The 55,455-nt window shown below is 42.9% G+C and overlaps 2 protein-coding genes across 8 annotated transcripts; both read right to left on the reverse strand.

The window, feature by feature from the left end:
- Positions 1–10,825: 10,825 nt before the first annotated feature.
- On the reverse strand, positions 10,826–49,374 carry csnk1a1 (casein kinase 1, alpha 1; the record flags this gene model as incomplete). 7 transcript variants are annotated; one of them, XM_083785265.1, is made up of 11 exons in its annotated part: positions 48,497–49,373; positions 48,208–48,314; positions 39,791–39,917; positions 39,200–39,298; positions 27,116–27,255; positions 25,161–25,239; positions 24,653–24,727; positions 24,145–24,251; positions 22,486–22,634; positions 20,820–20,937; positions 10,826–11,907 (listed from the first exon to the last, which is right to left on the reverse strand). In XM_083785265.1, the coding sequence occupies exons 1-10, from the start codon at positions 48,617–48,619 to the stop codon at positions 20,867–20,869; spliced, it is 1,077 nt and encodes a 358-aa protein (XP_083641391.1). In that variant the 5' UTR covers positions 48,620–49,373. The 7 variants fall into 7 exon arrangements, with proteins under 7 accessions (XP_083641391.1, XP_083641394.1, XP_083641393.1 ...); XM_083785268.1 differs by having other exon boundaries at positions 20,820–20,910; positions 22,522–22,634; positions 48,497–49,372; XM_083785267.1 differs by having other exon boundaries at positions 22,522–22,634; positions 48,497–49,372.
- Positions 49,375–54,948: 5,574 nt separating this feature from the next.
- Positions 54,949–55,233, reverse strand: LOC310873356 (transcription factor BTF3 homolog 4-like; the record flags this gene model as incomplete). Its single annotated transcript, XM_083785723.1, has 1 exon — positions 54,949–55,233. One exon carries the CDS (start codon positions 55,231–55,233, stop codon positions 54,949–54,951), a length of 285 nt encoding a protein of 94 aa, XP_083641849.1.
- Positions 55,234–55,455: the final 222 nt, after the last annotated feature.

Here is a 55,455-nt window from a genome sequence, read left to right on the forward strand (position 1 = left end):
CGTTTTAATGTCAAGGACCCCCATGCAGTTTGACATGAAACCCCATTAATGGCATTTCAAATATAACTTGCAGATCTGCCGTTTTTGCCATCCAAATGCATTATATGGTTAAATGGGCCCAGATGCAGAAATTAACTAGAAAAAGTGCCCTTTTGGGCACAGGTCTCCACCAGGAGGATAGGAGAGTGTGTGATGTTTGGCAAAATGTTTAGGAGTAATTTAAACACGTGTGTGTGTGTGTGTGTGTGTGTGTGTGTGTGTGTGTGTGTGTGTGTGTGTGTGTGTGTGTGTGTGTGTGTGAGACGCCTGTTGTAGTGCCACCATGAGGCTGATTTGAAAACTGTCAAGTGGCATTTCATCCGTGCATGGCTTGGATAGCCGTGGATATGCACGGCTTTATAGGATACACTTCTCAGAATGCATTTCTTTCATGTGGATTCCAAGGGATTCGATTTCCCAAAAGTTGCGTAACTGATCTGACAGTGCCTGTAATTCTCTGGGGTGTTTTGGAACCAAACACATACATATTCAACGTTTCTTTACCTATAACTGGCAGGTTAAGTGCTCTGGAAATATCCTCTTTAATGAAACTGCGGGTGCTACCCCCATCTAATAGGCACGTATACTTTGCGTTGGTGCATCTATCCAAATGGTAGCTGTCTGCAGTAATACTGTATATTGTCAGAGTTGCTTGCAGCTACACTACTAACTGCATCTGCAACACTGTGGTCAGCTGCAGCACCGTCAGCCTGTCTGTCGTTGCCGTGGTCGGCGCGTCTATCATGCGCTGTAGGCCTATATTGACTGGCTGTTTGATTGCAAACTGTTTTGTGGTGTCTGCGCCCGCACTCTTCACATGCAGTGAATGCCCTGCGTTCTACAATTACGCGCGACATGCCTGCGGCATATTTCTATCTCTGGGACCCCCATTTATATTGTAAAATCAATGTTTATTGAACTCGGGTCCATTTGGTTCCATTTGTACACCCTTGGTTACAAACTATCATTTAGCTAGGGACCCCCTGGAACACCATCAAGGACCCCTAGGGGTCCCCAGACCCCACTTTGGGAACCACTGGTACAGTACAGTACAGTTACTACAACAATACATACATGTATAGTTGTTAATCAGTGGCACTGGTCCGGGTACGGGGGACCACAGTGGTCCTTGAGGGGATTCCAGCCAGGTGGTCCCCAGCTAAATGTTCGTAGTTTTGGGTCTGAGAGGCTAAATCTCATCAAATGGTGGTCCATGGTTCAAATGCCAAATAAATAATGTACTTTTGCATGAAAGGGTTGAAAACCACTGCCCTTTTCGAATATACAGTAGACCAGTACAGTGGACTGATCTTAAAGGAGAATACTTTGAGACCCTAGGGCTGTCACCCTGATCTGCCAATTCCTCACACATGTGCTGCCTCTCATTTATGTGCTTCTCAGAACATGTTTCACTGTTTTTTACGTCATATTGTCTGAGCAAATCAGCTGATCTCTATTTTTGTCCTACGCAAAGATTAATAAATTCCCATTGACAATGAATGGAGAATTTACGTCATATGTGGACGAGCAAAACGGCTATTTTGTCCTTAACACAAATATTAAATTCCCATTGACAATATCATCATACATCATAAGGCTGTATGATGATAAGAGTGCCCCTCTCTTCACACGGGTGTGATTTTAGATGGCTGTACAGTTAAATACGGCCTTGCCCCTTTCCACCTCTGCCCACCCTTTGACCCCTTTTACACCGGGGTTGAACCGATTCTGTTCTTTTTTTCCTGCCTAATTTTGAACCAAATTAATTGGTTCAGAACTTCAGATCCCTAAAAGTTGGTTCGGAATGAACTGGAACCAAAAATACCCCGAAAGTGGTCAGTTTGGAAGATGCAGATGTGATATACAGTAAAGCATCGTAAAAAATAAAGAACAGAACCACTTCTAGAACCAACGTTCTTTTTGCCTATATAGTTGCTCCCTACATGTGCTAAAACACTCTTTCCTTATTCACCCTTTGTCAAAGTCCCTCCCGTGGTTATGCCCCTCTTTCACATCATTGGTTGCCATTTCATGGTTGGACAAAAGAGTGGTGGTGTCGTGTTGTAGACGCCAGGGTCAGAATGGTGGCGTCGTGTTGTAGACGCCCGGGTCCGAAGTTGTGGACCCAACTTTGACTGCACGGCTGAGAGGGCGTTACCTCGAATTGGAACTGCACCAATAACATTGAAGGAAGAAAAGTCGGCCTCCTGGTGGTGCTATAACAAGCCGTTCTGGAAATTTTGGGGCAGAGGTTCATCGTTCGCATCCAGGGAGTGTGTGTGCACAATTTGGCATCGACCAGGTTAACAGTGCCGGAGATTAGCTGTTAACAGATGGACGGACGGACGGACACACACACACACACACACACACACACACACACACACACACATACACACACACACACACACACACACACACACACACACACACACACACACACACACACGGACAGAGTGCAAAACATACTCTCTCCCCATGCCTTCGGCCTGGTAGAGACAATGACGTTTAGAAGATTTAGAACACTTTCCTGGGGGTCTTTATGTGGGTAATATGTGGTTTTAGATATTTTAGATTTTAGCAGTGAGCGCAGTGTCTCTGATGTCATCGACACTGGGTTCACTTCCTTCCTGGACTACAATTCCCATAATGCTAGTCCAGGAAGTAAGTGAGCCCAGTGTCCATGACATCAGAGACACTGGGCTCACTGCTAAAATCTAAAATATCTAAAACCACATAATACCCATATAACAAAACACATACATAAATGGATGCACCTGGGACGTATCCTCAGTGATGTATCCCAAGGTCATCGGGGTTTCGGGTCTCGCAACATCATACCCCTCACTCAGGTGACCCAGCCGGGAGTGATCAAGTCCCGACTTACGTCCCAGTAGCTACCCTCGATAAGTCCCATTAGGGAAAAACCAGGGCCACACAATCCGTTCCTCCTGAACTACTCTGCCGTGACTGGGAGGTACCATTCTGGCACATGGAAGGACTAGGCTCTGTGGGTTGACACCTGTCCGGGCCCCTCCTACGTCTCACCAGGTCCACTCCTGCTCTCACCAGGTCAGGCCCTGTGCGTTGCACCAGACTCCCAGCACCAGGCACTTTATTCAGGAACACAATAGACCTCACAATAGACCCCAGGAAAGTGTTCTATCTTCTACATTTATTTATTTTTGCAAAAAGGGTGAAGTTTCCCATTAATGGTATGGTCATTGGTCACATATAAACCCCTATAAAAAATTTGCTCAATACCGACAGCCGGTCAGCAAGTGGATTCATGATAGACAATATTTTAGGCCAATAAAAAAGAGAAAGACTATGCCAAATTTTGCACTTTAAACAAAAGAAGCCTGTTGGCACTAGATGGCACTCTAAGACCATTATCACGGGCCAAGTGGAGCACTTTTAACCTTGTCTTCATGGTCCTCACTAATGCTCATTATAATATGGCACCATTTCTGTCTACCTGCACTGTGTCTCAGAGGAGGAACCTGCCTTAGTATAGTGGTGGAAAAAAATACTCAATGTTGTACTATACCTACTGTGTAGAAGAACGTAGAAATACTCCGTTACACGTGAAAGTCCAGAATTCAAAATCTTTGGGCACCAAAATGTACTTAATGTACAAAAAGTAGAAAGTACTCATTGAGCAGAATGTCTCATTTCATGTTTTCAAAAGTATACAAATATTTCTAAAATAGCAGATCTACGAGCAATGCGGCACATCTGTTTCCAACTGGTCGAAATGTATTTAGGGTTAAGTTTATGTTTTGTAATAATTAAAATCTACAAAGTAACTACTAAAGTTTTCAAATAAATGTACTGTATTAAAAGTATAATAGGCCTATTTGGATCCGAGATGTAGTGGAGTAGATGTAAAAGTACAAATGGCCTACCTCAAAATTGTACTTGAAGGGAAATACCACATTTTCCTTCGATTCGATTCCTGATCAAATCGATAATACCCTGTTTTAGATAACTCAATGCAACACATTGTGAGCTTGAAGATCTATAAAAAAAAACATTTTAAACCTAGAAAAAGTGCCTCTCGGAGTACAGGTCTCCACCAGGCCAGGTCAGGTTGTGGCCTCCTGGTGGCGCTATAATAGGCCAATGTGAAAAGGGTTCCATTTGTTCTTATGCCTTTGATGGCAATTGGATGATCTGAGGCATTTTGTTCCAAAAATGTGTTTTGCAAAAATCCACCTGTTGGTGGCGCTATAACAGGCCAATGTGAAAAGGGTGGGATATATTCCTCAGCCTAGTAGTAGGAAAGTGCGTGAACGATTTCCTGTAAATTACACACTGCGTTCATGATTTGAGTCTTTTTGTTCAAAACAGGCCAATTCTGCAAACTTTGAAAGCCAATGTTAGCCAAGTAGGATGGAATATGAAATATTGGACAGATCCGTCATGACTATAGAGATACTGTGTAACGATTTGTGGGACAGAATCTGGAGGAGTACCCGGTAATATAAAAAAGTGTTTTACAAAAGTCGGCCTCCTGCCTCCTGGTGTCGCTATAACAGGCCGTTCTGGAAAGTTTGGGGCAGAGGTTCATCTTGGCATTGGCATGGAGTGTGTGTGCAAAGTTTGGCATCGACCGGGTTAACGGTGCCGGAGATTAGCTGGTAACGGACGGATACCCACACACGGACGAAGTGCAAAACATACTCTCTCCCCATGCCTTCGGCCTGGTGGAGACAATAATGTTGTACTATAATACTTTGGGACTTTAAGTGCATTTTGATACCAGAACATTTGTACTTTTACTCAAGTCAAAGTTTGAATAGAAGCCTTTTACTTGTAACAGAGTATTTTGTTATTGTGGTATATACTGTAGGCCTATTGCTATTTCTAGTACAAAATCTGAGTACTTCTTCATTCTTCCACCATTGATTGCCTCCTAGCACTTTAAAATTGATGTACAACACTCAAATGATTGGACACTCAGGAAATACGCGGCAAATGAAACCTGGTTCAGCAGGTTTAAGCAAAGAGAACCACAGGGTGTGTGTGTGTGGACGTGCTGTGTTCTGCCTGATTTATAGCCAATCTACAAGCTCACAACTTGTGACTAACATGTGAATTTGTAGATTGTCTTATTTTTTGAGCCTGGCAACCAAGTATATATAAATCAAGTGAGGTTGTGTGGGGCTAGAGAAGATCATCATGTTAGGTTGTCACCCAGCACAGGCCAACACGGAAATAGCACATCTAAAAGCTCACAACACGTTGCGCTGCAACAACGTGTGAGCTTGTAGATCTGCTATTTTTGGTGCACTGGTAACGCAGATAAGTATACTGTAAAGTAAACCAGGTAGAACTACATGTCTATAACCCCAAACCCCTAAACACGACCTCTAAAAATACCTAAAGCCCAACCTGAGTCCTCCACACACACACACACACACACACACACACACACACACACACACACACACCCACACACACACACACACACACACACACACACACACACAGCCCCTTTGCTTCCTCATACCTGCATATCAAGGGCTGACACACCTTAGTTAGGTGTGGCTCTACGCAGTCATTCATTCTCAGTTTTCTCACTGACTCACACGCTCGCACAGTCCAAATATCCACATATCTGCAGATGCACGTGTTTGTCTGCTTAACGCCTTAAAACACATGCTTCTCTGACATTTAGTCAAAGAAGGACCCCCTCCATCCATAATCAGACGAATTTGGCCTGGAGACCCACATCTGAAAATAAGAGATTCGTTAAAACATTTCTAAATTATTCCAAAGCTTTCACAATTAAAAAGTGCATAATGCGGCAATGCGATGTGAGCTTGGAAATATAAAAGTATATACACAACAAAGTAGTTAAGAGTGATTTTTATGTTATATAAACTTATTTTGCTGAGTACCCCCTGGGACCCCTTCAAGGACCCCACTTTGAGAACAACTACCTTATATGGCTACAGTATGTACCTATACTTCACTGACTGCACTGCACTGCACTGCTGTTTACAGTCAGATGGCTGGACAGACAGACAGACACCCCTGAGGCGGCAGTGGATCAGGGTTAGAGCGGCCGGATGGCAACCGCAAGGTTCCCGGTTCGATCCCAGAGTTAGTGTCAAATTGTCCTTGAGCAAGAACCTCTGAACTCCTAATTGCTCCATGTGTACAGGTTGGTGCCTTGCATGGTTCCCTCTGTCATCGGTGTATTATGACTGTGTGTGAGAATGTAATGCATATCTATACTGTATGTAAAGCGCATTTGGATAAAAGCAGTATATTTATGCACGGGTGGACAGGAGCAAAGACATGGCATGGTGGAGACGACCGCGACGAAAAAGCCCAACGTCTGCAACGGGAGGTTTGTTTGTTTGTTTTGTGAATCTTGACCTCTGTCTGCCCTCCTAATACTGACATCTGTTCCACAGTCTAGCCACAAAATCACCCTGTCCTGCACACCCTCCATTCAGTCTGTCTCTGCCTGCTTTTGTTACTTTTTCCCTCTCTGCCTGGACATCGGAACCATTGTGACAGTGGTTCTCACATTGAGACTGTGTAGGACAGTGCATGGTTCTGACATTGAGACTGTGTAGGACAGTGCATGGTTCTGACATTGAGACTGTGTAGGACAGTGCATGGTTCTGACATTGAGACTGTGTAGGACAGTGCATGGTTCTGACATTGAGACTGTGTAGGACAGTGCATGGTTCTCACATTGAGACTGTGTAGGACAGTGCATGGTTCTCACATTGAGACTGTGTAGGACAGTGCATGGTTCTCACATTGAGACTGTGTAGGACAGTGCATGGTTCTGACATTGAGACTGTGTAGGACAGTGCATGGTTCTCACATTGAGACTGTGTAGGACAGTGCATGGTTCTGACATTGAGACTGTGTAGGACAGTGCATGGTTCTCACATTGAGACTGTGTAGGACAGTGCATGGTTCTCACATTGAGACTGTGTAGGACAGTGCATGGTTCTGACATTGAGACTGTGTAGGACAGTGCATGGTTCTGACATTGAGACTGTGTAGGACAGTGCATGGTTCTGACATTGAGACTGTGTAGGACAGTGCATGGTTCTGACATTGAGACTGTGTAGGACAGTGCATGGTTCTCACATTGAGACTGCGGTTTTCCACCCGGCAGCAACAATGGGATGGTCCACATTTAGAGTTCCATTCAGTCAGGTTTGCACTGCAGCATAGCCTCGGTTCCCAGGCTTTTATTTAGGTGTGCAGGGCCTGCTGAGGCAAGCAGTGCATGTGAGCAAAAACTAAACCCTACAAATGTCAGTACAAAAAAAATGCAGCACACACACCATCGCCGTTGGGCATACTCCTTGTATCTCTACATTTCAACTTTCGAGCTTCTAGATCTATTTCACAAACTTTTAAAAGTTCTGCGAAAAGGTTAAGTGTGTCTGTTTGGGTTTTACAAAAATATTTAACCAATAATACACACGGGGATAAATCAATCTGTTAGAGCTTCTCCCAAAATAAAAGCCTTACATTTTCATCCAAACATCAGAGAACACTGCTTCAGACTTCCGATGTCACAATGTGCGAATACTAATATATTGTAAAAGTCCTGTATTGCAAAATGTACAAAAGTATTGTTTCAAAATATAAAATAAGTAAGAACCATTATAGCCTATGCTCAGTTTTCTAAACTTTTTTCAAGTTTTCAACTATCAGTTTTACAAGCTGAGCTTGTAAATTGCTAATTTCTGAATAGGCAAAGCATAAAATAAGTCTTAATTGGTTAATGTATGTTTTGTAATAATCTACAAAGTAACTTGTAGCTAATGTTGTCAAATAATAGTAGTGGAGTAAAAAAAAACTATATTTGCCTCTGAGATGTAGTGGAATAGATGTATAAATTATAGAAAAAATGACATACTCAAGTAAAGCTAAAGTACCTCAAAGTTCAAACTACTTAGTTGCTTTCAAACACTGGGTGTAGTTCCACCTGAACTCGACATATTCCTGGCAGTGCAGCACTGATTACAGCCTGCTCACAGGGCAAGGCATGCCAGCTGGGATGACGGGCCATTCATTTTTGCTGACAAAGAGCAGTTCCTACTCAAAGCAGTATTTAACATCTTACATACTTCTAAATTGTACCTTTCTCTAACCATAAGATCTCAGGTTTTTATATTCATAAAGGGCTATTTAAAAAAACTAAAGCGCAAGTCTGAATATGTGCTCCGTCTACCCATTTTGGGCGGGAACCCCTTTGTGTTTTAAACATTGTTATAATTTAGCTATTGAAAAATAGCAGATCTACAAGCTCATAGCGCGCTACGAGCTTGTAGGTCTGCTATTTTTGAAAAATCGTGAAAATATGTATTTCAGAAAACTGGAGGATTTAGAAGATTCTTTTTTTACATTTTGAGGTCAGGCCTAAATGGGTTAAGAAAAGACGAGATTTGACTGGAGTCAAGTCCACCCAGTTGCACGTACGGAGATGTTGTGTAGCTCAAATAAAAGGCGCTTTTAAACACTTGATTTACATCTCTGATTATTCATCAGAAATGTCATTGTATAAATGTTGAGAAAGCACCAAAAGTCATCTCCAAAATAAATATCACAATATATCCACATAGTTCCACATATCGCCCAGTGTTGTTCAACACCTTCTAAGCTGGGAAGCCAGGCGACCACTCCTCAATTTGTACAGTAGTTCCTTCTGCAATTCTCCATATTCACACGGCGGCCATTATGCTATGAAGCTTTCAACTCGCAAACTTGGAGTGAGAGCAAAATGGCCGGTGTGTGTGAACATAGTCAATAGTTAGGGGCCTGAAATGGGGCCAAAAGTCTGTTTGGAACATTTTCCTCAACAACATCTTGCACAAATTCAAAATTCATCCACCTTCAACCCCATTTTGGTCATTGTCATATTCAAAATCATGTGTTTTTATAATATGTCAATGTATTTGAAAAGAAAAAAGCATATCTGTAAGCTCACAATGCGTCACACTCTTCATACGAGAACTACTGTACAGTGTGTGCGCGTGGGGCTCAGATTTAGTGTCAAACATAAAAGGGGGGGAAGGGGAGGGGGACCAGTGGGTCTCAAAGTGGAGTCCGGGGCCCCATTAGGGTCCTTGAGGTTCCAGGGGCCCCGAGCAAAATAGTGTACCATCAAAATCAGTTTAACCACTTGGCATCTAATCTAAACTCAGCAACAAAAGTTGGGAAACTTAACTTTGGTCCAATATTTTAAAATATCCACTTTTATAATACCAATTGGTATTGTATTTTATATCATTTTAATCGTTGATTAGTCACCTTTACAACGAGGTATAGATTCAGGCGTTCGTGGAATGAGCAACACAGCTTTTTGTCTCTTATTACTGTGGGAGAGTAAAATCATCCAATCCACTAAGCAACTCATAGCAAAGGGTTGAATACCAACCACTTGTCATTTTGGCAATTGTTTTGGAGGCGCTACCCACACATTTAGCTGTGTTGCTCATTCCACGAACGCCCGATCCTTACAATCTATACCTCGTTGTAAAGAAGACTAATCAACGATTAAAATGATATAAGACATAATACCAATTGGTATTATTAAAGTGGAGACATAAAGGACCAAAGTTAAGTTTCCAAACTTTTGTTGCCGAGTTATAAAATAGCCCATCTACTAGCTCACAACGTGCTGTGATGAGACTGCCATGTACATCCACTTTGAAAATAAAACTTTAACACCACAAATGTTATATGGGGTGCCGGGTACAAAATATGTTCGGATAGGGGGCCTATGGCATAATCATTTGGGGTTCCTTAAATTGAAAAAGGTTGGGAACCACTGAAATAGCCCTCATCACTGGCATCCCAGTTTTGGTCATGTCATTATAGGTGAAAATGCTACATTTTATTTGATCGCATTTATCTTTGAGTTTAATTTTTTTAGCAGTGGCGCAACATGGTTACGGCAGACTCAAGTGCACGCCGTTTTAGACTACCCTAGCTATTTGACATTTGAAACATCGTCATCAACTCTTCATAAAAAATACCAATTAGCACATCAAACACTTGATATTTTCTTAGTGTTAAATGGCTCTATATCCCCTTAGTAATCATTGCTATAGCATGTTAGTTCAGTAATATTGGTCTCCCAGTCTTTCCAGCTCTTTAGTAAACCGAAAGGGGTGCATGCGTTTGGTCCAACATACTAACAGACAATAGTCCGACACCCTACGGGTGAGTCTTAACCGGCCATGAATGTCATTGTCGGGAGACACACGGTTAAGTCTTAACCAGCCATGCATGTGTCGGACTGTTAGGACGCCGGACCAACGTATGCGCCTCCACAGATAGCAGACCTACATTTTCAGGTCAGGATAGTGAGGATACCACTTTTATACAATCAGGAGCAAGAAGTCATACAGGCTGGCATACCAGGCATACCGAACAAGTGAAACTGAAGTTAAGTGATGAAACAAAACCTTGAGCAGACAAAATTGGAACTGGAAGTCTGGGTTACACCGTTTCGCGATTACTGTTGGAATATAGAGCTGTTACACTATTTTTTATCCTTCCATTTTACTTATTCACTCACAATTGCATGACATAGTATAAATTTGGCTTTTGGGGCCCATTGAAGAAAATTTAATCACAGGAGAAATAATTCCATAGGTCAGGTTATATTCCCCACAGGAAAAATAAAAGCAATTCAAAGCAGACCATCGATATGTGATTATGAAATATACATATTCCTGTGATTGTAACAGTCAAGAGGATGAGGGGTGAAAGACTCGCACTTTGTAATCTGTGGTATTTGATGTTTTTTTGTTTTTATTGGTATTTCTTTTTTGGAGACCGTTTCAGAAGACCATAGATTTTACAACAGATTTAATAATAATAATGCAGAGCTCTAAAGAGAGGGAGAGAACCAGAGAAGTGTTTCTTTCTATCATAGACTGTTGCTGTCTGCTGTTAAAACATTTTTTAACCACAGCCGTTTCTATTCAACAGACACACTCCTAATCACCATAGGGAGGGGGAAAAAAAGGAATGAAGAAAAACGAGAAATAAAATTATAATCCAACACTTTTTGCCCTTTCTTTTAGTAAATAACACCCAGGATACCATCATTCATTCCTTCCTTTCAGAAACAACAAAAAAAAGACAGTTTTCTCAGTTAACATCTTTTCATTTTGCTTGGAGGGAAGAAAGGATTAAAATAATAAAAAAGGAGCGGGGAAGGATATTGACATGTTCTGTGTTCACTGGGGGTGAGGACAAGCCCCATTTATGCTTAGTTTCGCAACGGCGTCGCTCGTTAAAAAATAGCCGTTCTACAAGCTCACAAATCTCGGAGCTTGTAGAGCGGCTATTTTCGGCACGTTGACACCGGCGTGCAACCAAGTAAAAAAATAATTAAGCAACAGAGAAAACAAAAAAAAGTTAACAGGGTCAGCCGACCATTCATCTCAACGTTTCCAGAAAAAATAAAAACAAAAATTAACGTATAGAGAAGAGGGTAGAAGAGACGAGTGGAGGCGAGATTAGGGAAGGGAGGGGCTACGGCCTCCACATCCCCCCAAAAAAAAATCCTGCTTTTTTTCGTTCAGAGTGGAGAAGAGTTTTATTGTATATACATACCGATATATAGATATCGCTGCAGACGTTGGCATGTGTATCTATATATATATATATATCCATTACATAGATAGTTATCATGGAAGGAGAGAGACAGTTTGTTTGTTGTGGGAGGTTTGGAGGAAAGTAGAGAATGAGAGATTGAGAGAGAGAGAGAGAGAGTGGTGGTCCTGGTTGCCAATTGTTAGACTGCGATGGCGAGAGGGCCCACTCTTCTGATTCCCACCACGGACACATGACGCAGCGCTCAGAAACCTGCGGGCACACACAGAAGAGAGCACGTCGTTAACATAATGAGAAACGCTTTGGGCACGCTGGCCATACGACATTTCACTGAGCTATAATAGGCCTCCTCCTCCTCTGGACTCACTGTGGAGGTTAAAGCGTCAGATTAATGACAATATTTACAAAAATGTTACGTTTGAAAGAGCAGGAAATAAGTTCAAATGAAACGGATAAAAGTCGTGTATAGCCTCAAAAGTCGGGGTAGAAGACTAAAACAAAAATGTGAGATACGATAGGAATTAAATTAGGTTAGTCCAGCCCATTTTACGACCTGGAACACATTGTCACTTCAACGTTTAACCACATTAACCATTATTTTATACTTTAGCTGTTGAAAAATAGGATATATACAAGCTCAGAGCAGCACTCTGTGCCACTCTATAAGCTTGTAGATCTGCAAATTTAGAAAAATCTTGAAACGTGCGCAAATCTCTGAATGTAAATTCTTTCACAGCAAACGTTTTTAACGCGAAGATCGGCAGGAGACTCCCGTCGCTTGCCGTCCATATCGCCTTGCCGACGCGTCGGAACCTCAGTGGAGTGTTTACCTCTAGAGTCTAGTCTGCTCGTCTGACTCGTCATGTTTCAGTGCCGACTACTCGTGCAGTGTGAACTAGATACCATAATTAATATCAACTCTAAATTCATATACCAATTGATCAACTCCAAAGCAAAGCTAGCGGGGGAAAAGGGTTTTGTTTTGCTGTGGGTGCGGGATGCATTGCAGAGGCTCCAGTTTGGTAACAAGCTAGCTTGCCAGATTCTGTGAGTGAAACAAGCGACCAGGTCTATGAAAACAAGCCCAAAAGAAGCAACCAGTTTCACCACCTGAGAACTGTTACATCAGCTATTTTCAAAAAGCCACCTACAACACCTATGAAATCTCATTTCTAAATTCCAGCTAGAATCGTTCAGCACTAGTCTGTCCATTTTTGTTACTCTTCTGCTTTTGCTACAAGAGACTTTAAGAGCAGTTTAAGTCAAGCACTAAATACAATCAACATTTTCACGGAAATGAGAATCGTGTGAGAAACGTGATCTCAGTTCTTGTGGAGGAAAATAGAGATTCACATTTAAGCAACAATTGTGCAGAACTAGGATTTAGAAGACTTTTTTTTTTAAGAATCTGCCTCAGGTCTTATTGGGCAAATTGGCTAATCTCTTTTGGATTTCCTTTGGAAACGTCTGCAGTGAGCCACCAGGAACCAGAACTCATTTTGCTTGCTAGAAGGAGTCAGACAGGGTCTTATTTTCCCGGACGGGTCTGGGGAAATCTTAATTCAATTTAGGTTCTTGAACAGAGGGTGAGAACGGCCTAGAACCAACCTATCCACTGCTTTGAAACTCAACCGTTGATGTCGTCGCAACATGATTGACCTCGCTAAAGTCTGTGCATTCTCTGCAGTGTTATTTTTCCTTCATCTCTGTATAGTCACCAAACCGCTTTAGCCACTACGTTGAATTTAGACGTCAGTAGACGTTATAAGTTGGCAGAGATCTCACAAAGTCTGACTAAGTGGCTACACGGAACTACTGGAAGCTTATTTGAATGCTGTGGCAATGGCAATGGAAACAAGTGAATCACGGAGTAAAGCAAAATTAAATCTGAAGACTGAAAATGTAATGGTGATGTTTCAGGTCTAATCATTCTAAAATCTAAACCCATGCTTTACCACATAACAGCCAACCAGATGAGGAAATTAGATTTGAGGCATTAACCTTTGTTTTTATGTTTTTCTGAGACTATTCAGGTTTCCGGAAGATGCTTCTAAACTTGTATTGTAAAATGGTGCATTTATATAGTGCCTTTATCCAAGGCACTTTACATAGATTGTGCATGTGCATTTACATTCACACACCGATGGTGGTGGAAACCATGCAACCAGCACATGGGGAGCAATTAGAGGTTCAGTGTCTTGCTCAAGGACACTTTACTCTGGGGGAGCCCGGGTTTGAACTGGCAACCTTACGGACGGTTGCCATCCAGCCACTCTACCCCCGAGCCACTGGCACCACTATTCTGTTTGAGCACTTCAAATACTCTTTATTTTTTATGGAATCCAAATGTAATCAGTTGTGGCGACTGAGAACTTTAATCCATGGAATCAACTAGTATCAGTTTAACCAATTGACTAGAACGGTGGAAATAGAATAAATAAACTGGACTATTCCTCTCGTCTAACTTAACCCATTATTTTTGTAACCCTACCCTTCTGGACGGGAACCCTTTTGGGGTTCTGTACAGTATGTACAGTAAGCAGCTAGCTATTCAGCAAGGAGACTCATCCAGTCACATGTACACATCAGATATACTACAGGTCTGGTCTTCATGTACACATCATATACTACAGGTCTGGTCTTCATGTACACATCATATACTACAGGTATGGTGTTCATGTACACATCATATACTACAGGTCTGGTGTTCATGTACACATCATATACTACAGGCCTGTTCTTCATGTACACATCATATACTACAGGTCTGGTCTTCATGTACACATCATACACTACAGGTCTGGTCTTCATGTACACATCAGATATACTACAGGTCTGGTCTTCATGTACACATCATATACTACAGGTCTGGTCTTCATGTACACATCATATACTACAGGTCTGGTCTTCATGTACACATCATATACTACAGGTCTGGTGTTCATGTACACATCAGATATACTACAGGTCTGGTCTTCATGTACACATCAGATATACTACAGGTCTGGTGTTCATGTACACATCATATACTACAGGTCTGGTCTTCATGTACACGTCATATATACTACAGGTCTGGTCTTCATGTACACATCATATACTACAGGTCTGGTCTTCATGTACACATCAGATATACTACAGGTCTGGTCTTCATGTACACATCATATATACTACAGGTCTGGTCTTCATGTACACATCAGATATACTACAGGTCTGGTCTTCAATCGTGCTCATGTTTGTTGTCACGAATCCACTGTGACATCATAGAGATGACCTTCACTTTGGTTTCCACATAACTTAAACCCTATATACTTAGTTGGCCAGGGTGCCCCAGTGCACAGTATACTAAGTACAAAGTATTTCCCTCAACACTAAATCTCTTTGGCGAAAGAGTAGTAGAGTGTTGCAAAGTGCTGTGCTGTGAGCCTGTAGATTGATCACCTAAGGGCCGATTTCGGTGCTGTAGTGCCGAAATGATTTCGGCTCGTCAGAAATTTTCAGTAGCACCGAAGAGCCGACTTTAGGACGGTACCCGCACCCCCCCCCCCGAACCTCAAATGACGTCACATTGTAGGCTCTACAGAGCCGAAACGACTTTTATAAGGCTCTAAAATAGGAGTATGAATCGGCCCTAACTAGAGCTTCCGATTTTGTAGGATTCCTGATTTTGGAACATTAGCTAAGCCACATTCATATATTTGTGGAACAAAGGGGAAACGAAACAAAAGATATTTCTGTGCCTTGGTTCTGTGTTGGTGCACTGAGCACTAGCGCTTGAGGGCTCTGTCTGGTCCACGCTCCAGATTGTCCAAGAACCAACAGCAAAGCCACAGACAGTAGAAACTAAGTTCTCTCTCTATACTGGCAGACTTACAGACTGGGACAAGGCTAGAGAATGATTTGACAACGCCAGAAACGTCAATAATGCAGCCAATGTGTCCAGATCTCAATCTACCAGGCAAATTCCCTTAATAATTATAGTTAAAAAAATCAGCTCTTATCATCGTACATCATCATGACGTAAAATAGGACATAAGCTGGACATAGGAGGGGCTAGAGCCCCTCACAAATGTTTTCAAATCTTTCTAGAAATCTTTTCAAAACCGGACCCCGACATCTGTCACGTGTGTGGGCCCCAGAGAAGGCGGTGAGCGGAGACAAGCGTGTGACAGAGGAACAGTCCTCTCGTGACTCTGTGCTGCAGTGATGCTGCAGGACAACAGACCGGCCCTTCTCACTGAGGTACCGTTTGCACGGCCGCAGTGTGTCTATCTATGGAGAATAAAGAATGGGTTTCACAAACAAAAAAACATAAGAGGATTTGACCGCTTATTTTTTGGCAATTATCATACGGTAACGATGTACCGGTATATAGGGCATAACCAAACCTATTCCGGGCTTTTCTTAGTAGGCCAACATTTGGCAATAACAGCCCCATCTACAAGCTCACAACAAGATTGACTATTTGCCAAGAGATTTGGTGTAGATCAGTGGTTTTCAACCCTTTTCATATCAAGGCCCATTATTTATTCAGCATTTGTGCCACGGACCACCATTTGATGAGATTTGTACCATAAGAGATAACAGGGAAACGATCAAAATAAAATAAATCTTAGCTTGGACTCTCCATCGATGATGTCATTGCTAGGCAGCTTTCTGAACAGTCCATGGGCCACCAATGAGACGCAGCGTGAGTAGACGGAAATTATGGCATCTTAAGAGCATGAGTGAATATTAAATATAAGACCTGAGATCAGATTCTAAAAATGTCTTCTATATCCTGACAGTTTAACAAAAAAAAAAGCTATGTTTCTATGTCAGTCGTTCTTCGATTTTTCAAAAATAGCAGATCTACAAGCTATGAGCTTGTAGATCTGCTATTTTTCAATAGCTAAAGTATAACATAATGCTAACACCAAAAGGGGTTCCCGCCCCAAGACTACATTTGAGGCAAATGTTGTACTTTCTACTCCACTACATGTATTCACCCAATCCACTAATGGTTGCTTTGAAAGGTCACCCAGTGTTTAGTTAAGACTAAATTAGTATTTGACGCTTTCATTGCACATTAATCCCTCCGTCAGAAAACGAGCCACCACCACACAGACCGACTGCTCCCTCTACAGCCTAGACTGGACCTCTGTGTAGCTGAGTCATTCAGCCTGCCTGTTGGGCTTTGGGCCAAACTTCAGAAAGAGCCTTAGTCTAGAGCTTCCATTTTCGCTGTTCTTGAATGTTATTTTGTGAGCTTATGGATGTGCCATTGAAAGAAATAATCCCATACAAGACAAATCTTGTATGGGGATATCTGGCACAAAATATTTGCATATGGGTGTAGGCACTAGGCAGCCAGATACATATTAATGTATAAGATTGAGAAGCAAAGTTCCAGATCACTGGTTTCGTCAGGAGGCCGTCTAAATACCAGTAGTGGGGAAAGTACTCACATTTTTCACTTAAGTAAAAAGTATCAATACTGCAATGTAGAAATACTGTTGCAAGTAAAAGTCCGGAATTCAAAATATACTTGAGTAAAAGTACTGGTATCAAAATGTCGCATTATGAGGTTGTCGATCAATTTCAAATGGAGGAAATGTATATAGGGCTGAAGTGTCTGTTTTGTAACCAATGTTGTCAAATAATAGGAGTAAAAGTACAATATTTGGAATAGTAATAATAATAAGTATTTGGAAATTTGAGCACAAATATCTCCAAATTGTATTTAAATAAATGTACTTAGTTTCTTTACACTTTAGTGCGACCTGACACCTAATCACTTCACTGTACAGTACAGTATTCTCAAGCGGTTTGTAGTGGCTAATACTGCACTGCCCACACTTTGAGTTGTAAAGACCCAACTGTCACTCAGGGTCAAAGATCAACAAATGAACCCTCCAGCTGAGAGTTAAGCATAGAAAGTATCTCACACGCACACACACACGCACACGCACACACACACACACACACACACACACGCACACGCACACGCACACGCACACGCACACGCCCACGCCGTGTGTGTGTAAATGTCACCGCCTGGTTGTAAAAAGATTCCAGTCTAGTTAATGCAGGGACCGAGAGCTATTTCTGTGTGAGGTGCACTGGCTATTTGAGTAGGCGTGCAACAGTTAATCTAATTAATACATTATTCAAAATATAAAGTAAATTCAATTATACAAAATAATCTATAATTTACAAAAAAAATAGATTAATAGATGCATTTTGGGAAAGTCATAGATTATTATTATTTTGTTTTAATAGTGAAAATATCCGATGGCGTTCACTATTTTTGCACAAAATTGTGGGACTAATAGATTAAGCGGTTAATTGAGCCATTGATACATTAAATAAATAAATAAATCTTTAAATAAAGCCATTGACAGACAAATCTCTAAGAAAATAATTGATAGTTGCAGCCCGACATTTGTGTAGCTTATCAATGCTACATAAATATCTGCAAGTACGAATGCATCCAACAAACACATTCAACAGCAATTGGATCTGTACTCATTTCTGTATCCACTCGCTTGCTTTTGAAATGTTTGTCGAAATATTTATAAAAGTAGAAACAGTTATTGTAAATGTATTTTTTTAAAGTGGTACAGAAATGGTAATTAGTGAAATATGGTAATTGGCCAAATGTGAAGATTCCAAATAATTAGGCTGGGTTGATGCGGTTGGAGCGTTTAGTCACTGAGGAGTGAACTTTGATCCAAGTGTACTTGTGTCCTGATGGCAGGAAGTGAAAGTAATCACTCAGTTTAGATTAATTGGGAATTACTTCACTTTCTTAGTTGGCTCAATTCAAACCATGCCATCAAAAGGGCTACATTTAATTACAAGAGCAATGACAAAAGACTGAATATTATTGGCGCGCGCACACACACACACACACACACACACACACACACACACACGTGTTCCATTTTTGGCTTCTATGTCTCCGCCTACTTAGCCTACATTTGTGCTGGTTGAGTCACATGTGTGCTGGTTGAGTCACAGCTATCAAAGGAGAGGGTTAGCAAGCACGCAGCTAGCTGACTAAGTGCCTCTAGGCTGGTGGAGGAACAACCATCAATGGAGAGGGTTATCAAGCACGCAGCTAGCTAACAGGCTGAAAGTGCCTCTAGGCTGGTGGAGGAACAACTATGAATGGAGGGAGTTACTTAGCAAGCATGCTAGCCAATGGGCTGACAGTGACTCCAAGCTGTGCTGAGGAAGAGCTACGAATGGAGGTTAGCAAGCATGCTAGCTCACGGGCTGAAAGCGACGTGACCGTGTTGTACACAAAGGATTAGAGCTGCAGTGAAACCAGCGTCATCAACGTCCTATTTATAACCTACTGCACTGCTCTGCTCTCACACCTACTGCTAGTAACACTGGACAATGAATTAGTATCCATCTAACCCTTCACAGACCTTCTTTTATACACTTTGAGTTTGCTGTTGAAGTACCTATGACAATGCTTTTAAAGGCTTAGCATTGTTTGTTTGGCCAAGATAAAGGGTGAGGAAGAAGGGGGAGGGGGGGGGAGCAGGAGTGAACAACAAGGTGTGTGTGGGGGAAGGGTTGCAGTAGTTCAATGACTCGACTACAATTAACTTCATTTATAGCCCAAAACAGCAGATCTCCACGCTCACAAGGTGTTGTGCTGTGGCGTCGTGTAAATCTTACAGATCATGGCATTTTGGAGAAAGAATATAGTTAACGTAGGATCTCAGACCCAATCACAAAATGGGGTTAGGTGGTCCAACAATGGATATCAATATATCGGGGGTCTTGGACAATAAAATAAATAAAGACACTTTTATAAAATTCCGATAGATATATTGATACTACTGATGTAGCCACAACACGATGCCTGGCCAACACGAGGCCTGCGACACAGAGATATTGTACTACGATAAGTCGCCAGAACAGAGTACAGAATTACATTGAGGCAATGAGGTCAGCTCTTTATTAAATTTAGTTCTTAGAAAAAAAAAAAAAAAAACTGCTTCACTCCAAATGATTAAATTAGTCTCGTCTCTGCTTACAGAGAATGCGACATTATGCTGTGATGCAGATCAGAATACAAAACACTGCTGTGATCATACAGCTCAGGATATTACAATGTCTAAATTATTTTATGTATTACTCAAGACTGGCAGAACTGGGTTGTGATCAAAAGGCTGTGTCAAAAGAAAACCTTTGTGCTGTGTGCTAAGTGGCATTTTGTTTGATGTAGGGCTCAACTTACTGCTGCATGCCATCCATGTATCTCGTTTTAAAAGGATGACATGAGTAAAACAGCTTTCAGGTACAACATTGAGAAATAACTACATCTAATGAGAGCTTAACCCATTTAGGCCCTAAAGTCGATTTAGAAAGTCTTCTAAATCCTGACAGTTTTATAAAAAATTCATGTTTCTATGTCAGTCGTTCGCAAACATATTCATGTCAAGGAACCCCAAATATGTATGACATTGGCCGCCGACCCCCATCTGAAAATATGTTGTTCCAGGTTAAAAACATTCAGGCACATTTTCACGAGTTTTCAAAAATAGCAGACCTACAAGCGCGTAGCACACCACTCAGCGGTGCGCTATGAGCTTGTAGATCTGCTATTTTTCAATATCTAAATTATAATATGTTGAAAACACCAAAAGGGGTTCCTGCCCAGAATGGGTTAACTCATTTGCATACAAATAGCCAAAATAAAATAAATGTCTGCATTGGTGACTTTGACGGTTCCTTGTCTTCTATCATGAGTTTTATGCCTGACCACTTAACCAATTGAAAACTTATATTGGTTATCAAATGTTGCACCCATAGTTATCATAGCTCTTTACAGGAGTGGTTCCCAAAGTGGAGTCCAGGGACCCCCAGGGTTCCTTGAGGGAGTTCCAGGGGGTCCCCAACTAAATTATAGTTTGGAACCAAATGGACCTTTATATAAGGTCCATTATAACTATATAACTCTTGAGTGTACACTCTGAGTTGAATTAACATTGATTTTACAATATAAATTGGGGTAACTAATATGCAGGTCAAACTGGGGGTCCTTGAAATTAATTAGTGTCAATTTGGGGGGGTCCTTGACATGAGAAGGTTTTCTGGAACCACTGCCATACAGAGTTGGGTCAGTGCTCCAGCTCTCTAGGTGCAGGTGGGTAAATGAGACTTGCCCCGGGGGCGGGGCGGGGCGGGCGGGGGCAGGCCACTGCTGTTCTGTTCAGCTAGCTCCAACTGGCCCCGCTGCGGCTCCGGCTGCTCCTGCTGCTGAAGGGAAGGAAGCCACAACCCCTATGACAACAACACATCAGGCATCGCACATACAATCAATCATGACAAGCAGAGAGGAGAAGACAGCAGACACATTTAGAATTGTATCTTCGTCTACTACGACCAGACCTTTTGATACATTGTGGAACCAAAAAAAAACGATAAAAGAACTGGCTGATCTACAAGCTCACAATGTGTACTGTGAGTGTGTAGATCTGTCGTTTTTTTTCCCCCTCCCAAGTAGTGGTTAAAAACAGCACTTGTAGCCAAGAGTTCATTGGATATTAAAGTAAAAGTTGTTACTACTCCCAAAAATGATGATTTTTCAATCAATTACTCACTGTGTTGCCTGGAATACTGAAAAGCGTTTTTAAGTCCTTCATGGCGACTGATCAATAAAGTGCACCTAGTGTAGACGCCTTTTAACCCATTATATACTTTCGATCATTTCTTTTGAAGTGTTTGCTTGTTGGAAAAGAATCTTAGATCAACTTCATTGTCTCGGAAATGCACTTTTCATCTAGTCGTCCAGGCTAAACAGAGTGAGTACTTGATACAAGAAAACATTGTTAGAGAGGTTGGTGTGGACAGGTGGATTTCATTTTTGGGTATAGTATGCCTTTAAATATATACCGTGTATATAATAGTCTGTGGAAGAAAGACACTGAGCCACAGAGCATACAAGTAGTGAGAACTGAAAATAGAATGCCATTCTGTCACCCGACAGAATTATAGATGATGCAACTTCTTTACAAATGAAAAAAAAAGTACTACAATGATTCCCAACGCATACATGTATGTATAAAAACCCTTGAATTTAGATGTCAACAATGCATCCTGGTGTATGTCCCCCTGTGAGCGACGGTGCGCGAATCGCTCACACAACTCAGCTACAAGGTAAGATAGGTGTTAGGTCCAAGAATGAAAAAAAGAAATGATAGTCAGGGCTGAATCACCGTTTTTAAAATCACAGAAAACCACCATCATCCCATTTGAATAATATGGAAGGTTAATAATGAGATTATTGTAGTAGAAATCAGAATAGATGTATGATCAAGAGGTCGGTTGTCAAAAGAACAGAAATAAATAAATTAAATAAAACAGCAGTAAAGTGTAAAGAGCTGCCTGTTTGTCCGTCCCAAAGAGCAGGACAGATTATCAGGTCAGCAAAGTTAGTAGTCAAATTCCCCAAGGACGTCTTTGCTTCTGCAAGACAGACCAATTGTATCAATTTGTATGGTTCTTAAGTATTTGTGGGGCTAAGACAGTACTGTTTGAGAACGATACAGATATACGTTATCGTTCTATAAGACATATTTTCTTTTTCTTTGTCTTTTGTTTGTTTTTTTGATGGAAGTGAATTATTCCCCAAATCTTTTTATTATTGTATTTTAACCATTCTGAAGGGGTGTGGTGGGTTGGGTGTTTTTTGTTGTTGTTGATAAGAGCAATAATGATATTTATACTAAAATAAGGAAATAATAAATATATACTGTACTGTAATCTAAATATGATGATATCACAATTGGTGTCTCTGTAAAAAACGTCGCTTGGCTGTTGGCTACTAACCTTTCATGTTAGGCTTGGTTTTGTCAGTTTGCTTGCCTGTGGGGGTTTGGGCCTGTTGGCTCTGGCCCCCGGAGGAGGCGGCCTGCTGAGCGGCTTTCTGTTTCAGCATGGTCCAGTCGAACGTGTAGTCGTACTGGTGGTTCAGAGTCCTGCACCGGGAGAACAGCATCGCATTAATACCCCATTCTGACCTGAGATCAGATTCTAACGCACAGAAGAATGGTGGTTCTTTAATGCATTTTGACCTGAGATCAGATTGTAAAATAAAAATGTCTAAATCCTGACAGTTAAAAAAAAAAAGCAGACCTACAAGCTCGTAGCGCACCACTCGGTGGCGCGCTACGAGCTTGTAGATCTGCTATTTTTCAATAGCTAAAGCATAACATGATGCTAACACAAAAATGGGTCCCCGCCCAAAATGGGTTAACTAGGGCCGGAAGTTACCCGACAATTCCATTTCGATTCCGAGGGCTACGATTCGATTATGAATCGACTACCGGTGCATCTCGATTCCAAGTCCTTTTTAGTAACATAAACTGAAAAAACATAAAGGCTTCTCAATACTTCTGGCTGATGCTCTGTGCAATATGCTAAAAACTACAAATAGGCCCAGGCCGTAGCGTAACGGTCTGGGCACCGGACTGGTGATCCAGTCGCGGTGTGCCGCGGGTTCGACTCCCGGACCCGACACGGCCTTTACCGCATGTCATCCCCCCATCTCTCTCCCGTTTCCTGTCAGCCTACTTTCTATCCCTTAAAAAAGCAATAAAGGCGTAAGCCGCAAAAAAATATCTTAAAAAAAAAAAAAAAAAACTACAAATAAAGAAAAACATTAAGCAGCTTCCTTTAAAAATTATGAATTCTGTACCAACATACAAATATACATTTAAAAAAATATATATGACATTTGTGAACATTTGTAGTCCATGTCCGCATGGCGATTAATTGAACGATTTTATTTTCCTCTTAACTTTTCAATTTCAACGATCCCCAGTTTTAGAATGCATTTGGACACATTTGGTTCCATACCTCCTGAGAGTACAAATGTAGGTAAAATGTCAGAGGATTTTACACCGAGTACATTCGGGTCCCAGAGATGAAATGGGGGTGGAGTGGCCTAATCTAAATCCATATAAAATTGTCGGTCGTTGAAATAAAATGAAAAAAAAAAAAAAAAAAAAGGGTGAGAATCCCTGTGCTATGAGACACAGAAAAAGAGATCTGTGCCATGGAGGGGGGGGGGGGGGGGGGGGGGGCGTCCATACTCTGTACCCATATATTCACCCAGCCTTGACACAATTCACAAGCCTGTCTGGGCGATGGGACCGCGACTACAGATGCCATAGCCTGCGGCGACCGTGACTACAGGTCCCACAGCCTATGGTGAAAATGCTAATAATAAATATAAAACATTTTGGGAAAGTGGTGAATCGACCATCACTCCTTGCATTATGCTAATGACCATGTGCAATTTCAGAGAGATCGGTAACCCCCCACTGATGATAAAAAATAAATGGACGAGGACTGCTAACATTAGCATTTTTTCATGTTGATTGTTTTGTAGGTTCTTTACATTTTCTATGTTGTTAATATGTAATAAGGAGAGGCAATAATAAGCCATTCGCTTCTGGGGTCGAAACGCAGTGGATGCATGTATACCTGAACAGGATGCGGAAAAGTTGGCGCAGGTACATGTAGTCGGGGGCCTCTTCGAAGCGCAGGCCGCGGCAGTAGTTCAGATACATGGCGAACTCTGCAGGGAAACCCTGGATACACACACAGTCAACAGTTAGTGATTTAACTCTGCAGGGAAACCCTGGATACACACACAGTCAACCGTTAGTGATTAAACTCTGCAGGGAAACCCTGGATACACACAGTCAACCGTTAGTGATTTGTCTCCATCAGGTTTTTACTTGACGATTGTCATACAAATATCAATTACATTTTGTTTTTGCCATTGAACATTGGGAACATCTGAACATCTTGGTCAGGCTGAACTGTAAGCCCAATTTATTTATACTTTGCCCACTGGTGAAAAATAGCAGATTTAAAAGACCACAGTGAGCTTGTAGATCTGCTATTTTCGACAAAGGACCCGTCACCCGACGTATAAACCAGGCCGTATTCGTCTGTGGCTACGCCACGCGTCATCGTCTCGTCTTACCTTACAGAGGACCTCGACGGGGGTGGACATCTTCTTCTCTGAGATTTTCTCGTACTTCTGCTTCTTGGTGGCAGCCTGAGGAACAGCAGGGCCACAACGTCAACACATCGGTTCATCACGGATCGAACAATGAAGAGCTATAGTCTCGGAAATTCAGCCTACAACATATATACTATACTACTTGCACTGCCTGAAAGAAATGACCTGCTATGATTGCAGATGATGATTTTGCACACCACAACTTAGCCCATTATAAAAACTCTACTGGACCTTTGTGTGTCCATTTTTGATTAATCGACATGAGCTAAATTAAGTCGATGCATTTTCCTGGAATTGCCCAGCCCCAAAAATACACTCACTGTCAGTCTACGCATTTACAATACACACCTTTCTCAACTGTACTGTATGTAGCTTTGTGTGTTCATGAACGCGTCCCTCCCAAATAAACAAACACATTAAGTAAACACAGACTCTCTCACTCAGGGCGATATATATATAAATGTAGTACCTTTAAGCCCTGCCAGGGCAGACTGGTTCTGTTGAAGTACATCAAGACGTAACCTAGCGACTCCATGTCGTCGCGGCGACTGCAAGAGGCGAGGAGGAAAAAGGCGTGATTAGTGGAGGAAGATAAATGACATAATAAAGGTGCATGGCCTGGTGTACTTTAACCCATTTAGGCCCGACGTCGAAATTAAAAAAAACATTCGCTCTGAAAGAATATATATTCAAAGATTTGTGCCGCAATTTTTACGATTTTTCAAAAATAGCAGACCTACAAGCTCGTAGCGCGCTACTCGGTGGCGCGCTATGAGCTTGTAGATCTGCTATTTTTCAATAGCTAAAGTATAACAATGCTTAGTTAAAACACCAAAAGGGGTTCCCTCCCAGAATGGGTTACCCCTACGTGAAATGGGAAATGCTGCGCCCGGCAATCAATGTGCCTCATATGCAGCTTGTATTACACAATTGTATACATACTGTACATTTAACTTCAAAATGAATCCACCCCCAAAAAATGATTAATAGTGTCAGTGATTTTCTTTGGGCATTTGTGATTTCTTAAGTTAATCGTCATATCTGCCCTGTGCAATTTGTGATTACGAAGCCTAAAAGGCAAACAGAAATACAAATCGTAACATTCCAATGTTCAATGCAAAAAAAAAGAAACACAATTAAATGGTTAATCGCAATTATTTGTGATAAAACAGACACCCGTGACCCTACCCCAAACTCTAACCGCAACCATGATGCAACGTGTGTCAGACCAACGCGTGATTTTCGCGAATGTCAGACTTTTGGTGTGTCGGATAAGCGGGCGCAACCCACGCCTCCCACCAGAAAGCTAAAACGGCCCTGAATTCCATTTCCTAGGGACTCTAATATTACGCTTAGTGCTTCATCAGGCTCCCGAGGAGATTGATGAAGCACTAATGAATCACATTGCCCATGTCATCTAAAAATAAACAATCCTCGTTTTCACTAAATCATTTGGATGAGGTACCATTAGAAAAATACGTGGCTCCATTTATATTCTACCACCTCTTGTCCCTCAGTATATACTGAGCTATGACTAAGCTTCTCCTTCTAATTGTTATAATGGAAATGTTTAGTTATTATAAATACAAAGAAAACGGAAGCTAGTTTAGGCACAAACTAAACATCCTGGATTTCGGTGGCTCAGTCAGAGTCATTCTCTACCATCTTTACTTTTGAAGTTAGAAGTTACAGCCAGACAAAACCCTTTGTTGATGTGCTGGCTTTTCCAATGGTACAGCAATAGACTTAACAGAGAAGGACTTCCAACTAATGGCTGGTTTCCTGCCAAAGTGACTTGATTAGAAGATGTCTAAATTCAAGCTGATTGCCAAAGTGCAGCTACACTAGAATCTAGAAAGTTGTTGCTTGTCCAATACAGTTCATTGTCGAAAACACTTCGATGGTTAGTTATAAATGTATATTCAGAGCCTTTCTCAAGCTACAATCACAATGCTGGACCATAAAACTGTAATCTGGAAGTCCAACAATATTCCAACAAATCTTTATGGTAGAGCATGTAAATAAAACACAATTAGTCGATCTGCTGTCGTTGGAGGTGGTCTCAATACTGTTATTGAGACATTTAGACTCTGGTATGAGGTAGGACTCAAAAGCACAATTCCACTCTTGGTCAAGAAGGGATTACTTACCGAGCAATGGAAGTAGTAAGGATTACTTAATGAGTGATAGAAATATGGTCTCAAAATGCAGGAGACCTGGGTTTAACCCATTTTGGGCGGGAACCCCTTTTGGTGTTAGCATTATGTTATGCTTTAGCTATTGAAAAATAGCAGATGTACAAGCTCATAGCGCACCACCGAGTGGCGCGCTACGAGCTTGTAGGTCTGCTATTTTTGAAAAATCGAAGAACGACTGACATAGAAACATAGCTTTGTCAGAAAACTGTCAGGATGTAGTACGTACCTCTGTTCAATGCCCAGGTGTGCGTTGATGGAGGCGTATCGTGCTGTGCCTGTTAAGTTCTTGTCTTCTCTGTAGGGGATGTGCTGCCGCGTTCGGTTGTCTCTGTACTTCTTGGCCAAGCCAAAGTCAATGAGGAACAACTGAAGGAAAGGGAAAGACAATCAAGTGATATTTAATGTTAAGAAATTCAAAATACATAAATAATGCTTCCATTATTTATGGGAAAAAGGCATTTAAATGCCCTGTGCTGTCAAAGTTATATTTGTAGGTCAGATGAACATCTTTGGTTTCAGAATCAGCATAGTCTGGATTTCCGGTGGTGAGGTGACCACCGAACTACAACATGACGTCACGAGCCGCGGTGAAAAGCAAACCACCACCACCGCCCCAGCCCTTCTCTCCGTTTTTACTCACCACCGCTCAACGTTATTTCAGCTCCGGTGGTCAGCTCACCACCGGAAATCCAGACTATGAATAGGCCTTTACTATGACCGTGGAGGACTTAATGAGCATAAAGCTTAAAATACTTAATATTTGTCGATACTACTGATAGCACTAAATGTAAAATAGGCTAAGATGTCTAATTGGATGCTCTGGTCTAGAAACAAAACTGTAGAAGACTTACGGCGGGGCATCACCGGGCGCGTTGCGTCTCCGTCGCGTGTGTCAAAAAACGAACCGGGGGAATTTTAATGGTCACGCAACGCAACGCGGGTAGTGGAACCACCCTTCATTGATTAAAAAGGGAACATTCCCTCACGGTGACGCGCCCGGTGGAGCCCCGGTGTAAATCTTCAATCCTTTACTACTACTAACCCTATGGTCACAATTCTGTGCAGGTCATATAACAGGCAAGCATTAGGCAGAAATCGGTAAACATTCACACACAAAAAAAGCTATTTTTGTCTTAGAGATTTGGTGTAGAGGGGGGGGCGCTCAGTACAGTCCACCCTGGGCAACAAAGGGGTCGATGGTTTAGGGAGAATATCAAAATATATTCTATTCTTTCTTCCTCTCTGGTCTTTTTACCACTAGCCATAAACAAACCCGGCATTAATCTGTACAACCAAAGTGTATGCCAAAGTCAACTGTTCCTCCAACGTGTTTATTACAAGCATTCATAATTGAATACGCTTTATTGTTATGAATGTTACTCAAACGGTAAAATGCATAAAATAAAACATCTCCATCTCCTGGACAATACAAGGACACTCCCTAAAACGGTGAGAGAGAGCACACCATAGACAAAGACAGACGCCTCCTTCAGGTCTGGGGCATTTGCTCTCAAATGAGGGCACGCTTCCGGTGTTGGTGCCAAGGAAAAGTAATGAAAAGAAGGGACGCGAGGACTCCCGGGATGCACCATAGAACAGCGCACGTCCGCCCCCAGTGTGATACATGTCGCTCCAATGAATTGCAGCGGCAAGGCTACCTTTCTATGTCTATGGAGCACACGACTCCCATATGGCTGCTACTGTCTCTCCATCAGAGACCACATTTCCATAGGTCAGCTGTCATCATGGTTATAGATCCCCATTAGAGCCATCATGGCCGCCAGTTGCCTAACAACCAGTGAAGGTATCTCTAGGCCAGCTGTCATTGTAGTAGCCTACACCATGTTCACTGAAACACAGCGAGCGGCTATGCTGATCTTGCAGGGCTGTGTGGGCATTTACTTCAGATTCAAATGTCCAATTTTCTATAATTAGACACGTGGGAGATAATTTGCATACAAGGTTATTCAATGGGTGAGAAAAGTGGAACATGCAGCGGGTCAATGTACCACCTGGCTCAGTCGGAATTAAGGCCACATATCAGCCAGATTAGTTTGTTTTCACATAATCAGAACTGGATTCGTCCCCCTTTTGGGCTAAAGCAGGAGGCAATCAAGCCATATTAGGAAGTGACAGTTCATATGAATGGCCGCTAGTTTCACAGTAATTCTATTCAATCACCTCAATCTGAGCCTCAATTCAGAGATAAACCTTGCGTGTATAATAGAAGTGGACAGCTGACCAAAGCGGAAGAGAGCGTTGCCTAGAGACAAGTAAGCTACTACTCGGTAGATAGCGAGACCATTCTGAATCAATAAAAACAAAACAAATACACGTAAAACACGTCCGTGGCGCTCTGGGCTTTCAATGAAACATCGTCATAATAAATACTTCGCTTTCAGTGCACTAGTTTTAAGTCTTCTTTCAATTACCAATGTGATACAAGTAAGTAAGTATCCCTGCAGAGCCATGAGGCCCATAGGGGCAGGAGCCTATCTCCTGTTTCTGTAGCGTGAGGCAGCTTGATGTACAAGTACACCCCCTGGACATGACGCAGTGACTTACCCCCAATCCAACCCTTGATGCGAAGTGTCAAGCAGGGAGGCACTGGGTCCCATTTTTTACAGTCTTTGGTATGACCCGGCCAGGGATTGAACCCCGACCTCCCAGTTTCAGGGCGGACACTCTAACCACAAGGCCACTGAGCTGATACCAATGTGATATGCTTTTAGTAAATGACGGTCCAACGCCACCATAACACTGTGCATCACACCGAAGCCCCGGCCACCAAGAGGAAGCATTGAACCCAAATGAACATGCTGGCCGATCGCGGGTACTGCAGCTCGAGCCGAAAACATGAACACACGTTATGCTCCGCACCCTCCACAGCGTCGTATATGCTCCGCACCCTCCACAGCGTCGTATATGCTCCGCACCCTCCACAGCGTCGTATATGCTCCGCACCCTCCACAGCGTCGTATATGCTCCGCACCCTCCACAGCGTCGTGTTCGACAGCGGCGGTGCTCGTTCGTGACTTGCACACACACACGTACGCACGTTCATGCTTTTGGCCCGCCACGTTCATGAATGCCATTCTGACGTTTTTAGGTCCAAAATGGGCAGACGGAGCCCACCACTATTCCAACCCAGAACCAGAAGAAGGGGTGAAAAGGGAGTATGCGCTGGGTGAGCAACTCCATGCAAGTGGATGGGAGGAGAATTCCGGTGCCGGCTCCATTATGTACAACTCTGATCACAACATCTAAACAGCTATCTAGACACATTGTGCACTCCGTGAGTAGCGCCGTAAAAACTCTGGAGGATCTCCATCCATCCATCTTCAACCGCTCATCCGTAGTCGGGTCGTGGGGGCAACAGCTCCACCAGAGTGTTCCAGACTTCCCTCTCCAGAGCAACATTAGTGACTTCCTCCTGGGGGATCCCGAGGCGTTCCAAGGCCAGTGAGTCGATGCGTTTCCTCCAACTGCGCCTTGGTCTGCCCTGGGGTCTCCTCGGAGTAGGACGGTTCCTCAAGGACCTCCCTAGGGAGACGCCTGAGAGGCATCCTAACCAGATGCCCGAACCACTAGAGGATCTCACATCTAGAATATTCGGGCCTCTATTAGGCCCTCAAACCTACGTCGCTCAACCGAGTCAGTGTCGGGAGATTGTCAAGAGTGGCCAACCCGTTGTACCCAACTGTGTCGTCTGTGTAGACTAGAGTATATCGATACTGTATGTTTTGAAAAAAAATATTACCGTCCAACCCTATAATACAGTAATAAACAGGGTTTGCTGATGAGAAGCACGTAAGGTTTCATGGCGTTACGTTAATCTATTAACTACAATACATGCCTTTTTATGATGGCCCAAAGATTCTGTGTTCTCATGTCCACTGTCCAAGTTGGTAACACTTAACTCACCATCTGGTGCCTCTGAATCTTTCAGAATAAAGGCACTAGAGTGCCAGCAGATGCGGGAGATTTTATTCTGACGCCCGCCTTACCCTTTCCCCCCCAAAAACCGGGAAGCGTAATCTTACATTTCTACATTGCGCCAATAAGTCTGATCTCTGAGATTTAGAAGCGTCGATATTGTAACCGTGACGAGTCAGAAAGTAGTCCAGAACATCCACGTTATGATCAATCAGTACGGATGCCACGTAGATTCAGAGAAAATAGGGTCGGGCCGTAAACAAGGAAGTCAATGGGTGCACGGCAGGTCGGGAGGGCAAAAGGCCATTTCCAAAAAGAATGTGTTCAGCGATCTCATTTTAACAACAGTATTTGTCCATCCTGTAGACGGAATATGGCTGCAAAAGGTCATCAAAACCAAGTAAATTCTTTCCAAGTCAATTGATTGATAAAAAGATAAAAATTAAATAAATAACACTCTTCTTGATTATTCAAGTAATAAAATAATCTCGTATCAGCGCTAGCAGGAAGCCAATAAAGGAATGATTGCAGGGGACAACCACTCCCAGACCCCGTCACTTTAATCCTAATAGATTCTTCAGACTGGAAGTTGCTACATTCTACTGTGATGGTAGTGATAAGTTGACTGGTGTGGATAACCTCCCTACCTATGGCTGTAAGTTGACTGGTGTGGCTAACCTCCCTACCTATGGCTGTAAATTGACTGGTGTGGATAACCTCCCTACCTATGGCTGTAAGTTGACTGGTGTGGCTAACCTCCCTACCTATGGCTGTAAGTTGACTGGTGTGGCTAACCTCCCTACCTATGGCTGTAGGTAGATGGTAGGCTATATGCACTCAGATTAACTCTTCCTACTTCCGGGCCCCTTCCCTACTTCCTTCACAGGTGTTACCGATTATACTAATTAAAGGCTATGTTCCATTTAGTGTACAGTCAGTGGTTCTCAAACTTTTTTGTATTTCAAAGGATAACTCTGAGAGTGTACAAACACATTTCCACACTCTCGGGAGTTACAGACCTACACAGGGCCATTTGGAACCCACTCACGGACAATTTGAGACCTAGAGTGTTGCCAGTGAGCCAACATGCACAATAGCAGCACCCCGACTCTGACCAGAATGGAACAGAGCCTTCGCCTGGGCCGGCCTAGCACGACAGCGAGTCGCAGGTTCAACTCCCAATCCAGACGATCTTTGCTGTGTGTCACTCCCCATCTCTCTCCCCCCTCATTTCCTGTGATATTACTGTTAAACTATCAAATGCAGAAAGAAACCCAAAAAATATATTTAAAAAAGGCCTTCATTCGTATCGTCGGTAACACCTGTGAAGAAAGTAGTTAAGGGGCCCCAAGTTCCTTCCAAAATGGCGTGCGTGCGTGCAACAGAGCCCATTAGATACGGTAGCAAAGCAGAGATTGCTGTGGTAAATATATTCTTTTCTTTGCACAGCAATGAGTGTTGTGGGTAAAAAGGTCACACCTGGTTTAATCCTGAGAAAGATGGGTCCTGAGCAGAGCTAACAGCCATGCTTCGTTTCCTCTTCCCCACTGTCGAGTCTAAACACTGGGGGGGGGGGCAGACAGTAGAGGGGCAGGGAGTCAAACAACACAACAGGCTCTGACCACCTTGTTTCAAACAGTTAGCATGAGCAGAACTAACACTTGCAGGTGTACCCTTGGTTGTTGTTAACACTGGTCGGTACACGTAAGGAGTGGACTCACTCTGCCCTTGGGCTCGCCATCTATGATAGAGCCACGTTTTGAGTAACGCAAGGCTGGATTTTTTTATACAGATGGACATTTTGTAACCGTTTTTGAATTTTAACCACATGAACCCTGGCGTCCCCAACAGACCTACAAGCTCACAAGGCGTCGAGACACGTCGTGAGCTTGTAGATCTGCCATTTTGGGGGTGAAAACAGGAGGAGTCCTAGGACAGAGCTCTGGGGACTCCAGTAAACTACATAGGGTTTATGTGGATTTGTGAATTTTAAACTGCTTGACCTTACCATGGCCTTCAAAGGTAGAACTCACTTTGCACCTGGCTTTAACATACTTCTAACCACATCTCCCATGCTAGGAACAGATTGATGTGCACGTCCTTTTAGAGATGCCCAGCTTCGGGAAGATTGCGCTCCAAAAATTACGCAAATGTCACCTTAGGGCTTAGGCTCCAAGCAGCCATCAACTCAATTTGCTTTAATGTGTTGAGTTTGTTTTATTAACCCTCCCATTCACGAGTTACACAAGTTAATTGATAAAGAACAGCTTCCCTCCCGAGTTGTTTCATTGTTTAATTTGCCGTTTTTCACAGGTTTTAAGATTTATGGGGTTTCCATCGGACAGAGGGGGATACGTGACGCGTTCGGATGACGTCACCAGAAAAAGATCAGTCGCAATGGCGTGCAAAGGCTTCTGGGAAATTGAGGCCCAATGCATTTCAATGCCAATAGTGGCACGCAATGGGTGGCTCTGCCCTACGCTCTGTTATTGATCAGCAGTTTGGATTATTTTTCAACGCGACAAAAGGATCACACCATTTTAAGCCGGATTTTCATGAAACGGAACGATGATGTCAGCGGGGTGGCTCTTCAAAAGGTTAGTGGAAAAACTATGCAGTCAGATGGGGCTCACGATTACTTAAGTCAAACTGTTAACTCGGCCGTTCTCATTTTGCGCATGTATAATAGGCTTAATTTGTTTACATCGTACAGCGGTGCTCCAACCAAAAGAATAGCTGACCTCCAAGCTCATAACGCAACGTGTTGTGAGCTTGTAGATTGGCTATTACGTTGAGCATGTTTAATGTGTAGAGCAAAAAAAGAGGGGGCCTGGGAAGCCAGTAAACTAAGTATAGGGTCTAAGTGGTTAACCCATTTTGGGCGGGAACTTCTGTGTTTTAAGCATTAGGTTATACTTTAGCTATTTAAAATTAGCAGATCTACAAGCAAACCTACAAGCTCGTAGCGCGGCACTCTGTTTTAACTCAAATCTTTGCTCCTGGGGGGGGGGGGTCCCTGGAACATCATATTTTCAGATGGGGGTCGGGTACATATATTTTTGGGGGTCCTTGACATGAAAATGTTTGAGAACCACTTGCATAGAAACATGGGATTTTCAGACAACTGTCGTGATTTAGAAGACATTTGTAGAATCGTCTCAGATCTGAATAAAATCTCTTAATGTGACTCGGGTGCATTTAGTCCCTGATCCCGACCTATTCAATCCCATCAGCCAGGATGGATGTTAATGCCAGGTGAAAAATGGGCCTTGGGGCAAATGCAAACACAGGGTGATTTTCCTGTTGCGGACAACCAATATAAAAAAAAAGGGTCAATATCTCACAGCCAGGTTCATATATCCACAAAGGTGCCTGAAGAGAGAGTGCAAGTTCAACTCATACTAGTTCTAATTCCTGTTATCTCTTGAGAAGCACACAGACAGACAGCCTAAACAAACGCCAGGGCAGACAGGCAACACCATGGCTCAGGAAAAGACAAGAGCGAGGGGTTGGGACTGGAGTGGAATAGCAGGAAGAGAAGAGAGCATTTGTTGTCCTTGTTCTGCCACTAGAATAGAAAAGACGGGGACAACCTTTACAGACTTTGGATAAGTGCTCCATTTAAACCAGCCAAAACACAAGTGGCTTTTCTATTCCGCCTCCTTAGATCTTGCATTGTGGACAGCCAGAACCTTACTTCAGAGTACACTACATGAAGCTGCAAGATTCAACACCAGTTCCTGCTCGTTTGATCAGCAAAAAAACAAATGTGGCTTCTTTGAATAGTTTGAGAGCCGGTTTGAGAGTGGCATTTTTAACTGGTGTGAACAGATGGTTGATAGCAAGCCAGGGCCAGGAGACTACAGAATTGTGGCTAGGGGTTGGGCCTAAGCTGTGGGGGATGGGTGCGTAGCTGCGGTACATAATTGCAGTCAGCTAGGCCTCGATTCTGACATACAGTCACTGAGGCTATAGCATACAGAGCTTCGGGGTGAGGTTTAATAGCTTAATCAAAAAAATGCTGTCTGTCTGAGTGGTTAAACAGAGATTTCCTTCAGAGCCCGTTTTTTACTTTGCCGTGTTTCACTTTGTTGCAAAATATAGCCAACAGTGATGGCACAGCAAAGTAGAGATGTGTGCTTGTTCCAACAGCTGAAAAAACTAGCCATGTCTACTGTAAGTGAAAATAGCCAATCTACAAGCTCACGTGTCACGCCATGTTGAGCTTGTGGATCTTCTATTTTTTGCTGTGCAACACTGTCATATGACAGTGGAAAATTCTTAAAGCTGGAATGATGTCAATGTATGTTAATTAACCATGTTATCAGGCTATCCTTGAGGCTAGTTTTTTTTGGCAACGCCTTATGTGGACATGGAAGGTTACTCGAAAGCAGAGAGTAGGAGCATGGATAGCAGAGTGTAGTTAACTTGGGAGTTTAATCCATTACTTGAAGCAGTAGGAGGAGTTTAGGCATTGCCTGGCTATTGCATGTGTGCACAGTGCAGATTCAATAAAATGGCATCGGCTATGAGAGGCACTCGAGTTACAGTGTTTCTCAACAAGAGGGTTGGGACACAACACTAGGTCACGGTATTATGACTGAGTGGAATAGCCTTCTAAGCCTAGACTAGAGTCTAGGCTAACTTTTACATTGGGATAGGGCGTTATTTGCACACTGGGTCAATGCAAAATGTGTGTCCCTCCCAGTACAAAACCATTCTAGCAAATGCAACAAGACAAATGTGTTAGTGTGTGATGACTCCCAAATCCGCACTAAGAAAATTAATATATATAACCAATAAATGACTCCAAGCATTTTATATTCTGTGTAATAACAACAATAGGAAACTAAGGGTGTAGATGCATAACAACCATTTCTGATAAATAACCATTTCTACTGCTACACTGTGCTCTGGATGGATTAGAATTCCTTCAAATGCCACTGATGTTGAACAAATATAATGTAAGATATCATGCCTTCCTTGTCAATTTCACCGATCCCACAACACAAATGCAGTCCAAAACAGATTACAGTGGCCATCAAAACTGTATTAACCACACAACGAAAATTGTCTCCAATATTATTTTGACAGCTGATCAAACGTTAACCGTTTGATTAACTGTCAACACTGAAGAGGCAATATATTGACAAGGCACTAACCAAACAATCTCTAAAGGTTCATTTCAACAGAGAAGACAATAAAGCCTACATCAACACAAATAAGTCTTCATTTAAAAAAGGCATAACTTTCGCTCTGTTTAACCGTCAACATAAATGAAGCTTTATTGAAGCATGTGGTGGAAGCACAGAGCAGGTAGTGTATGCCAAACTGATGTCCTTAACCACTTGAACCCCAGGGTCCCCATTATGAAGGCAGGTAAACGTTTGGTGAAACTAGCAGATCTACAAGCTCACAACGCATTGAGCTTGTATATAGGCTAGTTTTGGCAAAGAGATTTTGTGGAAGAGACCAGAAAGACCAGACCCAGTACAGGGCCATGTTTATAGGGGGTTATAGAGGGTTTAAGTGGTTAAAACAGGCCGGTCGGGCTACCTGCCGATCTACCTGGTTTCCTAACTATCCACTATACAGCCTGAGTGTGAGGCCGAGTGACCAGTTGACCCAGTCCGGCGTTTGTTGACTGGCCCACTCGGCAAGAATCACCAATAGGGTCGACTACAGTTGCCAGACTGGGCTGACTGCTAAGCAGACATGTGCATTACAGAGCAATGATGATGCAGACTGCAGTTTAAGAGTGTCGACGATCTACTGTGCACTGTACACCACCCATCAGTCTATCACAGTTTGTTCTTACAAATAAATGAATAAAATAAAATGTACAGCTGGCATTCACACAAGACGCACAATGATACAAATACACGGAGCCCAGGCGCCAGGCGGCAATGCCAAAAATGAAATACAGGCTATAGCACAGCTGCCCACGCCAATACTTTCAAATACTGGCTAACCCCAACGGACAAGGATTTTGGCTTCTCTTCAGCTGTCGTTAGATTTAGCCTCGACACTCGTGAAGTATGGAGACCAGGTCCGGGTTTGTCTGATATTGCAGTGGTTGCTGTTGTTGACGCATGCATCTTTAGCTTTAACTTAGCCAAATGTTGCCTGTCTGCAAGGGCTCTGAATAAATACAGTATATATCAAGTGTGTTTACAGGCAACTTGACCATATATACACACAACTCTGTTCAAATAAGACAACAAAAGGCAATCACCAGGAAACAACAAAACATCTTGGATGGTTGCTTTGTTGTTCTGTGGGCATAGAAATGTGATTATTGTACATCATGCAGACAGAAGCCTTTTAACGGAGCCCAGGAACTACAAACTGGGCAGGACTGGATTAAGAGTCGCATATTAATAGCTCACAAGCACACGCATTGTGACACATTGTCAGCTTGTAGATCAGCTATTTTCTGTGAAGATATTTTGGGGGGGAAAATGAGAGGGCCTAGTATAGACCCCGGGGGACTCCAGTCAATGAACCAAATGGGGTTAAAGAGGCTAACGATCACCATTTCAATAACTCCATGGAACAAACAGCTGATGGATGGTCTTTCTCTTACTTTGTACCCGTTGAGGCTAGTGGCTCAAACACCATTCTGTACCATTCTGAAGAATGTTCAACAAGTGTTGGTCGATTCACGTACATTTGTAACTAAAGGTTATTTAGTTCTGTAGTCACTGTGGGTATGAATGTTTCAAACGCAGACCTTAACCTTTTGAGGGGGACATCAGCAAGATGGAGCTTTCACACCAGAAGTGCCAATGTACATAGCACAGCGGAAAACAGCCGTTTTCACTCGGGATGACATGGCTGGACTCTCCTAGGCCTAGTTTGCTGTGTGTGCACCCCTTGGAATTCTGCAAGGTTCTGTGCTCAACCTTCAAATACTGTGACATGCAAACAGAAGCAGTGCCAGTGAGCGCATTCTCCGGCAGCGCCGCCGCCGCCAATTGCCGGTGGCAGAGGAAACACTGCCACGGCTGTTGTCGGCGGCGCCGTGGCTGCTGCCGCTGCGGGAGAATGCACTCGCTGTACCTCCCCATGCACAGACACGCATCTAATGACTGCATTTGTGCTTCTGGTGTGAAAGTGCCATGACCCCATGACCTCCAAGTGCTTCACTTGTCCCATATATATATGATTTAAACACACATGTGTGTCTGTTTAAATCAAAGCCAAGTGTCACTATTTTTGCTCCATTTCAGTAACTATTCACCATCATTTACCTAAATTACTACAGATAAAGTAATTGAAGCAAATCCATCAATACTGGCCAAGATGTTCACCCAAGACAAAGAACCATTTATATGCATAGTGATTACATTATATTGCAGTGGATAATTAAGTTGTGATGTTAAACAATACCTAATGTATCTTATACCAACTGATTTAAAATTCTGCCAGTTGAGGGGGCACATTTCTTTGCAAATTTAAACTTTGGCAGGCAATTTCATCATATCGAAGGTTTTTCCACACCCATTAATACAATCATCGGCAAACAGATGATTTCGCTTAGGGTTAATTCTGCTGCTTAGAATGCCCATTCAGTTGGAAGACGGCACATATTCCACATAATGGTTCTTTATTATCAGTGCAACTCATAGGAAACCATCTCGAATTTAAACAGTACCCAGTCCAGTTCAACAGTGTTTCAGTTTACTTACTGTGTAGTCAGTAGGTTTGCAGACAGTCTGTATTGAATGTGTACATTTAGTCCGTTAATGTGTGGAAAGAAACAGACCTGCAAACTTGTTACCTTTTGATGAGAATTGTCATTTTCAAAAACACCTTAACACCTCATTGTCACCCCACTTCTGCTAATGTTTTTGCAGAACAGGGTCTCTGGACTTTGGCTTGTAACACACATTGGTTGTAGACAAGCAATTTGGACATACGCCTTCTTGCATAGAGTAAGAGGACAGCCATCTCAGTCATGGCAGGAGACGGAGAGACAGAGGTGGAGGACCTGGCGTTCTAGTGCAGTGGAATATGAAGACTTTCACCAAAAAGAAAAACACCTTTTTAACGATGCAAACAATAGTCACAGATGATGCATGATTCTGAAGATCTCGTAGTTAACGAGTTCCTGATCAGCCATTTAAAATGCTTCAATGGGATTTCGATGTAGTCCTATGGAATTTATGGAGTATTACTCATTCAAATCGTGGAGGCAAATCGTATGCTGTTATTAACTACAACTAAAATACGAATATTGAAAGAGGCTGCACAGTTAGCCTGTTATATTCATGACACAAGAGTCAAAAGGTCAATATCCAGAAACAGCCATAGACATGGGGTTGACATTTCTGCAGCTGAAAACAAACAAAGTCATCAGGATGGGCCTTACCTTGTTACAGTGGCGGCCGATGCCCATGAGGAAGTTATCTGGCTTTATGTCTCTGTGGATGAAGTTCTTTGTGTGCACATACTCGATTCTACTGATCATCTAGAGAGAAAACAAATGACATATTTAGCTTAACAACTCAATAGCAAACAATCAAAAAGTAATCAATAGAATAATCGCCAAGAAGATAATCGATAGTTGCAGGCGGGGCAAATGGATATATTTTGCATACCGGGTGTTATATTATGAGTTGCCCATGTACAGACAGTATCACGCTAAAGGTTCACAAAGTTTATTACACAAATAGGAACATACTGTATATAGTGCTGGATCATAATGACGTGACAATAAGATATGAGCCAAAGTACCGTGACTAATGCAGCAAGGCTGACCTTGCTGGCGCTGAGATGTCTCTCGTAGCCTATCTATAAAGTATGCTACAGTACAGGCAGTACACAATACATATCAACTTATCAAGTACACTGTATCTCAAGTTCAAGTACACAGACTTAAGATGTACATGGACAACTCATAATATAACACCGGGTTCTGGGTCTCTGAAGGATTTAGTGTGATTGTAGCTTGTTATGTTACCTGGTCTGCCAGCATGAGGACAGTCTTCATGGTGAATCGGCGCGAGCAGAAGTTGAACAGGTCCTCCAGACTGGGCCCCAGTAGGTCCATGACTAGGACATTGTAGTCCTTTTCCTGGCCATACCACCTAAAGAGAGAAGTAGGAAAGCACAATATAAATATGTAAACTCAGTCTATTTTGACCTCACCAAGATGGCCGCCGCCCAATGCTATGGGATCGGCGATCTTTAGAGGCTTTTTTCTCTGAATTGAGGCTCAGATTGCAGTGATTGATCAGAAAGCGGATGTTATGGGGTCAATACTACTGCGTCGCGGCACAGGGATTGCTGCGCAGCAACGCCTAGAACGGTGGCGTATCGGAGCGTCAGGCGAGGCGTGAATACGCGGCGGACGCCGCCGGTGTGGGATAGGTTCATTGAAAATAACGGAGGCGGCTGTTTTGACGTGCGGCGTTCACAGACGCTGTGTGGGGGTTTAGACAGAGCTATATTTTTGCCCTTTGCACTCTGGGAAGTGGAAACTGAAGGGTTTTCAAAGTAAAGCACCGTGTTTCCTGCAGCAGTGTGAGACAGCGCCGGAGGTTTTTGGTGGCAGTCAATGGGGTGCTTGCTTCATCACCAATGTGTCAAAACTGTCAATGTGTTGTATTGTGTTGTATTGTATGCATGTGTTTTTTTTTACTGTCAAACTTGTTCGTCTTGTCATCCGAGTCACCTACTGCTATGCTGCCAAATAAACTTTAGTCTGGTAGAACCACGTCATAAAAAGAGGGAGGGGAAAAGTGTAGTATCATGACTGCTTGTGAAAGATCTCACTGTATCACCAAAGTGGAGACATGTTTAATCTCCAGCGGGTTTTGCGGATCAAACACATACTTGTCTTTTGTCATGGCTGCTTGTAACCAGACACTACAAGGGTGACCCAGTGCTTCAAGAAAGACACTTGAGATACCAGTTTTCCTGGCTGTCTGGGCCACACAACACTCTGCTTGGGGGGGGTGTTAAATAATATGATGCAGTACAAGAGACTGCACTGATGTACTCAGGCAGACAAGGAAGTGGTTAGAATGATAAAAATAATCTTTACAATACACATATAGCAACATTGTAGGCAGGGGCATTCTTGTACATAACCTTTCCGGGCTGCCAACATACAACTCCAACTTTTGCAAGATATGTAGTGTCTAGATTTTTATACCAATTATATAACTCAATATAACTCATCATCCCATCATCTTACTTCCACACAAGGATTTTAATATAGAAGAAGTGTACAGCCCTGATCCACACTGTCAATTGTTTAACTACTCCGCTGCTACCCTTATTTCTCGTACCGATATAGGGATCCATTTCTGTGAGACAATTTAATTGAAGCACAGGCAGAAACATGTGCAGACCACATGGAAAAATTTTACTGCTGGATTATTCAAATCAGTGGTTGCCCACTTAACTCTTTCTACGCAAGGGAGAGGTAGATGTGGTAGGTAGCAGCAGGTGCCAGCTGAATTTGCAACATGAGCGAAGAAGAGGCGTCCTTGTTGTTTTTGGCTGACAGTGAAACTACTCCAAGCCCCCGGCCCAAACGAGACCTACTCCGCTTTACGACAAGAGCTCATCAACAACCCTGTGGCGCACTGTGAGACAGTTGTAACGATGTAGCAAAATAAGCCAAGGCATTGCGTTGTATCCTTTGCAGAAGCATGTCAGGTCAAGCCAAGTGACCTTTCAGGTCCACTGGTTCAGCAATATATGAAAAAGAGTTAACAATGCTAACATTTCAGCAGCTTACAGTTAACCATGTTTGCTACTACAGTAAATGGTTTACAAACCTTCTGATCAACCGTTTGTTTCACTTTCTCTCCTAGCATTTCAATCATTCTCAGTAAGTTATCTCTTCATGGCAAAAAGTGTGATATCTGCAAATATCAAATCATTACCTGAAGACTCACAATATTGTACTGTGACAAAGCTTGTGGTTTACAAAACTGCCAGATGAAACACAGTGGACCATATAGGGAATGGCATGTTGATTCAAATTAGAGCCAGACCAATACATTCGGTACACAACCCATTTTGGGCAGGAACCCCTTTTGGTGTTTTAGCTATTGAAAAATAGCATATCTACAAGCTCATAGCGCGCCACCGAGTGGCGCGCTACAAGCTTGTAGGTCTGCTATTCTTGAAAAATCGAAGAACCACTGACATAGAAACATAGATTTTTCAGAAAACTGTCAGGATGTAGAAGTCATTTTTAGAATCTGATCTCAGGTCAAAATGGGTATATAAACAGCGGTATATAGTCCCGCGCACAGTCTAACATCGGAACAACTCTCAATCTGACTTTTGGGCTAGGCTGTAATAAAAGTCCCCAGTACTCACTCACCCAACAGCACAATGTGCTGGTGAGAGGATGAGAGGCAGAGAGGCTTCCTGCTCTAAATCCCACTGGGAAAGCAGTAAGCACTGGGTTCCTGTGGCGCTCTGAAAGTGGGGGATGGGAGGAAAAGTACAAGAGAGCAGCAGCAGATCAGCAGGTTTGACTGGCTTCACGCTGCCCTCTCTCCAGCGTTGGAAGGAGGTAGGGCGGCAGGCCCGCATTGAAGACAACGTTTTGAGTCATTCCTTTGCCTAAAGAATGGTGTGCGCCTGTGCGGGCCCCACCTCCTTCCCTGATTGCCTTATTGGCCCTGCGCCCACTGTCGAGGTACATGTAGTAAATAGGTAATCCTCTCTCCAGTGTTGCCATGTCTGCTTATCATAAGTGACTTTCTTTTTCTGAAATGCTGCGTTTTTTTCGGGGCTCGTTTTTAAAGTGTAGTTGCTTATTTGGGCTTGTTTTTTTCAAATAGCCTAGTTAGGCTTGTTTTCATAGACCCGTTTGCTCATTTCACACAATCAGCAACGCCGAGCACAACAACATCACCTTGTAGGTCAACTGAGATCCTTTGCAAATCTTCAACAAATCTATCGTTCAAACAAGGCACTGTACAACACAAATACACTGGTGCTATAATGACATCCAAAACATTTCTAATTCATTCCGTAAAAAGGTACAATGTTGTCATTTCTAACACTGAAACCATGTGGTTTGCAGTTTATACGAGATGCAGAATCAAATAATTGTTCCTCAGCAATAGTGAAAATAGAGCCAAATGGTGCGCATTAAGCAATAATGCAGCGGAATGTGGTTGAAGTTATGAACAACCAAACCCATACAGGCTTTGTCATCATTATTGTCCTACATAGGAAATGTTTAAATCACCTCATTAAAAGTTCTTCTAAACACAACTAAACCCTACAAAAAGCTTGTCTTCTTTCAGTCCTTCAAACACTGCAGGTAAAGTAATGTAATAAATTGTGCAATCATGCAACAAGCAACTGCACGCACGTACACACACACACACACACACTCATCCATTACACGGTTACTTAATACAAACCTGGTGATCTAGTTTTTAAGGCGCGCACACCCCTTGCCAGAAACCACACCTTAGTAGTTCCACGACCATTGTCTAAGCCAGGTGCCAGTTACCAGGGTGAGAGAGAGTGTATGTTAAACTTTGAGTAGGGAGCAACATTTATAACATTAGCCTAGTAGCCGACAGACTGACCAGAGGCCATTGCTCAAAATATGCTTTCCAATAGGATTTCCTAGCTAGCTCATGGTTATATTACACATGTGAAATTAACCACTTTCATCCTGGAGTACATATTTTGGGCATGTACTGACATGCCCAAAATATGGACTTGGATGTTAAACTTGACCTGAGCTTGTGCTTCCTTCAATGCATGAGTGAGCAGACTGCTTCTTATCACCTGACAGGGGGGGGGGGTTCTCCTGGGTCCTTTTTTCCCCTCCATCAGGCACCCGGCTGACCAGGGGAAGGCAATATAGAGACCAGGATTACGGCATGCGTTTGTTAAGGACACGGGGGAGAACATGCAAACTCCACACAGAAAGGCACTTTCACAAACTCCACCTAGCCTAGGGGCACTGGTGGTGACACATAAGAGTTATTAGTAAAAGGCCGATGCACACCTCAGAAGGCTAGTGACAGGTGCGTAGGGAAATAAAGCATACTTAAGGTTATCTTTGAAAAACAAAGAAGGGTCCCACACACTGTCAGAAACTTGCCACTTTGCCAGGAATGTTGTTCTTTATTGGTCAAGTTTCGGTCGATTAGACCTTCATTAGGACAGACAAACACATAGGAGAGAACATGCCCCCCAGCACCCACAGCGAGAATCGAATTTAGGACCTCCTTCTAGATGTGAGGCGACAGCGCTACCAACTGTGCCACGGCGCACCGTCACAAGGGTTGGACGGTAATATGGTATAACGGTTTCCCCTGGGGAATGGTCAAAACTCTCATATTTCATCACGTCATAGTTACAAGGCAAACAGAACTTGAAACTAGACCAAACGATCTTTAACTTGTACTTGTGCTCGTGCTCTCCCTCCCCCCCCTCCCTCCCCCCCCCCCCCCCCCCCCCCCAAATGCTCTATACGGCAGTTGGGAGCACATGCCTCAGTTTCCCTCAGCACTTCCTCTCAGAGCACTAACAATTAGCCATTGCTAGCATTGCTGCGGATCAGATATAATGCTTTGAGTACAAACTTACAAAGGAGTGGACCTTTCCATGGAAACAAGCCATATGTTTACTTGGGCTTAAAATCCTCTTAGCAGACCTTGCATTGAACTGTACTTCCCTGTGCTTCTTTTTGCAAACTGCTAATAAAGTACGCAATAAATCAAACCTGTATACTCTAACTTTTACTGCCATGCCATCTCTGGCACCTGAATTTCCCCTACGGGATCAATAAAGTGTAAATAGGATTTCAATGTAATGGGTCCCGGGACCCAGGGGTGGTCTTTTAGCACAGTACCGAGTACAGTATTGCTTCCCAGGACCCTCGGAGGATGACATGATAAGGATGCAGGCTATTTGCATCACTGTGAAAAGGTATCACTATCCATGTCCAACCACACACTATCCATGAGATCTATCGATCTCTAGATGACAAGGGATCTGATGCTTGTGAGCACCTCTGATGTGAAGACAAAGATAACACAAGGACTCTTAAGGAGGTCCACTCTCCACTGTAGTGTGAAATGGCAATCATATCAACCTTCTGTTAGGACTTCATATTAGATTACTTTTATCGTCAGACTGTGGGCACAGTCACCAGCCACAATGCAGAATGCAACCTGAGCAGCATTTTGGCTTACTTTCATTTCAAGCGCTGATAAGGATCATAATGCCTTAGTTTGGCTCATCAACCGGGGTATCAACTGGTTAAGTTACAATAACAATACTCTCACACGCGATTACACAAGCCGTCTTTATTCCTGGTGAAGAATGCATCACCAGGGACCTGCCAGCCGACCGCATTCACCTGGTGAATGCACATGGTGCCTTTCATTGAATTGGCTGAGCAAAGCACATATTGAAGCTAAAAGTGAGGACACAAATTTGCACCTCATGGCTTTTGAGAGAATTAATTATCGCCACTATAGAAAGAAGGAAGGTTTAATTTAGTGCTCGTCAATATCAACCAAGCTCTCATTGCCACATTTGACCGCAGGCGCAGTACAACTGGATTGCTACTGCCCATGCAGGTCCATAACAGATTAATCGTTATTCTAGTAGTCAATTCTGTCTGATAGGACTTCAGACTCAGCTTTAACTTTGCATAATACAATACAAGGAAATATCACTTGAGATGAGGTAGTATTTAAAACCACTTTAGTACGAGTACCTATTCTGGGCCAAACATTCAGAGAAAAGCGCGAAAATGTACAAGCTCACAATACATCACATTGTGAGCTTGAAGATCAGCCATCTTCAGCATAGAGATTTGGCCTAGCCCATTTAGATCTGAGGATGCATGAGTCACCTTTTAACCATTATTTTTATATATATTCTTTCACACCAAACGTTTTTAACTAATATTTATCCTTCTGGGGGGTCCCTGGTACAATACATTTTCAGATGGGGGTCGGCGACAGAGTACATATAATTTTGGGGGTCCTTGACATGGAAAGTGTTCTAAAAAAAAACTTTCAGGATTTAGAAGACATTTGTAGAATCTGGTCTCAATGGGCTAGGGGAAAAAGTAGCAGGGCTAGTAATAAGTATAGACCTCTGGGGGACTCTGGTGCGGGGTATATGTTTTAAGACTAAGTGATTGGGTTAAAGACGAGAGCTCAGGATCAACAGCAATAATGCTTACCAGTCCATTATCTACACACCTTGTTCAATATCAAAGCCAGCTCTTCAATTAAAAATCAAGTCAAAACATGCATGTGGAACTTGAGGATGACAAACACATAGTTCTGCAGTTCTCAACTGACTTCCTGCCCCTGAGTCATGGGAGCCAACAAGGCCCATATCAACTGCTAGCCTCCCCCAAAACAGAAACCCTCACCCAGGTACAGACAGATATTTAGTCTAGACAACATTAGTGCTATTGTTTAGGAAGCAGGACCAGTTATATTGGTTGCAATAGTCGAATGCTGAATTATGAACCTCAGACTAAATGGAATAACTGATCAAATAATGGGTTTGCTGAAACAATGCAGACAAATAAGACATAAGCAATGCTGGTGTCAAAAACATGCTGGTAGTCAGTCAACCCCTTGAATAATTAACCTACTAAAAGTATATTGCATTGCTAAAGACACCACGCCTGCTTGGTTATGTTTGACATTATTTATCTTTACCCCATTCTTTCTCCAGGTTTCATTCAGACAAACATGACATTTTAAGACTATTACAAACATAATGTGATATGAGCTATATAGTGATAATAGGCAACATACTACTAGACTGATATGAAAATGAGTTTATGGTGATCCAATGTTGGCTACATCATGCAGCCTTGGCCTAGTAAGAAAGAGCTGGTTTAGAATAGATGCCAATTATGCCATAATAAATGTGTTTCACACATACAATGAACAGGAAAGGGCACGCAATGAATAGATGGAACAATGTGGTTGACTCATATTGCACCACCACAATCACACAGCATTCTATAGTGTGACATGATATGCCACATCAAAGCAGCAACTGAACATCATTACAAAAAAGCCATTGTGGGAGCATGAAATATATTGAAAACAAATACAGATTTATTTAGTCATGATATCCCTGATTCCTGGATACATCTAAAATTGCCGGATGCAAAAAAGCAGCAATGATTACGATCGGGATGGATTGAATATAGTGCAATGGCTTTTAACCAGTGGTCCTTTTGAAGGGGTTCCAGGTGGTCCCCAGCTAAATAATGGAGTTGGTAACCAAATTGACCCTTAGACATTTAACCCTTGAGAGTAAAATGAAAGCAAATTGACCCTTATGGGTCCATCTGGTTTCCCTTTACACTCTCAAGAGTTACATTATTGTTAAGTCTACACAATTAGAGTGTAGATGTATTATTTTGATCAACATTTGCCTATTGTCTCTATAGTACCACACCAATACAGCATGGAATTGTGGACAAAATCCCACACAACAAAATATCCCAACAGTATTGGGACAGAGGCAAAATCGAATCAAAATGATGGCCCCGTGGCTCAAATGCCCAATAAATAATGGGCCTTGATGTGAAACGGGTTGAACACCATTGATATAAAGGTACATTCTCATTAGTGTGTGTGGTACTGCCATATTTACACAGTCACAGGCCTCTCTCTACGTGTAGCTACAGCAGAGGGCCTTCTGCTACTAGGGATAGGGAACGGATTAGTGTGTATTCGTCGCCACATATGGATAGGTATCGGTTGAAAATACGTTGCTCCAAGTCACCTTGAGCATAGAAACAGCACGACCAACATTAAGGAGGCCCTGGCCAGTTCATCCGTATTTTCGCTATACTACTCTCGCCCCGCCGCCATTTTCTAGCAGTAGGAGGAAGACATGTTGGGATTGCAAACACAACAAAAGAGAGGAGCGGCCATTTCCAACCAAACCACCATAACATATATATCTGGCTTCAACCTCAAAACATGACATTTCCACGTAACAATAATCTACCAAGAGAGACATCGTGATCCATCTATTAAATACACGACGCGGTCGCGAAAAGCGACACATTAAAAAGGTTTTAGGAAGGTGGATCAGGGCCGGAGTGATTTAGCATCACGCTAACGTAAGCTAATGTTGAGTATCGCTTGCCGAAATGACGCGTTGTTAAGCTTGTAGATATGTTATTTTCACTTTAAAAAAAGACCACAATTTAGTTGAGTTGACACGTAAACTCAAGGCAAAGCCACCATCGACAACTCATCGTGAAACAAACAAAGACAGCACACCAGATAGGCCGTGACACCCCCTAGGGGGGGAAGTCTTGCACTCTGGCAGTGGCAATACAAAAGTGAGCAGTGGAAAAAGGTGTTTCCTATAGTTTTGAGTTACCTTATGTGCGGTATCCCGACGCCTCCTTGTAGGATTTTGTACAGCTTGCTTTCGTATAACAGCTGCGGATGTCTGGCTTTCTGCGATTCCAATTTGACTGCTACCTCCTGAAAATAATAATACACACACACACACACAGGGTGATCGATATATAGGGATATTATCAATTCATTATAAGTGGGCCATGTCGCGCTATGTTTTAGCGAGAACCTGGCCATCTTCAAGAGTTGTGGCTGGCAACAACACAAAAATCACATCTGTACAAAAAAAAATGACCACGAATGTGTACCTCTCCATTTGTGATGTTGATTGCCAGGTAGATGTCGCCGAAAGACCCCGATCCGATTTTCCTGACCAGCTTGTATTTCCCACCGACTATGAATTCGGCCTTGGAGCCGCTGCTGCTCGCCATAATAATATTATAATAATGATGAATGCCGATTCACCAAAACCCCGACGAGCAGCACTCCTCGATTCACTTTAAAAATGAAGACGACAACAACAAGACACAAAAAATGAACATGAGAGTCTGGTAGGGTCGACGATGATTCTTTCGATACTTGGTCGTATCGTTATCGTCAGGTCTCGCTACCAGGAAAACAGCCTCCTTCTCCAACCACCTCCGTCCAGTTGGTACAAAATGTCTAAAGTTTTTTAAAAGGTTCACCAGTGCCCGAAAGGGTGTATTCGTGCGTTTATGTTGGCGTGTATTCCCATAAAAATCCAGGAAAAACACAAAACACAGCTGAATCTGTTTTTTTCTGTTGTTTTTTAAACCAACCGAAGGCCAAAGTCGACCAATAATCCAGTCAGTGCTTCTTCTTCGGAGTTAGCCCAGCTAGCTAAATGTAGCCAACGTTTCGTTGATACCAAAAATACGACAGGAAAAAAAAGAATGTCCTGGACCTCCTCTGTGTCGAGGGGGTCTCTTTCTGTTTGGAAAACTCAGGTGCTAAATTCGTAATTTCGAGCGTATTTAGTCGAATTTCAAAAGGGTAGCAACCTTCTTCCCGAGGCGCAACCCACTCACTCACTCCGCCATCTTCTCTCTTCACCAACTAGCCTTTTCTCTTTCTGCTGGGTTTCGGGTGTTACGCCGGAATTGGTGACTCATCGAATTGTATTGTTACAGAAGGCGCTGTTGTTACCGTCTCTCTCGCTGTTTGAAGATTTGAATTCACCTACGAAATCCGCGTGATACACTAAAATACAGTGAAAAGTTTGGACACACCTACTCACTGGTGGAGGGCGTTTCTTTCTTCCATTCAACTTTTAAACGAATCATTTATTCAACTATATTTTAACATTGTCTGTTGCTGTTGACAGACTGTAATATTCGATTGATTGATTTATTGATTGACATTTTTATTTCACAGTATATAGAATGGGTATACATTTTGTAGTAAGCACTTGTAAGCCAATACAAAAACGGTTTATTGTGGACGAACCATATGCACAAACTTTTACAGCCTGGGTCCGCCATGTTCAGTTAATCAGAATGCATTAATTCTGATTCTGACATTTACTGTGTGTGTGTGTGTATATATATATATATATATATATATATATATATAGTTACATTGTCAATAAAATAAGGCAAATTTTCAACCCCACCCCCACCCAGCGGGACAGTTCGGCACCCCCCCCCCCCCCCCCCCCCACCCTTATGCTTATCAATCCAGCTAGCCTACTCAAAATCACAATCACACCTCATTGAGCTGTGAAGAAACGCCAAACGTGGGTCAAGGTGAGAGACAATGGTGGTAGGCTAGCTGGGGGGATGGCAGGTGTGGGAGGTGTTGAATACAGTCTTTAGTGATTGTAGACTGATAATAGACATAATATGGGGGGGATATTTCTGCAAAGAAACATGGAGATCAATGAGAAGAGAAGCGACTTGCTTGAGCCAAGAACACTGCATGAGCAAGGGGCATTATACATTAAATATGTCCTTTGGTCTTCTTAAGTCTTATCACTGATAAGACTTAAGAAAAAGAAAAGACTGAGACTGTTAAGACAAATTTTGTGTTCCTACTGTGAAGCATGGAGGAGGAGGGTGCTTTGCTGGTCACATTGTCAGTGATTTATTTCGAATTAAAAGTTTTACTAGGCTACACAATAATATTATGTTATTTCATAGTTTCATTCATAGTCAATAAACCCTACAATGCAATAAAGTGAATAAACGTAGCCTACCGGTAATAGCCTATAACAAAAAGGCCCGTTTTTCAGGTGGTCTACTACTACTGTCACCTTTGTGCTCTGGAGTCACTAAATTCGATAGGTCACTGGATTTTGTATAACACACCGACTTGATCAGCTAAATGTTGGTTTAGTTTAGCCACCGGGAACGCGCACGGTATCACAGCACGGGAACGCGCTCTGTTTTCCCTGCAGTTAGAGGAGCTATGATGAGAGGCCTGGCCGTGACGTCAGCAGGCACTCATTGTCACTGGTGACAGCCCTCTCCACAAAATATATTCAAACTATTTCCTCCCCTACGAATAGTAAAGTTTTGTGTCATGGCACAACATGCTTCCCTAGCACTTACTCTTGATGTTATATATGCATACATTAAGTAAAAAATCATGCCCATGCCATGTGAAGTTGAGGGGCGCTCTTATCATTATAGGCCTACAACAACATAATCTCATGAACAACTGAAATGTTGTGATTGGTTGGTCAAATTGACATCATATTTGGCAGACTGACCATAGAGAAATTACTTGACGTCAGGATTTCAGTACTCTATTGTCTATACGGCACAAAAGTTACACAATGCTGGTTCAATTGGTTAAGCCAATGCCTTGGGTTGGCCAATCAGGGGCTTATAGTGGCTAACCGGCACAAACTTGATGCAACGCTCCTTCCAATCCGTGAAGCCAACGATTTGGGTTATCCAATCAGGGAAGCTAAGCTATACAATCTCCCAAACACACTGAAAATGTGTGCGCAAACCTTGAACCTCGAGCGCTGTTCATGCAGCCTGAACTGAGCTGGAGTTGGAAATACATTGTTTTCAACGAGGGCGGCACAAATAAGAGGTAATTTAAGCATGTGTGCAACATGGCAACTGTTTTAAAGTATTGTACAGTAACAACTAAAGTCTCTTTAATGTTTATGTTGTACTATTAGTACTACAAAACAATCTAAAATAAAGGGATTTTAGATCATTATGCTGGGCTGTTGCCTGAATGCATTTCTGCCTACTTCCGGTCCAGGACTTGTCCCAGTTGGTTGGCCCCATTCTCAATAGAAGTCTATGTAGAAGAGCCACCATTGGACTGGCCCCATGAAGTGAACACAGTTTGCGTAACTCTGTCTATATCTAAGGCTCTGGTCCAACCTATGTGGCCAGTTAAGACTGAGGTTAGGGTCCGACCTATGTGGCCGGTTAAGACTGAGGTTAGGGATCGACTAGCCTCGGTACCAGGCTTTCATTTTTGTTGGTGCAAAAATTGAAAGCCTGGAGGAACGCATTGGCCGCTCTGGTCTAAAAGTGGGAGTCAACCCTTCCGGGTGGGCGTCGCTCCAAATGATGTGACGTAGCGCTGCACTAGGGGGGAGAGGAGGGGCCGGGGGTGACGGACAGATCGATGAGATCGAATCAGGGCGTGCGCAAATCTGAGCCGCGACCCGCCCCTCTAGACCAGAAACCTAACACGTTAGCTCAGGCTAGGGATCGACCTACGTGGCCGGTTAAGACTGAGGTTGGGGATCGACCTACGTGGCCGGTTAAGACTGAGGTTAGGATTCGACCTATGTGGCCGGTTAAGACTGAGGTTAGGGTCCAACCTACGTGACCGGTTAAGACTGCGGTTAGGGACCGGCCAATTTTGAGTGTTTGTCCTAACACCAGGGGCGGCCTTAGGAATCTGGAGGCCCGTTTCAAGATCAAATATGAGGCCCCAGAACGAAAAATACATCGCCTGGATGCAACTGGGACGTATCCTCAGTGATGTATCCCAAGGTCATCAGGGTTTCGGGTCTCTCGAACATCATACCCCTCACTCGGGTGACCCAGCCGGGGTGATCAAGTCCCGACTTACGTCCCAGTAGCTACCCTCGATCAAACCCACTAGGGAAAGACAGGGCCGCACAATCCTTTGGAACCACTCCGGAACTACTGTGCCGGGACTACTGTCCGGGCCCCTCCTACGTCTCACCAGGTCCACTCCTGCTCTCACCAGGAGTATAGCGAGGAACCTGTGCGTTGCACCAGACTCCCAGCACCAGACACTTCATTCAGGAGTGGTGGATTCTTGAGCCGCAATGGTTCTGCAGGCTCCACCGCTGGGCAACGGTAGTACTGCAGACTCCACTTGCGGCTCGAATGGGCCTCCTAAAGGCCTCATCGAAGGTTTTTGGGCTTCCTCCTCACGGAGGATGCAAGCTGGGGCTCTAACCCATACTGCTCCCGGGGTGCCATCTACATGTATGTATCTATCACATATTCTGTTGATACCGCCGTATTAATACAAATAGTTTAGACTGTTCAATATCGCGCACAAACAACACCTCTCCTAATCCTGTCGTCCCTTCACAATAAAGTGTCTCCCCTTTACCTCCCAATGCCGCACATTTTACCCAGGTTATTAAAAATAGGTGCCAGCCAAGCCGGACTTTAGGTGAAATAGGTGTAACTTAACAGCGAGCGAGAGAGAGAGAGGGCCAAGGGTGGCGGGAGTTGACTGATGCCTGACGGTCAGTTGGAGCTTGGAGGCCCCCCTGAGGGTGGAGGCCCGTTCCAATTGAAACTGGTGAAACACAGCTATCATTGACAATGAATGGCCAGCTTTGAGTGTTTGTGTAAACACAAACATTGAAGACAAAGGTGAGGACGAAAATTCTCACTTCACACAGGTGTGATTTTTATGAATGTTTTAGCATCATCCTAAATCAGACAAAAAAGTAAAAAGAACCACCGCTCATCTGCTGAAAAAACGTAAGTGAGGTGCTGGAGTCACAAAAGGATAATGAAAAGGATATAAAGGGAAGATCCGCAAACCCACACAGAATGCCTGAAGGTCAGTAGACCGAAAGCTTGCAAAATAAATACTGATTGTGCACAGATCTGAGTGTGCGGAGCATCCCTTTATATGTTTTTTCAGCATCATCCTAAATAAAGCAGCTGGAAAATGTCATCACATGATTTGTGGGTGTAGACTTCTTCATTGATCCTGGGATCATTCACAGGCTGCGGTTGAGCGCCCTCTACCGTACACCACTGAAAACACATTGGCTGAGCACGGAATGGGTGATTTGTTATTTTCTTTGGAGGGGGGGAATTTGATCGCTTTTACATCATGACTTGAGATTGTTAGGGAGGAATTGACATTTCTTTCAAGTCAGGAAGACATTTCAATATTAGATAAGGTGTTTGGCACTACTGTTATGTTGGCAGTTAACCCTTTAAGTACAGGTGATTACATCATTACAGGTGATAGACCATTGGTTTATGGTGCACTGACTAACTAAAGAAACAGATAAACTGTCCCTCCTTGTTGGCGTCAATTACTAAATAAACATTAAAGTCCGGCTTGGCTGGCAAACAAATTGTATCATAACCACCCTAAACAAATCCATAGACTTGGCCGCCAAACGTTTTCTTTTGTTAAAAAGGCTCTAAACAAACATTTAAAGTCCATAGACTTGCTGCCACATGACATAATTTCGGAAAGCCATGCATTGGAGGGGCTAGTGCCCCTAAAATAAAGGGGGGGGGGGCACAAAAATATCGTCACAATCAACATTTGGTAAAAAAAAATCACACCAGTGTGAAGTGAGGGGCGGTCTTATCATCTTACAACATAAACATAATGTTTGTTTAAGCAACGGGTGCTAATGTTTGTTTAAGTCGTGCGCGTTGTTGCTAAATCATAACAAACAAGGAGGGAGACAATGGGGAAGATGCACAACGGAGACACCGCTTGTAGCACCTGGCAGTTTTCTTCTATCTTGTTTTTATTTTAGTAAAATAACCCATGGGAGTTGAGATGGGTCTATAGTTAAGAGAGGAAGATCTAGGTTGGGTTTGAGCACGACTCTAGAGAGGCTAAAGAGCTTATGTGCTGTCCATGCATGCAGGTCTGTCCGGAATTAATCTAGTAAATGCTGGACTGGCCAAACTTTTTATTCACTCTGCCTATACAGTAGGCAACGATAGTATATACACTGTCACTCTACCTAATTTTCAGTTTTATACTTTTCCAAAATATTTAACTTTGGTTTTAAGACAGTGCCAAAACATTGCCCAAATTTGGAGTCATACATCATAGATGACAAATGTCACAGGCTGGTCACATTTAGTCCAAGATGTACAGGATCCAAGTTGGAGATCCACATTGGAGTCACGCCATGTGGTTCCTGAGATCCACATAATATTTTAGTTGTATTTGAGAAGAGGAATTAATGACCATATAATGTGGCATCACATGTGGAAGAGTCTGCATTTTGCTGCCACAGGTCACACAAGCAAATTACGCAACGACCTGTTAACAACAGATACAATGTGAGGACCAGCAGAGTGTAAAATCTCCATCAGGGGGTTAATGGGAACAACATGAAGCCAGTGGAGAAGCTAAGGGCTACATCTACTTATTTAGTGTTGCTGGGTGTTATCCATTTGTAATCTGATGGAATCAATTCATTGGGACATTGGAAAGTAAAGGTTAAGAACTCGATGTCTTTCTTTGCTTCACAGCAGTCCAACTTTGTGTACATAGTATGTACGTAGGGACATCAGGCCTCATTCATGGATGCTGCATCAAAGTTCTCCACTAAATCTGGAACATCATCGTCGTCATCGTCCTCCTCTTCATTGCCTTCTTCCTTCGGAGGTTGGTGGGGAAACTGTTTGCGCAGACTGCTGAGGCTGTCGGCTCCCAGTTGATTGAGAATGCCGGGAAGCATCTCCGTTAGCTGCTTGGTCTCACTTTTGCCGCTGATGGCGAATATGTTGGCATTGAGGGAAGCCTGCACTTTGGGATTGTTGAAATGGATCACGGTGCCATCATCCTTGATCATGTTCACCTCTTCAATGTCATTAATGGCGTTGACAGACAACGCCTTTAGGGAACTCTGTAGTTTTTTGTCATCAGCGGCAGCTGTCCTATGTATCACCCTCTTCTTCCTACGAGCTGTGCCTTTCCCTCCTATCCGAATCTGTTCTTGGAATTTGGATAAAACATCCTTATTCCGCTCCTGGTCCTGAAGTTTGGCTAAAATGGCCTTATTCATGTTGTCACT

This window comes from Protomyctophum parallelum, assembly GCF_964188405.1.
Source record: "Protomyctophum parallelum genome assembly, chromosome: 16".
NCBI lineage: Eukaryota > Metazoa > Chordata > Actinopteri > Myctophiformes > Myctophidae > Protomyctophum > Protomyctophum parallelum.